Source organism: Mangifera indica, chromosome 2, assembly GCF_011075055.1.
Source record: "Mangifera indica cultivar Alphonso chromosome 2, CATAS_Mindica_2.1, whole genome shotgun sequence".
NCBI classification, from domain to species: domain Eukaryota; kingdom Viridiplantae; phylum Streptophyta; class Magnoliopsida; order Sapindales; family Anacardiaceae; genus Mangifera; species Mangifera indica.
This window is the reverse complement of record NC_058138.1, coordinates 10,100,907-10,172,995: the sequence shown is the minus strand read 5'-3', so window position 1 is coordinate 10,172,995 and position 72,089 is coordinate 10,100,907. Positions and strand designations below refer to the sequence as shown.

General features: G+C 33.6%; 3 protein-coding genes and 1 long non-coding RNA gene across 10 annotated transcripts; 3 read left to right on the top strand and 1 right to left on the bottom strand.

Moving 5' to 3' along the window:
• The first annotated feature begins 12,616 nt into the window (after nucleotides 1-12,616).
• Nucleotides 12,617-26,072, top strand: LOC123208413 (dual specificity protein kinase YAK1 homolog). 5 transcript variants are annotated; one of them, XR_006500790.1, is made up of 19 exons: nucleotides 12,623-13,179; nucleotides 15,686-15,885; nucleotides 18,197-18,350; nucleotides 18,441-18,550; nucleotides 18,691-18,760; nucleotides 18,861-18,943; nucleotides 19,024-19,102; nucleotides 19,194-19,234; nucleotides 20,081-20,203; nucleotides 21,245-21,395; nucleotides 21,529-21,643; nucleotides 21,763-21,845; nucleotides 21,952-22,026; nucleotides 22,751-22,825; nucleotides 22,965-23,767; nucleotides 24,654-24,803; nucleotides 25,211-25,512; nucleotides 25,622-25,822; nucleotides 25,955-26,072. XR_006500790.1 is itself a non-coding variant. In XM_044625912.1 (18 exons), exons 1-18 carry the CDS (start codon nucleotides 13,060-13,062, stop codon nucleotides 25,696-25,698), a joined length of 2,811 nt encoding a protein of 936 aa, XP_044481847.1. In that variant the 5' UTR covers nucleotides 12,623-13,059; the 3' UTR covers nucleotides 25,699-25,841. The 5 variants fall into 5 exon arrangements, 2 of the variants coding, with proteins under 2 accessions (XP_044481848.1, XP_044481847.1); XR_006500789.1 differs by having other exon boundaries at nucleotides 25,952-26,072; XR_006500788.1 differs by having other exon boundaries at nucleotides 25,904-26,072.
• Nucleotides 26,073-30,518: 4,446 nt separating this feature from the next.
• Nucleotides 30,519-31,022, top strand: LOC123208531. Its single transcript, XM_044626064.1, has 2 exons — nucleotides 30,519-30,588; nucleotides 30,646-31,022. Exons 1-2 carry the CDS (start codon nucleotides 30,519-30,521, stop codon nucleotides 31,020-31,022), a joined length of 447 nt encoding a protein of 148 aa, XP_044481999.1.
• Nucleotides 31,023-38,450: 7,428 nt separating this feature from the next.
• LOC123209481 lies at nucleotides 38,451-40,201 on the top strand. The gene is made up of 2 exons (XR_006501073.1): nucleotides 38,451-38,910; nucleotides 39,640-40,201. It is a non-coding gene; the product is annotated as an uncharacterized LOC123209481 (long non-coding RNA).
• Nucleotides 40,202-60,268: 20,067 nt separating this feature from the next.
• LOC123209390 lies at nucleotides 60,269-68,023 on the bottom strand. 3 transcript variants are annotated; one of them, XM_044627430.1, is made up of 5 exons: nucleotides 67,786-68,023; nucleotides 66,921-66,961; nucleotides 65,810-66,082; nucleotides 65,634-65,738; nucleotides 60,269-61,326 (listed from the first exon to the last, which is right to left on the bottom strand). In XM_044627430.1, exons 3-5 carry the CDS (start codon nucleotides 65,991-65,993, stop codon nucleotides 60,587-60,589), a joined length of 1,029 nt encoding a protein of 342 aa, XP_044483365.1. In that variant the 5' UTR covers nucleotides 65,994-66,082; nucleotides 66,921-66,961; nucleotides 67,786-68,023; the 3' UTR covers nucleotides 60,269-60,586. The 3 variants fall into 3 exon arrangements, with proteins under 3 accessions (XP_044483365.1, XP_044483364.1, XP_044483366.1); XM_044627429.1 differs by having other exon boundaries at nucleotides 65,810-65,998; XM_044627431.1 differs by lacking the exon at nucleotides 66,921-66,961 and having other exon boundaries at nucleotides 65,810-65,998.
• Between the last annotated feature and the right edge of the window lie 4,066 nt (nucleotides 68,024-72,089).

The following is a 72,089-nucleotide window of genomic DNA, read 5'->3' as shown; positions in this document are numbered from 1 at the left end:
GTTTAGGGGGCATGCGAGAGATATTCTGGATAGAGTCATATGAGAATTATATTTATCAGTGATAAGATATGTCATTGTTAATTGATTAGTTAATTTATTCAAATATGTTTAATTATATATTTGAATGAGTAGAATGGTATTACTTTCCTATTTTAACTGTTACCAATTGAGGAGGTTGCACAATGGTATGTTGACATCGTTGCCTACATAGCTATGTTAGAGCCTTAGTTATCCTCATCTTTCTTATCCTCACGATGTCTGTCTTAGCAGGAGATGAAGTTTCTCCCACTATACCACCTATGGACATTCAGGCCCCTAGTCTTAAAAGATTGGTCAATGTTCAAACCTTGATTATTAAGCAGACTACATGTCTAGCCATTAAGACCCTAACCACATAGCCTATTACTCTTCATGGCATTCAAGCCCTTACTACCAAGCACTCCACGTACGAGTGCCCATTAATTATGTCACTCGTTCTATCCCCCTTAGATGTTACATTGGCCCACTATGCAATATGATATTGTGCAAGATTTTTAGTTTCTAGGATCAGATTTTTGTCTTGAGGAACCAAATGCCTTCTCAGATGTCTTATCTAAAAGATCAGATGAGTTGTTTGAAGGATACCATGATACGTACACAACCAAATACAACTGATAAGATGAAAAACCATATCTTATTTATTCATTTTGTAAATTTCACTTCCCATTTGTCTAACATGTATATTTACTTAGTACAAGGTACTCATAACGGTGTTCGGAGACCCTTACCCTATTAGACCAGCAATTTTATCGCCTTCCCTAATAAAGGTTAGTAATTATTTGTTGTCAATATATTTTATGTGAAATGTTATTGAACAATTTATTATTAATATTCATACAAGATATTGGCCATGAAGAAGTATCAGTTGAGAGTTCTCCACATACATTGTCTTTAACCGTAGAGGTAAGTAGATTGTTATTATTCAGTCAATTAAATGTAGTTAAATTTAAAAGGGTGATAAATTAATTTTTTTTTTTTTTGTCTTTTTAGGATGAACAATTGTGGTTATTTGCTAACCTTCCCAATGTAAGTAAAATGATCATTGATATTAGTGCACAAAAGGACAAACAACTCGATGTTATGTCACAAGGACATCAGGATGAGGTATAGTCATAATTAAATATATGGGCAAAGCACTATTTCCCACCCATTTTTTAGACCTATCTCAAACACATACCCACGCCTCATGAAAAACCCAAACACCCACCCAAAGTTTAATCCGTTTGCTTCACCCACATATTTTCCATTAGATTAAGGGGTAAATTCGTCATTTCATCAATAATATTAAATAATTAAAATTTTATCTCATTTCCCCCTATTTAATTTGAAAAAATAACATTTATCCCCTAAATTAAGTTTTAAAAAATTCACTTTTCCCCCCTGAAATGCAGCCACTTTTTCTGACGACGGCGAAGAAGATTTCATCCAGAGGTTGACCACCTCTGGACAATGATAGTCGTCCAAGAAGGACGAGCGTAATCCAAATCTAGATGACAAGCGTCATCCAGATCTAGACGACGCTTCGTTATCCAGATCTTTGGACGACGAAACATCGTCCAAAATAGACGATGAAACATTGTCCAGACTGGATGACGCTTTGTCGTCCATTCTGGATGACGAAGCGTTGGACGATGTTTGTCATCCAGATCTTTGGACGACGAATCGTCATCCAAAATGGACGACGAAGCGTCGTCCAAAGGTGGTCAACCTCTGGACAAAATCTTCTCTGCCATCGTCGGAAAAAGTGGCTACATTTCAGGGGAAAAAAGTGAATTTTTTAAAACTTAATTCAGGAGACAAATGTTATTTTTTCAAATTAAAGGAGGGAAAATGAGACAAAATTTTAATTATTTAATATTATTGATGAAATGACGAATTTACCCCTTAATTTAATAGAAAAAAAGTGGGTGGAGCAAACAGATTAAACTTTGGGTGGGTATTTGGGTTTTTCATTAGACGTGGGTATGCGTTTGAGATAGGGCTAAAAAATGGGTGGGAAATAGTCCTTTTCCCTTAAATATATATTTACTTCTATATATTGATTAATAATAATATTAAATTACTTTCCTAGTCCATCCAAAGGGTGGGTACAGATGGTTGACTTGACAATAATAGAGGATTCTCCGAATAAACCTCCTCTTTCGTACGTCGAGAAGGTAACATTAACCCATTTTATCGAGTGTGTTAATTAAGATAAATTATTGAATTAATAATTTTATGTATTTTTTTTAGTTAGTGCAGAGTGCTAATAGCAAGGTCCTCTAAAATAGTTCGCTCATATGTACTTTGTACACAAATCTATTCAAACCAAGGGCAAAATGATAGATTCATACCATTCCTTCCTCGGTCTCAAAGTGTGAGGAAGCTTTCCTCAAATGGTGCGACAAAGTTGTAACTTTGAATGATAGTGAAATCTATTTCATAAAAGTCAAGTCTAAAACCACTTTTTGGCACACTATTATCGAATTGCGTTGGTGGCTGATTGAGGATATAATAGTCTATGTCTATTAACTTTATTTAAATGTTTTATATATTCATGAAAACATAAAACAGTTTATGTTCTATATCTAATTCATCTTTTCTTGTTAATCATAACCATGTAGATTCCTTCTTGGCACTATTGTATCAACACAAACACGAGCAAAAGGTTGTCATCCCATAGAGTTAGATGACTACCCATACGTTCTTCATAGGGCATATCGATATGACATATGATAGTTGAAGTGTCACCTTACAGGGTAACTACTAGTGGTTGGAGCTATTCACGATGATGGTAAAAATGGATTACATGCTAGGTTTATTTTACAAACCATAGAGGGTGGTTGATCGGACATTGTATATTTGTGTTTCTATTGCAATTTATTTATATACAACACATATATCTATAATAATTTCTTAATCTTTGTAAGTTTTCATATCAAAAAATTTTGACAATGCTTATTATGTCGTAGAGGTCCTAGATCTATACGAGTGGAGGATTATTGTACATGACTCCTATAGCACTTTTACAAGCAACCATATGGGGGTTGCCAATCAGATAAGACCATACATTGCCTTCATCTCAGTATTACTAGCATCCATGAGTTTTCAAACCACTGCAGGATGTACACCATAACAAGATCACTTAACATTACACTAAGTGAAGGGTGTCCCTCAATAGGGTACATATAATGTTTGGTGCTTAATCAAAGTTTGAATTTCCTCTACAAGTCTTCTACCTCAATACGTAAGCATTTGGCCTCAGAGTTGTATTTCCATTTCATCAAGTAGATAGCGGATACATATGTTTATTTCAGAGTTGTTATGTATATATTATATATACATATTTTATTAGTTATGCATATGATTTCATATTTTACCTGTTTTATCAGATGTTTGAAACAAGTATACTAACATTTCATACGTAGTTTTAATACAAATGTAAATCAAACATAAATGTCTGAAATATAAATAGTATTGATATAAGATTCCAATTATTACATATCATTTTAACAAGTATATCAATCAAACTAAACAGAAGGTTTAAGTTGTGAAGATCTTTTTCCTTTATTTCTTTTCGATGAACCTAATGGCACGAAGCTTGGAATCGGTGTTAAGATTCTTGTAGTGCGATCATACATGCCCAAGTTGATTACATTGACTACAAACCTTCGGTATAACTACCTTACCCTATAAAAGACGTTGATTCCTGTTTGAAAGACGACCTAGTCAACAAAATGGTGGTAAGATAAGTCTTTACACCTTGACAGGTAATCATTCTAATTGATCCCTTAATGGATTGACAACTTCTGTGTAAATCAAATGGTAGAATTCGGTGGTGTAGAATGGATAAATCTATGCATAGACATTTGTAAGCCTTATATATCTTGTGACAACAACAACATACATGCATGAAATACGTCAACGTTGAAACTTCTTGCACGTACATGTCTGCTCATGAAAGTCTACAATGCCCATGCATCTTCTTTTACCTATAACCTAGTATCAAATATTTGTAATTGGACGAACCTCAAAGTTTACAAACTTCAACACATGGTGGCCAAGCTTTTCCTTTATCCATGGTATAACTTGATAAGGGCATTCATCTGTAATTTTTAAAAAGTATTAGTACATCTGTTACTAAATAAACATAAGTGTAAAATGTCATAGTCAATTAGATAATTAGTATTAACACTATATGTACTTGCATGATTTGTTTTCTTATAAAACTATCGTTGTAAGGTGTCTTAAATGAACTCGACTAACACCGTGATAGGCAAACCCCATGCATGTCTAACAAGTGCATTAAACGACTCTATGATGTTGGTTGTCATTATATTATACCTGTTGCCTAGAAAATGCGCCTTGCTCTATCACTGATACCTTACCTCACGTAAGTAATCCCCTACTTCAATATGCACCTCATCAATAAATCATATCATGACCTTAAAATCTGTTTCTTTATAAGTCTTTACTGTTTCCCAAAATAAACACATAACCTATGAGTTATGCTTGTTCTTCGATTGTATGATACAAAGAAAATGATGACAATAAAATCCATAGTGTACATCTAAAAATACCTCAACCATTGCAGAGTATATAGTGTGATGTCGATTTAGGATTATCACCAACTTTGGCACTTCGTCAATGCAATCTTTAAGTTTTGTCAAAAACCAATACTGCGTTGAATGATCTTCCTTTTTTCCTAAGTCGAAAGCTATTGGGTAGATTTAGTTATTACCCTTTAGGGCCATGATAAAAAATAAATGTTCAAGATATTGACCCTTTAAAAAAACAACTTCAATGAAAATAACTGGTTGAAGATATCGTTGAAATGCATAGATGAAACAACCTAATGCCATGAAAAAGTATTGAAAAAGATACTCCTAATTTATTTGTATATATGTCACAGTATCTAGATTAGCAAACTCTAAATTGTAGCAATAATTTGGTAAAAACATAAATGACTTTATCAGTAAGCCCCTTCAATGACTGTATTGCACAATTCTTTACATGTCAAACCTATAAATATGATAAATCAATTTTATACCTATCAATAATGTCAATAATGATCTTCTTAGGCCATAAATATGATTAATCAACACAAATTTTGACTTTATTAATTGGCCTAAAGCTTGACCCTAATTTGCCTATGATATGACTTTATTTGATCTATTAAACATATGTGCATAGGATTCAAAAAGCAGATTTAGAGTACATCATTGGGTTTTAGTCTTTTTTCCGATAGATATCATTCCTATCACTCACTAATGTACTTGATCTTCCATATCTCTGTGTCTGACTTTGCCATTTTGTACTGGAATCCTTTCTCCAATGCAAATTAAGCCATTGCATCTTTCAAGTGTTTTTTATCCCTGAAAATGTTACCAATTTTAACAGTATTCCCCTCTCACACCAATCTTGCACCATTTGATGTTATTGAAGGTTGTAGAGGAAAATTAGGTAGTTACTTAAATTGATTAATAAGGACATTATCAAAAAATGGACCAACATAATTTGTGCCACCTTATAAAGGATCTTCAAGTTAGAGATTATTTATATCATAGTTAACAAATGATGTATCCTCTAGGTCTAACTCATTAAGAGGAACATCACCCATCTCATTTCCATCAAAGTTACCCAAATTTGGAACCTTCTCTTTGTCTCCACGAACCCATTTTGCAGTAATACAAAATGCATAATTACAAAAATTTGTCAACTTTTTCTTATCGGATTCCTTTTTCAATTTACCATTATGGTTGTCACTTGGTTCTTCTTCTTCTTATGTTTCGATAGGGGTACATGTAACAAAAACTAGAATATATTCATGGAAGCATTTTGACATATCAATACGAACTTCGACATCTTCATTAGTTTAGACTTTTACAAAAGAGTCTATTTCAATACCTTTTAGTTTCATGTATAGCTGAATGCTGTTCTGGATTGAATTGATACAACACTTATCACTTAACAGTTAGATAAATCTTTCAAGTGTTGTTCCGGATTGAATCTATTTTCCTTCTAAATAAACAGTAACATAACTCATCATTTTAATAATTAATCATACAATGAACAATATTAATAAAAAAAATTTATCAGAAAAATCTACATTAACTTTATCAATATACAAAATGCCTCTTATATTTTTTTATTTTATTTAACCCTCTTATATATTATCAAAAATCAAAATACTCCTATATTTTTCTAACACATACGAACTTAATATTTGTATAATATCTAAATGTCTCCTAATATTTCATTTGATGTTCTCATATTTTGTCTAATTTTAAAATACTCTTGTAATTTTATTGTATTTCATTTAACTCCCTCATATATTATCAAAGATCAAAATACCTCTTATATTTTCCTAACATATATGAACTTGATATTCTTATAATATTTAAATGCCCTTTGATGAAGATTCGGCCAAGACCTTGCAACCAAGCTTCAACACTTCTAAGGTTAACAAGCAAGCCCAAGCCCAAGCTTACTTCCTCTACCATTCGGCCATCCTAGTTCCTTTAGGTCCAAGTGCTTCATTTGGGTGTAATTCAATTAGTTCAATCTAAGACTTATATCCAAGCCCAATGGAGTTGTTTATCTTAATTGATTGTTGCTTAATTAATTATGTATTAGTTAATTTGTGCTTGTGCAATTGAAATTTATTTGTAGCATGTTAGTCATCATAGGAATTACAAGCAAGGTCAAAGGAAGCCAAAAGCAAGGAAGCAAAGAGGCAAAGAGACCAGGGACAAGCTCAAGATTTACTCAATTTGACAAGGCAAGGAATGACAATATGGGCAACAACTTGTCCCCTTTGCCTTTTAGGCATAATAGATAAACTAATGTTTATCTTGGATAAGATTTCAAGGCTCATTAGTCTAATGTATTTTGAATTCAAAACTTGCTTATTTTATTGTTTTTTAAAGCCTATATAAAGGCTTGACTAACACATGTAAAAGGCTAGTTTTTGTTGAATTCAAAACTCTAATACTAATTGAAACACTTCAATTAGTATTAGAGTTTTGATTGAAAAGGTGAGTTTTCTTTGAACTTGGTTGTTGTCAGAAAACATTTAGCCGATTTTTGTGTTGAAATCTCTTTGTGTGCATTCTTCTTCTACTCTATCTTTTTACTTACATATTGGCCTAAACTCAAGCCTTATTCCACACATTTTTTTAACTCAAAACACTACACAACTCCATGCATAAACACTTATTCAAAAACTATGCAAGCATAAACATAATCAAAGCTGAGGCTAAACCCTTCATTCACACAAACTATATCTCAAACATTAACCACATCCAATTCAACCTATTATACAAACACTAAAATGCCCCAAAGGAGTGAATCATCTTCCCTACCTTATCTTTGGCAATTTGAACTCTAAAAGCTCTAAGGAGAGATCCATGAGCTTAGGGAACAACTAAACCAAATCCTATAACTTGTAAAGGACATAAACCCAAACCAAACATCTAATCTACCTTAACAATTTGAGCACCATCACTTCTACCTTACCAACCTTTCATTGCTGAAGACCACCTAGACAACCACTTTTACTAGCATATTATGGAGAGGAATTACTTGTTTCTAATGGCTCTAGTGATAATAAGGACACTAAGAGGTAAACGAGACCTATGGATGATATTATTCACTTGAGAGGATAGTTTGATTCTTTCTTGAAGTCACTTAACCTTTAAACTTAAAGTTTCAAATGACCCTAAAACACATCAATTAGTATTAAAGCTTTGGTTGAAAAGGTGAGTTTTCTTTGAACTTGGTTGTTGTTGAAAATCATTTGGCTGATTTGTGTGTTGAAATCTTTTTATGTGCATTCTTCTTCTACTCTATCTTTCTACCTACATATTAGCCTAAACTCAAGCCTTATTCCATATCTTTTCTTAACCCAAAACACTACACATCACCATACACAAACACTTACCCAAAAACAACCCAAGCATATACACAATCAAAACTGAGACTAAAACCTCCATTCACACAAATTGTACCTAAAACACTAATAACATCCCATTCAACCTACAATACAAACACCAAAATGTCCCAAAGGAGTAAATCACCTTCCCTACACCATCCTTGGCAATTTGGACACCAAAAGCTTCAAAGAGAGATCTATGAACTTAAGGAACAACTAGACCAAATCGTACAACTTATAAGAGACATACACCCAAACCAAACATGTAAGCCACCTCAATAAGTCTGAGCTTCATCTTCTTCACCTCACCAATCCCTTCATAGCCAAAGACCACTTAAACAACCATCCCTACCCACACACTATGGAAAGACATTACTTGTTTCTAGTGACAATAAGGACACTAGGAAGAGGAGGAGGAAGAGGCCCATGGATGATGACCATGAACTTAAGACTGACATTCCAAACTTTGAGGGAAACCTTAGCCCTGATGACTTTATTGATTGGCTCTATTCTATTGAAAGGGTATTTGAATACAAAGGTTACTTGGATGAAAAGAAGTGCAAGGTGGTTATATTGAAATTTAAGGATTATGTCTCACTATGGTGGGATAATGTTACAGAGCAAAAAAGTAGAGAAGGGAAAGAAAAGATTACAACTTGGAAGAAATTAAAAAAGTTACTCAAGAAACTATTCTTGCTTGAAAACCATAGGTATTATACTTGAAACATCACAACCTTAAATAAGTAGATAATACTATAGAGGAGTATATTATGGAGTTTAAGAAACTCATGATGAGGAGTGAAGCACCCGAATTAAAGAAGCAAATTATTGCTCAATTTCTTAGAGGCCTATAACAAGAAATAACCAATATGGTGGACTTGCAACCTTATTATTCCTTTAAAGGTGTATGCAGGCTTACCATCAATATTGAGAAGCAAAGAAAGGCCATGAAGATTTCAACCATCAAAACTTACACCAAGGGAACGTCATTTTCCAAGGGGTCCTCTTCTTATACTAAACCTAAAACTTCATTTAGAGACAAAGGCAAAGAAAAGACGGTTGATCAACCTAAAGACAAACCTAATCCGACAAGAACTAACCAAAATAACAAGTAATGTTTCAAGTGCCATGAATATGGACACTTCCAAGCCAATTACCCTAACCAAAGGGTGATGAATCTTAGGGAGATCCAAACAATTGAAAAGGCTTATCAATGTATGAAGAATGACAAGATGAGAGAGATGAAGACTTGGCTAAAGCTGAAGAGGAGGAAGAAGTGATTGAAGAGGTAGATAATGACAATATATTAGTACTTAGGAGAGCCTTACATGTCTAAAACAGCCTCAATAAAAACCAAAGACTTAACATTTTCTAAAGTAGATGCACTATCAACATCAAAGTATGTTCAGTCATAGTGGATAGTGAGAGTTGTGCTAATATGGTGTTTACTACACTTGTGGAGAAGCTTCAATTGCCTTTATCGCCACACCTTTACCTTTACAAGCTCGAATGGCTAAGTAATGGTCCTAGTCTTCAAGTATCAAGACAAGTACTGATACATTTCTCTATTGGCAAGAATTACATTGATGAGGTTTTGTATGATAAAATTCCCATATATGCTTCTCATTTCTTGTTAGAGAGACCTTGACAATATGATAGGGATGTTAAACATGATGGTAGAAGAAATACTTACTTATTTTGGTTCAATGGAAAACTTATTATCATAGCGCCCCTTAGTCCAAATCAACTCCACCACTCACCAAAAGAAGTAGTTATTAAGAAAGAAAACCCGTAGCCAAATTGAAAAGATCATACTTGAGCATAATCTGGTTTATGCATTACTTGTAGTAAAAAGGATGGCAATGAAGAAGTTCCATGAAAGCATCATAATTCAAATTGAGCAAACAAATGAAGTACAAAAAAAGAGAGCCAACAAATATAAAAAGCCTTCTACTTATCAACTTGGGGACTTAGTTTAATTACACTTGAGAAAAGAAAGGTGTCTATCCAAGAGGAAGAGTAAACTAGCCCCAAGAGTCGATAGTCCTTTTGAAATCATTGCAAAGGTTAGAGACAATGCCTATAAGGTTATGATTCTTAATAAATTTGAAGGAGTCTCGACAAACTTTAATTTGGGAGACTTAGCACTATACTTGAAAAATAAGTACCTCCCAGATTTAAAGACAAATCTTTCTCAACCTAGGGAGTATGATGAAGATTTAGCCAAGACCTTACAACCAAGCTCCAACGGTTCTACGGTCAACAAGCAAGCCCAAGCCCAAACCCACTTCCTCCATCATTTGACCATCCTAGTTCCTTTGGGTCCAAGTGCTTCATTTGGGTGCAATTCAATCAGTTGAATTCAAAATTAATATCCAAGCCCGATGGAGTTGCTTATCTTAATTTATCGTTGCTTAATTAATTGTGTATTAGTTAATTTGTGCTTTGTGTAATTGAACTTTCTTAGCAACATGTTAGTCATCATAAGAACTGCAAGCAAGGTCAAAGGAAGCCAAAAGCAAGGAGACAAAGAGACAAGTGACAAGCTAAAGAATTACTCAATTCGACAAGACAAAGAATGCCAATATAGGCAACAACTTGTCCCCTTTCCCGTTTGGGCATAACACATAAACTAATGTTTAGATTGGATAGGATTTCAAGGCTCATTAGTTTAATGTATTTTGAATTCAAAACTTGTTTATTTTATTGTTTTTTGAAGCCTATATAAAGGCTTGATAAGCACATGTAAAAGACTAGCTTTTGTTGAATGAAATTATATGCATTGTGTTTTTGAGCACAACTTTCCTCTAGCCAATTTCTTCTGACCAAAATTGGTGGTGGATCATTCTTGGCCGGTAGAGTTGTCCTTTAAGCCTTGGACTTATTTTGGTAATTTCATTGTTTTGTTAGCATGATTGTTTATTTGTAACTACTTTTTTGCTTGAGCAAATTATTCACTTAAGGGGATAGCTCAATTTTTTCTTGAGCTCACCTAAACTTTGAACTTAAAGTTTCAAGTGACCTTGAAAACAATCACCCTCCAATTTTGGTGTATCTTTGTAACACCCTCATATTTTATCTATTTTTAAATGTCCCCTATAATTTTTTTACATTTCATTTAACCCTCTCATATATTATTAAAAGTCAAAATGCACTTCATATTTTCCTAACTTTAGGAACTTGGTATTCTTATAATATTTAAATACCCCCAAATTTTGGTGTAATTCATTTAACACCCACATACTTTGTCTTGACTATTTTCAAAATATCCCCTATAATTTTCTTATATTTTTTAACCCCCTCATAAATTATCAAAGATTAAAATATCTCCTTTATTTTTCTAATATATACAAACTTGATATTCTTATAATATCTAGATACACCCTAATTTTGGTTTATTTCATTTAGCATCCTAATATTTTATCTAATTTCAAACTGACTCATATATTTTTCTGATATTTTATTTAACCTTTTCATATATTAATAAAAATCAAAATACTCTCTATATTTTTTAACATATGTGAACTTAATATTATTATAATAACAAAATACCACATCAATTTTAAACATATTTTCTTTAATATTTTTATATTTTATCTAATTTAAAAATACTCTTTATATTTATCTGATATTTCATTTATCACCCTTTTATGCATTGTCCATTTCCAAATGCCCTTTTTGTTATAATTTCCCTTCTTAATATTATAATAATAGCTGAATTTTTGTAATTTGATTGCAGCTATTAGCAAAGGTGCATTACCGTTGGTTTGTCATCAACCCAAAAGGAAGGCATAAAATAACGAAAGAAAAAGTGTGGTTTTGGTTTTGATGGCGTTGGAAAGGCTAAGCCACTATTTCACCCCAATTTTTAGTGCATTTTCCCCACACCCATCAAGTTTAAAAAATCCAAAATTCTATCTATAAGCTAACTCCTATTAAAAAAATAAAGGTAAAATCGTTATTTTATTTATTATATTAAAATAATATAAAATTCATTATATTTCCCCTCATAGTTTTAAAAACTAATAAATTTATCTTTTCTAATTTAACTTTTAAAAGTAATATTTTCTCCTCAAAACTTAGAGTTTATTTTCCAAAGGCTCTCTGACCACCATCTCTAGCAACTGGAGAAAGAGCTTTAACCCACCATCTCACCAGCCACCTCTGAAGCTTCCAAATGATGCACCAAACACTCATCTTCATCGATTCTAGAAGAATCGATGAAGACCCATCTTCATCGACTTTATCGATTTATTTAGAATTGAAGAGTCTTCATCGCCTCTTCTTCCATCAGATAGTAAAGATCCGTTGGCCGTTGAGTAGTGGGTTAAAGCATTGTCATCGGTTGTCGAAGATGGTGGTCGGAGAACGTTTAGAAAATAATCCTTAGGTTTTGGGGGAGGGAATGTTACTTTTAAAAATTAGAAAACTTTAGACAGAGGTGAAGTTGTTAGTTTTTAAAACTATGATATGAAAATATAATAAATTTTATATTATTTTAATATAATTAATAAAATGACGATTTACTTTTTTAACGGAAGGCAACTCATGGGTAAGACTTCAGATTTTCAAACCCCTTGGTTGTGACAATAATTCACTAAAACTTGGGGGTGAAATTGTTCTTTGGCCCGTTAGAAAACCAAAACTTAGAAGGAAGAAATAAACATGGTTCTTGTCTCGCAGACGAAAAACAATTTCACTCTCTTTTCTTCCTCTTTTATCTCTTTATAATTTCTATTGTTAAATCTTTAATTTATATCTTTATTGTATAATACATATTGATTAATAGGTTAGCCCTGTTAAAAAAAAAACAACATAATTTTTAGACGTGTAACAATTTATTTTGATGGTTAATTGATCGGTGGAGAGCTGAAATCTTGTGATTGAGGAAAGTTTGATGTGAATGAATGAGATATGGGATTAGAATCGGTTGGTGGGCATATGAAATCAATATCATCAGCAAGTAGAAGGAATTTCATTTTCGAAATTCCAGTTTTTGATTGATCAGCCTTTGAATTTTTTGGTGTTTTAATTTTTATTTTAATGGAGGAAGTGGAGATGGCCAATTTTTAGGTTGGAGCTTGATTTTGGGTATCGGTGGTGGGTCAATGGGTGAGGGCAGCCCTAGCAATGGAGATCAATCCACGTGGAGGCCTAGGGAGCTGGCGTTTCGCTCATATTTGCTTTGCAATGAAACACGAGGATTACGAGTTGTTGTTGTAAAGCCTGTAAGTTGTTTTTGTTTCTCAATTGTTGATTGATCATATCTTGTTCAAATGTTTGTGGGTCTGTGTTTGCCTGTGGAAATATGAAGAATAGCTTAAGCAACTTGGTGTGGCAATGGTGAATGAGGAACCGCTTAGTATGTAGAATTGTGTAGTTTCATTTGTAAAGACGCTTGCATTTTTAGTTTATATTGCAGTAAAATATACCATTTGGGATAAAACTGATTTTCATGTGAATCTTCATCAGGTTTAGTTGGTATAATTTTGCACAGATTCTATAAATTGTGCATTTTCTTTTACTTTTGGGTTCTTAAGTGAGCCAAGGAAGTGTATGAAGTATTGCTGGCAGTTTGATACTGTACAGGGGCAGGAAATTTTCCCTTTCCGTCTGTTACATGGTAACTATAGACTATAGTATAAATATTGCTGCCAATTGTTACAATTCATTCAATTCTTAGAATGTTTTGTTTCACTAATACTTATACTTTCATATTTGTTTCATTTCTTATCCAAAATTGTTGAAGTTCTAAATTGATCATAATAAACCCTTTGTTAATGAACTTTCACTTTCCTATAAATGGCATCAATTGAAATTGAAATTTCTTATCTTAAACTATTGTCAATGCTTAAAACCTAATATAGTTTAGCAGTTCCCTATAATGAAAAAATGGCAGACCATATAAAGAGAAAATTCCTGTGCCAAATATTGTTATCTAGACTTTCTCATAACTCACTTCACATTTCAAGAGTTTGTGATAGTTTATTGGTTCCTGTCTATTTTCTTTTATAAAGAATCATTTGGTACAGCTATGCTGATCACCATCCTCAAAGAATGTTTCTCTCAATGAGTATTTACCCCTCAGTCTCTAAACCACTGTCTAACTTTCCCAACCTTGTTCGCTAGTCTGATTATGAAAAAAAAAAAAAAACAAATGAAAAAAATTTAAAGGAAGTTTCTTTAAAACTTCTCGAATGATTTTGGTGTTTGATCTCTGCTCAATCATATGTCTTTCAATGAATCATCAATAAATTCCTCATAAATTCTTTTTTATTAAACTAATCAGTGCATATTCTTGTTTATTAATTTAATCAGTGCATTCTATATCTTATGATCTTGTCATAGCTTCTAAAACTGTTGAAATAGATCAATTGTGGCATAGAATAAAAAATATAATCTTAGTAGTTTTTTGTTCCAGTATTTTGAGTAGTGCTGCAAGGCAATTTGGTGAACTCTTCCCACCTTCTGATAATATTGTGCACTCAAGTTGTTCTGCAAATGCTAAGCCTTGAAGAGTTATTTTGATATTGTTGTCTAAACTTTATTTTTTCATTTATCTTTTGAGGGGAAAAGCTTTTTATCAAGACCATGAGATTGGATGCATTTTAGTGTAACAAAGTGCATTTTTGTGTTTCATTTTTAGTTTTTTCAATGGTAATTTTTGTGGATGAAAATTGGTGGCATGTTTGTCTCATCACATGTAGTTCTTTAACTTCTGATTCAACTTATAAATAATCCTAGTGCTTACAGAATTTTGTACGGTAACAGTAATGATTTTCTTTTGAATATTATAACGTGCAAGAATTTTCCTAATGTTAATGGATTAGTCAATTGTTCATGCTCCAATCTCTTAGAGAATTTTTGTGGTAACCAAATTCTGTTATTCCTTAACAGCAGCTTTCATTCCTCTTTCCATATTGTTATATTTGTTAGTTTGAGCTAATTAAATGAGTATGATAAGTCCTTTCTGCTTTTTCATTGTTGTTTAACATGAGATTGATTATGTGAGCTTTATATAGCATTAATCATTTAGTTAAAAAACAATGGGTAGGTTAGAGGTGTTACTGAACTTCCTGTCCTTGGAATTTGTCCGGATTCCCCAACTTAAATTAGATTGGGTTGCAGTAATCAAGAAATTCTGGATACATCTGGGGGAAAAGGATTATTATAGTTAGGTCTGATACTCTGATCAAATAAATTTTCGACAGATAAAGCTTAGACTCAAATCTTACTAAATATATATCTAGGTAACTTGTCCTGGTTCAAATATTGTAATGATATAAATTATTGGAAACTTTGAAGTCTTGTTTATTTATCTGTACCCATCTGGAGATTCAGGCTTAAGTTTTCACATTAAAAACATTTATCAATTCATAATCTATAATTTTTAAGTTATGTCGGAGATCTTGGACCGATATGAAATAATTTGATTAAAAAAATCCCATTGCTGCTGTCTATACAGATTCAAGTCACGATGTGTGACAATGAAAGATGAAAAGGCAAGGTAGAGACATAGAGTCCTTGTTTTTTTGGTTTTTAAACGTAGATACATCTCTTATCCAATTTGTTGACATGCATTATACCTTCATTGTCATCTAGCAAAAATTCAATTAATTGTGATGTATTTATTTCAAATTATGCAATATACTTTTGATAATGGTTAGGGAACTGTCGAGAATTGAAATTGTTTGAATTAAACATTTATGCTGACATGCAACTTTTCTTTTGTAGTTGGTGTCTAGACTTACCAAGGATATAGTAAAAACATACCAGATATGCAATCAACAGTTCAAGTATTCTGAAGAACTAAATCCAAAGCGGTATTTGACCAGCCCATCTGTTGGGGTCCTCAATGATGGCTATGATAATGTTAATTCAGATCTTATTTTGGCTGTGAATTTTGTCTTGATCAATTTAGAGACTCAAAGAAGGTTTGTAATTGTTATCCATTTTTTTTTATTGATAGTCACCTAGTACTTCAGAAATTGGTCTTCTCGCTTGTTTAACTTAGCATGGGCTTGGAGTCAGTCTGCTTGTCTGTATGCTGCATTGGTAAATAAAACATCAAAATTAATTTTATTGTGATCATGGTATAGCAGCCCTCTTGGTGGCAATTGTTTTCTGTGAAACTGGGTTTTAACATAAATTTTGATGTTGCATAATTTAATCAACCAAAAGTGTATGTTGTTGCTCATTCATGTAATTTTTAGCTTCCTTGAGATGTAACCAGTATCTAATTTCTTTAAATAGATATTTAAGGTTCATATATTAAGCTTTTTAATTTACTTGGCATTGGCATATTAAATGCACTGAAATGATTTTAACTGTGTGCAGCCCAGGATTCTATTTTTATCCTTCTCTCTCATTGACTATGTTCATTTTTTTTTTTGGTTTTATCTGTTTAAGTTTTGGACTGTGGTTGCTGATTTTCTGCTCAGACATCTGAATTTTCTCTAGGGAATAAAAAATTGCTTTTTATTGATTTATCATGTCCACCATGTGATACCTGCATGTCCAGTATATTATTATAGATTGGTGAAATGGTCTTTTTGATCTATGGAGAGGGGAGATAATAGAGAGAAAATGATGATTAAGAAGTAATAAGAAGGGGATTTCTGCTTTTAGTGTTTGGAGAAATTAAGCAAGGTTGGAACCACTGTTTAACATACACTTCAAGCTAAATTGTCACCATTGATTTTTCATGGTAAGATTTAGCTCCATACCCATGGTTGCTGTATTTGAATTTTTGATGTTGGACAGATCTAAGTAAAGATAGATATCAAAAATAGAATTAGAGAGAAAAGAAGGAAAGGTGTAAATCAGCGATAGAATCGGAGAGAGAGATAGAAAATATAGAGAAGGGGTAGACTAAAAGCAAAGAAAAATATCAGAGAGATCATTGAGAAAAAGAGAGAACTTAGAAAAGAGACAGAAATTAGAGAGAGATAGAAGAGAAATAAGACGAGGATAATAATAGAAGTACAGATATTGGAGAAGGAGGAGGAGAGTAGGGATGACAGAAACAACCAATAATCATTGTAATTCATTTTCACTTTATTTGGACTAAAGTGCATGCAAGCCTGTGTATAATGGTCTGAAAGAACTGTAAAAATTAGCTTTTTTGGATTAAACTAATCATACTAAAGATAACTTACCAAACAAGATATATAATTAAATCTGTTTGTATAATCCGAAAAGCTAAAAAAAATACCCCAGTTAAAATATATCCTAACATATTAAAAGATTTATGGTTCCACATCAATCGCTTTGCTGGACCCGCCATGTCTTGGAACGACCACTGTTTGTATCATTGTATAGATGGCGAGGCCTTTTGCTGCTTTGGTTTTGCTAGGCCAGACCAGCATTGTTACAAGTTAGACCTCAAGGCGCAATGTCAATAGGAAACAAGAAAATGTTTTATAGAAGTTCTCTAGTTAAGTGTTTCATTTAAAAGTTAGACATTTTGTGAAAATATATTTGACTAGGTGCTCACTGTGGTAGTAATAGTGCCTAATGGTTGCTGAGACATATGCAAGAGTGTGAGATGAGGTAGTAAGAAGGGTTGACCATTGGTACTGATTGAATGGTGGAAACAACCAAATTGCAATATAATAATGATTCAACTAGCAATACTTTGGAAGAAATAATCTGAACTTCATCAATGGATGATATAATTTGATTAAGATATGAGGGTTAGGCCTGCTTTCCATGAGCACTGGTTTTTATTAAGCTCTGGTCATGCTCTCAAAATTCTACCCACCCATATGAAGGCCATTGGGCCCTTTTCTTTAGCCCTCGTCTTTTTTTTTTTTTTTTGGTTGAGCCAGGCATTAGGCTTTCTGTAGTTTCAACTTACCCAAAAAAACAAAAAATCTGTTTAAGATTTCTTGACTATATGATATAATTAGTATTTATTTTGGAATCTCAATATGTTTTAGTGCTATTTATTTGACATGACATTTTGTTCAGTGTCTGTTTATATTTAAGTTTTTTTTTTTTTCAAATATGCTTGCCAATTGCTTCATTCTTTGTATGCAAATGATGAGGCACTATACATTGGAGTATATTATGAATATTGTTATGTGTACTTCAATATGCCATCTGTGTCCCACCCTATATTATGTTAACATAGGATTTCTCAGTCAAACATTTAATCACCTCTTATCAAAAAGCTAGCTGGTCAGACTCATCAATTCCTTATAAAACATCAAATGTCTAATTAACTTTTCTGATCATATGCAGATACGTTGTCAAAGATGTTCTCGGTCATGGAACTTTTGGGCAGGTTGCTAAATGCTGGGATGCAGAAACAAATAGTTTTGTTGCTGTGAAGATAATTAAAAATCAACCTGCATACTATCAGCAGGCATTGGTTGAAGTGTCTATTTTGACAACGGTACCTAATTCTGCATTAGCTGTATATTCCTTGCTGGCAGTGATTATTAGTAGTGAAATTTTTGCTTGCTCTGCTGTTTGGTTTTTGCAGTTAAACAAGAAGTATGATCCAGATGATAAGCATCATATCGTTCGTATATATGATTACTTTTTACATCAACGTCATTTGTGCATTTGCTTTGAACTACTGGACACAAATCTGTAAGTTACCAAACTATGTATCTCTTGTGCCTTTGTGCTGTAAAATTAGATTCATCTGTTCTGACTTCTTAATGTTACATGTATACCTATACTATTCTAGCTTTTTGTGCACCTTGTTTTGACATTTTGTAGTGATTCAGGTATGAGCTTATCAAGATTAATCACTTTAGAGGGTTATCATTGAGCATTGTCCAATTGTTCTCTAAACAGGTATATCATTTTTGCTGAGTATTCAATTTGGTCCTTTTCTACAATTTCTTATGGTTCAATCTTATGATGTTGCATTATGTCTTATTTGTGTTTGAAATAGATTTTACGTGGACTGGCTCTATTAAAAGATGCTGGAATTATTCACTGTGATCTGAAGCCAGAAAATATTCTTCTGTGCACAAGGTAAAAAACTCTGGCATGTTTTGTTTGCAAACTATCTGGTAGATTTTTCTTGTAGAACCTAATTTTTGTCTTGAAAATAGTGTAAAGCCTGCAGAAATTAAAATAATTGACTTCGGATCAGCATGCATGGAAGATCGCACTGTATACTCCTACATTCAGGTTTTTATTTATGTTTATTTCAAGGCTTCTGTTTTGATTTAATAAAGCTCATAACCATTTAATTTATTGCATATTCTTTTTGCTTCTGCAGAGTCGTTACTATAGATCTCCAGAAGTTCTTCTTGGGCATCAGTATCCTATTAAATGAAATTTTGGCTTTGTCTTGTTATCCCATCCACTTGAATCCATATTGGTTCCGCTTTTGTTAAATATTAAATAGTTTCTTCTTGGCAGATTAGTAGAATTAGTCCAGTCATCTTCTGGTTTTAAATGAATGATTAGAACTTTTTTGAGTTTGAACTGAAAATTTTGGACCCAACTGTATTATTTGATAAGCTACGGTTGAGGTTTTGGAGTGACTTTTCCCATCAAGGGTTAAATTTTGAGCATCTTTCTATATATGAGTAGATACTGAACGCCTAGGCATAATCTTTTGAAGTAGTCAATCCCAGCAGTAAAGGTGCTAGCTTCTGCACTCCAATCCTCTGTTTATCAGTTCATATACACATATAAGGTAAAAGTGTGTAATAATCTCCTTGGTATCATAATGGGGAGTTTGGAAGTTTTTTCAGGTTGCCCTTCATCATCCTTTTATTTACTCATGAGAAGAACAAGATTTAAAAAAAAAAAAAAAATGAAGTCTCTTGCATCTAAAGCTAGAGCTTAGCCTTTAGACGACTAAAATTTTTAAAGTTCATGATAATCCAATCTCAACTGTTAATTGATTTATCCGACTGAACCTTGGTGGAAGGTTTCGATTGGATGTCTCTGATAAAAAGTGAAAAGTCTTGCTAGCCTGAAGCCATTCCTTATCCCTTGTGGTGGAAGGTTTCAATTATATTTTTCTGTTTGCATCTATCAGTGAAGTTTGATGGAACCTTCTGTTTCATTCCTTGTGGTATTTGATGTATTGTAGATTATAGGCATGATTATAATTTGTGCAAGCTTCTAGTTGTTCTGCCATTAACTCTTTCATAGATATACTACAGCTATTGATATGTGGTCCTTTGGGTGCATAGTCGCTGAATTGTTTCTTGGGCTGCCATTATTCCCAGGAGCTTCAGAATTTGATCTTTTGAGGCGAATGATTGAAATACTTGGGTATGACTCTTTTTTGTTCTTTTGTGTTCACAAATTAGTGTAGATCATATTTTATGTTTTTAATCTTCATGTTCTTGGGCATGATTATTTTGAGTCTGTCAAGTCAAATGATAGAAATACTTGGATATAGCTTTTTTCTTGTTGTTCTTTTGTGTATGCAAATGAGATCAGATCATATTTCATCTTCTTACTCATCATGTTTTTTTCAATAAACTTATATTAAAAAATAAAAAATAGCGCAAAGGCTTAAGAGCAAAAAGCCATCCCTAGCTCAAGACATACCCTGGGTTAGGATCAGAATAAACCTGTACAACTCCATATCATCATTGCCACCTAAGAAAGTTCCTAGGTGTCAAGTATCTTCTAATCGCAAAGAAACAATATTTCAAAAGGACGAACGTAAAACTATCAATACTCTATAATCCACAATTTTTTTCTGTAGTAGCACAAAACATTTGTAAAGCATCAATTGATACCCAAATAGCATTCCAATTGTTAGCTCAGCTCCACATATGGATACCCAAATACTAGAGATGACTGGTTATCAAATTCAGTGTAGAATGTATAGATAAAATCTCCAGCTTTGGTCTAAGCTAATTATAGGAGGAGATGTTTAGTGGAAGCTTAGAACCATGCAGACAGTGTGTGCGACCGGCCCTCTGTCTTTTTCTTGTCTTTTTTTCTTTTAAAGTAGAAGCATATCAATATCTTAATTGAACTATTCCTCTCACTAAATAACATCTTTCATAACCAGGCATGGATTTTTTTACTCAATAAACTACGTAATTTTTTACTTAAGGGTTTGTTTTCTAGTTATTTCTTATAAGTTTTATTTATTTAAACCAATGAAATGTAGAAGAAAATGATCTTTTTCATTTTAGCTTGGCTAATACTTCCAAATGTTCCCTGTCTGACAAATATTTTGATTTCTGAATATTATACCCACTATAAAGCTTTTATTTTTGGTGCTTATAGTATATCAATTGGTTTAATCTTTGTGAATACTTTCAATTCTCATTATGTATGGTTGACATTTTGTAGAGCACAGCCCCCTGATTATGTTCTTAAGGAGGCAAAAAATACAAGCAAGTTTTTCAAGTGCATTGGGAATGTCCACCGTATGGAGACTAGTGAACTTTTCATGGGTGGAAGAAGTGCTTACCAAGCACTAACAGAGATGGAGTACGAAGCTGTAAGTATTGACGCTATAGTTTTTGCTGTCAAAGGATGATAAGAATTGTAAAAGAGGTTATAAGATGAATGGGTTGTTACATTTCTGTGATGCAAATACTATTCCTCATTGTCAAATTGTGATGGTTTGTCAGAGAGAGTTGAAAAAACCACTGATTGGGAAAGAGTACTTCAATCATAAGAACCTTGCAGAAATTGTTACAAACTATCCTTACAGGAAGAACTTGTCCATGGAAGATATTGTGAAAGGTTAGCTTCAATGTATTTAAAGATATGAAGCATGGGACATATTAAAAAGTGTTTTTGAATGTGTCTTTAACATCTGTTGAGATGTCTTTCATGTTTTAAATGTAATGAATTACTGACAGAAAGTCAAGGACGACTTGCTTTGCTTGATTTCCTTAAGGGACTGGTTGAGTTTGATCCTGCTAAACGGTGGTCACCTTTTCAGGTTATTGTATTCTCTCAATTTTCATCATCTGTTTACTCTGCGAGTAAGCTGCTACATAGATATTTATTGATGTCAATAGTTAGAGTTTGAATTCGTTTGCCTGCAGGCTTCAAGACATCCTTTTGTGACAGGGGAACCTTTCACTTGTCCTTATGAACCACCCCCAGAGACACCTCGCATGGTAAATGGATCCAAGTATATTTTGGATTTTCTAGCCCATTTGTCTTGTATTTTTGTAGCCCAAGTATTGCTTTAACATTGTGAACCAATTCCAACTGTTGTTCTCAATCGTTGGCACCAGCCAAGCAAAGGAATTTTCAGATTCTCAGCATTAGATTCATATTATGTTTGAGCTCAATGTTATTGCTATAACTATCTGAATTTTCTTTTTTTTTTTAAATTATTTTTAAAATTTTAGTATGACATGTATAGTTTTATGCTTTCAATCTTCTAAGCATAGATATTTGTTTTAAATAATTTCAAATGTGTCAATTTAATATCTTATTGGAGTTCAATTTTTTTCTCAACCACAAAGCTCTTCATGAGGACTTCCAAAATTTAAACAAGGTATTTTACAGTCGACTGCCTAACTGATTAGTGAATGTCAGCTAATTTTTCAAGGAAGGTTTTTATTAGGGTTTATAGTTTTCAGGGTGGTCAATACATAACTTGTACAGTTTCCCATACTTGGCTTTCTGCAGTTGGCTCTGCAAACTATCATGAGGACCATGCAAATGGTGGAAAAAACCAGAAGAACACAATAGGCTATTCTATTTTAAAATGGAAGGGGTCTTATTAGATTTCTGAACTAGAGGGCATTTGTTATAATTTATTCTGTAAAATGGTAGGCATTTTTCTGTTATCTAGTTTTCGCTGACATACTTTGAACTTAAATTCTTTTTCAGCCTGTTGGTCAAAATATTAAGGTGGCTCATCACCCAGGTGCAGGCCATTGGTTTGCTGCTGGTCTTTCTCCTAAAGTAAGCATAATTTCCTTTTCAATAATCTACAAGGTTACATAGATGATTACTTATCATTTCTGCAATTTATTATATAATTAAAATATATTTTGTAATCCAGAACATGATAAAAAGGCAAATTTTGTTATTTCTTATGCAGATTTCTGGCAGGAACAAATTGTCCCTGCATAATTCCTCACATTATCAGGTCTTGCCATATGCACATGGTAATAGTTATGGTAGTGCAGGAAGCTATGGGAGTTATAATGATGGTACTGGGCTGGGAAGTAGTTATGGGAGTTATGGTGATGGTATCAATATGCTTACCTATTTCTCTCCTATTGGTCCATCTGGGATGAACATGGCTGCACAAGGAGGCATGTCAATGCATGGAAGTAGCCCTGATGCAAGAAAGAGGGTCATTCAGTATTCTCATGGAAATGGGCTTGGTGTGAGTCCATCAGCAGGGATTATGGTTCCGCTTCTGCTTGGTACTAGTCCGTCACAATTCACTCCAAGCTCATATTGTCAGGTTTCAACTGGCTCTCCTGGACATTATGGTCCAACTTCTCCAGCAAGAAGCAGTGTTCATGGATCTCCTTTAGGCAAAATGGCTGCAGTTACCCACTATAACAGAAAAAAAAGTTGGGGATATTCTGGAAATTGTCAAGAGAGTTCATCATCTCAACATTGGCAAGGACAATATATTGATGGCAACAGCTTCGGTCAATCTGAAGTTAACTCTCAAGTACTTGGTGGTTTTTCACCACATTTGCAATCAAATCCAGGTTCCTCCAACTCAAAGCAGCAACAAGGAGGCTCTGGAATTACTCATAATTTATCTGCCATGAAGAGCATGTCCTGCTCATTAACACATGGTTCTAGTAGTGCAGAAACAGATCATGATAAACCTGAAGCTAGCCTGTCAGTGCCAGATCCTGGAGATTGGGATCCCAATTATAGGTAAGCAGATTATAACTTTCAAATGCATTGACGGTGTTTATTAATATATTCTGGGATATACTAATATTCTGAGTTCTATATGCATGCATTATTTAAGACAACATTGATTAGTAATTCATGCAAACGGCCTGTTGTTTGCATCTAATTCTAGCAAGAGATTGTGATATTTGCATTCTTACTTTGAACAAAATGTTTTAATTCTATTAGCACTTTTGCATTGTGGACTCCCCAATTTGATGGCCTTTTGTAGCAGCTTCTGGGGGAGGCAAAGACTATTTGCCTTAGCTACTGGTGCTTTAAATTTCTAGGACCAGCTTGATTACCATTCCCTAGGCCATTGGTGGCTATTACCAACTAGCATCCATCTTTTCTTTTCAATGCATTGTAACTGTTTAGATTCCTTCTTATTTCTATACATTAATTTCATTTATAATGATTTTATTGAGGATTGTACTTTTTGTCCACTTATGTTGTAGATATAGACACAGATGAATATTAAGTTATGTTTTGTGGATAATCACGCTGCTTATAGAATGAAAGGATTGTGCCAAGGATATCTAATATCAATGCTATTTCTCATTTTATGAATATATATATATTTTGTAGAATTGCATAACCGCACATTAGTTTTAAATTTATGCACTATAATAAAAAGAATGTGGAAAAAGAACTGGTTGGTCTATGCTTGGAGCCTTTTTTTTCCTGGCAAGTAATTTGTATTAAAAAGGAAAAGAGAAATCATGACCTTGGCTGTTCACATACTACTTGATCGTCTTAATTTGTTATTATGAACTAAGGGCTCCTTTATTTAGATTTTTGTCGTCCGAACAGTGCTCAATAACATTAATTGTGGTTTTTTTTTTTTTTTAACTTGTTCCTGTTTCAGTGATGAACTTCTTCTGCAAGAGGATGGTCCCAATGAGACATCCCTAGCTGCTGAGTTAAGCAATGCTATGCTTCTTGGTTCTGCTGATTCATCAGTTGGAATTGGAAGATTCAACCATACATCCACAGGCTCAAATCTACCCTTCCAAAGGTGGATTTGTTTATCCTTTTGTGTGGATTTACCTAGTCTCTTCCTGTCAAAAGTAAAGTATGGTTCATGTGAATGTCTTTGCATTTGTTTCCTGCTGGCGAATTATGGGTCTATTTTATTTAACAGGACATATGCAATATGCGATGATTTAAATAAGTTGGGGATGAATAAGCACTACAATGTTCTACTGTATCATATGACTGGAAAATATTTTACAATAAAATTCAACTTTTGCCTAGAGTGAAGCCTCACTAGTATGAGGATTGCAGAAAGGGTTCATGTTTTGCTCCCTTTATTTTTAGTTTCTTTTTGGCTTCTGATTTTCTTTTCCCAGGCAGGATACTTGGAGGGGGTCTGTTTCTTTCTCCCTTTTTAACTCTTTTTGCTGTTCATTTCATGCACTTTAGACAAAATGGGCCCATTCAAGCATTTTCACATGAAGACATGACCGGACCACTGTCATCTTATGACCAACAGGCGGGATATTCCCATTTCATGTCAAAGTCTTCTCATTTCATGACTCACAGCTCACAAAACTCTCCGAGCCGTTTAGGACAGTGTCCTGTTCAACGAAACAATTGTATGAGGCCCAATGCTCCACAAGCAAGTGAATGGAATCATATCAAGGTGCCACCTCCTGCTTCTAGCTTTAACTCTGGGGGCCAGCGTTCTCCTGGAAGTGGCTCATTCAACAGTTTGATGCCATGGGGTATGTCCTGAGACTTGGCAACCTTATGTTTTAACCTATATGGTTTGTGCACTGTATGTGATATGGGTGATGCAATGTGGTGATGTGATTTTGTGTGAATTTATTGTAGGACGTAGGGGCAATCATCCTGTGACGAACATTCTGCCAGCATTTCGTGGAAGAAAGGACTATGGAAGGATTGTGTGATGTTGGAATTTGGTTGATTGGCAAGAAAATTGTAGTATGTAGTAATTCACATACGTGTAGTGGGGTAAGCTGATCCTTATCCAAACAATGCTTATTCTTTGTGGTTGCATAATATAATTTACGGGTAATTGCTTTTCTTCTGAGTTTCTTTTGTGTTTTTAATGGCCTTTAAAAGTATGTTATTCACAAATTAAAATTAATTTAGTTGTGCTTGTCTTCTTATTTTGTTTGAGGAACTCATATTATGGTGCAGCAGCTGAAAGAAATAGAAATTCAAATATTTTCAAGGTGATGATGGGTGGAGTGTTTGATGGGTTTTTCCTTTGTATACAGTATATTATACTATATTATGTATAGTAGAATTTGTTTATATTTTTTCATTTTGTTTAAATTTATTGGACTCGCTTCTAATTTAGTACTGCCATGTTATTCATCCTTGTGTATGTAAGATAATTTAAGGTTTGAATAAGAAAAGATTACTACTTTGAGGAAAAAATGAGCAATTACATGATTTGGATGGATGCTTTAACAAGTAATGGACTTGTTCTACATAAAATTGACGTGTTCAGTTGCAGTTCTTACCAGAATCAGTTTACTTGTTCTGTTTGAATTGGATATGCTTCCCAATTTCAAACAATTGTCTCTTATCACCTTTTAAGTTTTCAAAAACCCTCATTTACAACCATGTGTTTGTTGATTCTAAATATTTAGATATGTAAACCTTTTTTATTTTATTTAGTAATTTTGTTAAAAGATAATATTATAAATAAGTAATTGGGGTCAATAACATCTTTTTAGAAATAATCCCCAAAATAAAAAAATGGTCCTTATTTATAGCCTATTTTTGAACTGATTTTAGCCTACTTGAACCAACTAGTTGTAATTAGTGTTGCTCTAATAAATTTAGTTTATTTAAATAGAATAACATATATTATATCATTTAAATACGTAACGTAAATTAACACAATAACAATACATAATTAATGGGATATTAATTAAAATAGGCACCCGCATCCCCGCCTAAACCTTTTTCGGCAACAATTACTCCATTTTACCTTTTTAAGCAAACCATCTTTTTCATTCCAAAAATACCCTTCGTCTAATTTCTCAAACGCAACGCTTACCTTTCGTCGATTAATTCATTACTTTTCACTAAAATCATTAATATTAAATTACCTGAAATAAATAAAATTTATAAATTAAAAAAAAGATTAATATTTATAAATTAATTTATTCTTATATATAAAAAATAATGGATATACAAAAAATAATACATTTTTCTTTAAATTACCTGTAATGAAAAATAGATTAAATTTTATTTTTATAAAATAACTGATTTTTATATATAAAAAATAATAGATATATTTAAAACGATACCTTAACCGTGCGTTTTATTTTCAAACAGGTTGCAGTGAAGAGATGTGCGAATTTGGAAAGGGGTGCTTTGAAACCTTGCGGAAAATTGAGAAAGGGTGCAGAAATGGTCGTTAATTTGGGAAGGGGTGTAGAAACTTTGCGAAAATTTGAGAAAGGCTGCGGAAATGGTGGATAATTTGGAAACGGGTGCGGAAACCTTGCGGAAATTTGAGAAATGGTGCGGAAATGGTTGATAATTTGGAAAGGGGTGTGGGAATTTGTGAAAGGGTGCGGCAAACTGTGAAGGGTGCGTGGAAGGTGTGAAAATTGCGGAAAAGGTGCAGCGGCAAGTGCGGAAAGGGTGCAGAAATGGCTGAAAGGGTACGACAATTTCTGAAAGGGTGCGATAGTTTCTGAAAGGGTGCAAGAATTACCGAAAGGGTATGGGAATTACTGAAAGGGTATGTCAATTTCTGAAAGGGTGCGGTAGTTTCTGAAAGGGTGTGGCAATTGACGAAAAAGTATGACAATTTCTGAAAGGGTGCAGAAATTGTCAAAAGGGTGCGGGAATTACTGAAAGGGTACGACAGTTTCTGAAAGGGTGTGGGAATTACTGAAATGGTGTGACAGTTTTTGAAAGGGTACGGGAATTGCTAAAATGGTGCGTCAGTTTCTGAAAGGGTACGGTAGTTTCTGAAAGGGTGCAGGAATTACTGAAAGGGTATGGCAATTTTTGAAAGGGTGCGGTAGTTTCTGAAAGGGTGTGGCAATTGACAAAAAAGTATGACAATTTCTGAAAGGGTGCGACAGTTTCTGAAAGGGTGCGGGAATTGTTAAAAGGGTGCGGGAATTACTGAAAGGGTGCGGTAGTTTCTGAAAGGGTACAGGAATTGTCAAAAAGGTGTGGGAATTTCTAAAAGGGTGTGGGAATTTCTGAAAGGGTGTGGTAGTTTTTGAAAGGGTGCGGGAATTGCTAAAATGGTACGTTAGTTTCTAAAAGGGTGCGGGAAATTATAGAAAGGGTGCGGCAAGCATTGTGGGCACGCTGAAGGTGCAGGAATTGCTGAACGGGTGCGTGGAAGTGTGCGTGTAAATGTGCGGCGGTGCGTGGATGGGTGCATTGCATTATAATCTAACGGGTGCGTGAAAACCCTAATGTTCAGACGTGTGCATGCATGCACAACTTATCATCTTTAATGAAAACCTTTATTAAGAAGTTAATAATTATTTTTTATAAGAAGAGAATTCAATTCTTCATTAATATTTAGTTAGGGTAGATTTGCAGCAAATGAAAGTATTTACTGCAATATTAATAAAACTACGATTATCTACTTCCTCCAGAAACAAATTATTGTTATTTCACAAAGATCTCTTTCTTTCTTTACTTGTTATAACTTCAATCTCACCTTTTTGTTTTTGAATCCATCCATCAGAAAGAATTGTAGGAGTGATGTTTATGCTAGGATTCAGAGGAGAATGATGTAATGATGAAGGTAATAACCTCAAATATATCGGTGGATTTCAGAAATTATTTTCAGCTAATAGAAGAATCAATTACGAAAGATTTAAAGAAGGAGTATGTTGTCGTTTAGGTATCGATCAAAGTTTCAATGAAATTAAAATTTTTATGCCAAATCCAACCAAGTTTAGTGATTCACCTTATTTATTGAAAGATGATTATGATATCCGAATGATGATGCAGTTATGTAAGTCTGGCAAAAAGTCTCCCTTTTTTCTTGAAATGGTTTTACAGCAAAATGAATTTTGAGATAATTACTAGCAATATTCATAACTGGATCGAGAGATTCATTAAGGGATCCAACAAAATCCATCAACCGAAGTTCATTCCATGGATAACATATATACACAACTAGAAAGTGTACCAAAAAGTGTACCAAAAAGTGTTCCAGAAAGTGTTCTAGAAAGTAGCAGGATAAATACAGATGGTATTGAGAATGATATTGGTTGGAATCCTTTTTCTCAAGACTTGGCATATGGTGAAAGAGGCCCAGAACCAATATGGGGTACACTTGAAGGTTGTTATCAAACAGATGATTTACCAAGGAATGATATTAACCTTCCAGAAGAAAATGAATATTGTGGTTTTGATAATGAGGGTGATAGAGATTATAATGGTGCGGAAATGTGTGATAATGTTGTTGATGATGTAGGGGTTGGTACATCAGTGACAGCACCCGAAAGTTTAGTTGGTTGCAATCCATTTTTTAGTGGTCCAGAACCCTACAGAGATGTTGAAAATGAAGGAATTGCAGTTCATACTGTTGCATCATCAGGCGACAAATTCAAAGTGACAGACCAGTTTGTATCTAAACAAGTTTTAAAAGATACATTATATAGAGATGCAATAGAAAATGATTATCAATTCAAGGTCTCGAGCTCAAATAAGAAGAGATGGGATATAAAATGTTTACATCAACAATGCAAATGGAAAGCGGGAGGGGTCAAGTTAAGTAATAGCGATATATTTATGTTACATAAATTAGGAACACATACTTGTCCTCGGGATATCATAAGGCCTCACCACAGGCAAGCAGGTAAAAGGGCACTTGAAAAAATCTTACAGACCTTATTTACTGCTGGGGATCGTGTGTATAGGCCGAAAGAAATTATAACAGATATGACAGATAGGTTTCAAATTGATATATCTTATGCACAAACTTGGCGTGCAAAGAATTGGGCGTTGAACGAAATTAGAGGTTCACCAGAAGAGTCTTTTAGATTATTACCACTATTTTGTTATAACCTTCAACAACGAAACCCTGGTACTATTACACAAATTGAAACTGACTCAGATAATCGATTTCAATTTGTTTTCATATCTTTAGGATGCTCTATTAGAGCATTCCGTGAGTATTGTCGTCCTGTTATTTGTATTGATGGAGCATTTTTGAAAGGTCGATATTGGGTATACTTTTTATTACTGTGGGCAAGGACGGAAACAATCAAATTTATCCAATTGCGTTCGGAGTTGGCGGAAGGGAGGAAATGATAACTTGGACCTTGTTTCTCTGAGCGTTACACAGATGTATTGGCGATCTCACTAATCTAGCAATCATCTCAGACAGAGACCAAGCCATCACTCGTTCTGTGAGAGAGGTGTTTTTGAATGCACATCATGGCTGGTGTAACCATCATAAAAAAGGAAATATGCATGCTCGGTACAAGCAAACAAAACATATAGAGGGATTATTTTGGAGAGCGGCGAAGGCTTATCAAACAGAGGATTTTGAGGAGGCTTTGCATATGATTAAAGCTAAAAACCCCCTTGCAACTGCTTATTTGGAAGGGATCGACTATGCACGGTGGGCTCGTGCTCACTTTTCTGGCATCCGATATAACATTATGACCACAAATATTGCTGAATTGTTTAATGCTTTAGCATGACATGCACATAAATTGCCAGTGGTTATGCTCATTGAATTCCTACGTTCGACTTTACAAAAATGGTTTTATACTCGTCGCAATATGACAGGTACAAACCTCCTAAATTTGTTACTCTTCGCAATATGATAGGTAAAAACCATAAATATTTGTATTTTCTAATTTTTTATATGTTATAATATCTTTCAGATACTTGTACTCATCCTCTGACTCCGTGGGCTGAAGAAAAGTTAGCCAATCATATTCGCAAATCAGCTACTATGATTGTCAAACCAATAACCATTGATAGATATAAAGTGTATAGTTCTGGTAGATCTGTCGCTATAGTCAATCTTGCAACAAAAGAATGCAGTTGTAAAAAATTTCAACTATCACAGATAGCATGCACGCATGTTGCGGCAATTGCCAGATTTCAAAACCTCTCAAATTGTTATCCTTGGGTAAATAAATATTACTCAACTGAATATTGGAAAGCTGTTTACCGGGAGGCTGTTGAACCTTTGGGTGATTCTTCCGAATGGGTGCAACCTGAAGATATCCGTATCGTTAATCCACCACAAATGTAACAGCGACGTTCTGGTCGTCCATCAGAATATAATCGAAGACCGTCAGAAGGAGAAGAAATTTGTCAAGTTGAATGTAGCAGATGTCATCAAAAAGGGCACACACATTTAGTTTGTACAAATCCCTTAACTGAGGCTACAACATCTTCATGACAATTTGGTCTCTGATTCATGACAATTTTTTCCTTTTCGCAAGTCAAACTTCATGAGGGGTTATGTTAATTATCAATGGTGGATTTAATTTGCTTAAGTGATGATTTACTTTAGGGATATCTTTACTTTAAGCAATTTCTTTCCATTTATTTTTCTTTTGTACTGTTTCTAATAAATTCTACAATTATTATTATGTTTTTACGTATGGAGTTGAGTTTAAAATTTTAAATATTTAATAGAATATTGGAAGATGAAGAATAACACATAGTTGTTGTAGTAGCTGCCATATTTAGAATGTGGAAGGTGGGTTGATTGATGCCTCCTCCTAAAGTCAAAAGATTTATATTTATTCTATATTTATGTTTTGATGTTATAAAATGAGTAGTATTATGCATATTTATTTTTGAATATACAAATGATATATCACTATGTGATTGATTATATGTAATTAAGTATTATTTTATTTTATTATAATAGGAATACAAATTTAACAAATTAATATAATTATTTAGGCAATTTTTTACGTAAAAAATTCGGCAGCATCTCCTCTGTATTTTCAACAATTGCCAACCTGTATATAGCAAATCCAAAAGAAACTGCACTCCAATATATATATATATATATATATATATATATATATCCGTCAACCCAAACTCCAACCACATCAACATATCAATCAAAATATGTAATATCAAATACCTGAAATGTTATTAATCAACTCATGCATATGACTAAAACATATTAATCATATTCATATGTTTATATATAATACAAAAAATCAAAGAATTGTATTCCCGTCATGCTTCCATATTTTGGATGCAACCATACAACGCATGACAGAAGCATTCGATGCCCTAAAAGTTAATCTTCTGCCAGTGGCGAGATACTCTAAAATATATAATGAGAATATCCCGCAGTCACCAGAGGCAGTGTCTTGTTGTGGCACATCTATGCATCTCGTGATAGTCAATGGTTCTAACTTTGGCTCAAGACCCCGTAACTCCCAATAGTTGGTCGCATTAATAATAGACGGAAGATAAGAATAACGTTTCATAGCCTCCAAAAACTTCTCTGTAGAGTCAAAAAATGCTTTCGATGAATCATACACCGTCAAAGTCCAAGCATTTAGGTCTAATTCACCGCATGCCTAGTGTTGAGATCATAATTGATCAGAATATAAACCTGTAATAAAATAAATTCATTACCATCAGTCCAAGCATTTATCTAATATATTTTACCAAAAGAATATATAAATATCAAGATTCATAATACAAACCCGATCAACGTTAGCCCATGGGATATAACCTCTATGTAAGTCTGGATCATTTATCCCTTCAATCGGATCTAATAATAATCATGGCCATCGATAATTATCTAACCCATAATCTTCTCGTTCTTTTATTATATGCGGTAACCACCCATCAAAAGAAGTTTCGACACAAGTCCATTTAGCGGATGGAAATGTATGTCGTAATACCACTAAATAACTATCGATATGCTGAAAAGTAAAATAATATTAAACTGATTAGCAAACATTATAAAATAAAAATATAATATAAAAATAATGTAACTTTAGCCTTTTGAAGATTAATATACCTGATCCAAGAGCCAATGGTTATCTTCACATAATAGCTTCCACCACTTTATTTTATCGCATGACCCATATAAATAAGTGTTACCCAATCCCGATTCTGGAGGGTCCCCGTACCATTGCAAATATTCCCACATATTATTTTCCATATCCTCTTTGCAGGATGCCTGTAACACCGCCCGTGCACGACGATGTTCAAAAGGATCAGTGTATGGGCTCCGAAGTGCTTTACCCTTCTTCATTATCCTTCCGCGTAATGTCCTTCGAGTAATGGAACGGTGCTCTATTTGAGTTTTATTCGTGACATCCATTGTTTGTTGGATATCCGTATCAAACTGATCAAAATATTCAAACAGAACTTCTGTTGGCTCATCCTGAAAATAAAAAACAAAACACTTATCAATTTTCAAAATAACATCATTCAATTATCAAAAAATGTAATATATCAGAATATAGTTTAAATATATACCACTTCAGTTGGGCTTGGTGGGTTTGAATGGTGCTTATGTTAAAGCTCGGTCAATTTGGCTTCTATGGATGCTTGACGTGCTTCAAGTAGTGTTTGCCGTTCATCGATGCTTTCAAGTCGTTCATCAACTTTTTGCATAAACCCTTGTAGAAGCTCTTGAAGTCTATCAAATTTATCATCATCTATCCGGGTAAATGCACTTGGAATATTACAAGTATGTGTTTCTTCAGCCGGTTGAGGCGATGACACATGACTACTTATAAATGAACTTCGTCGCCTACGAACAGGAGTACTCCAACTTATAGGTGCATATTGGATATCTGGAGGGGATGTTACACTAGGTTGGATGTTTGGGAGGGATGAAGGTGCGATAGGAGAAGTAGTATCAGATTCTTCTAAATCATCAATGTCATCTATAACATCTTCGTAATACGATGATTGCCTCTCAACTTTGGATGCAATCATACGAGAGGTGACAACATCCTAAAGATATTCAAATCAAGTTTATTAAGAGAAGTTTAAAATGAACTAATAATAAAGTATGTATCATGCATAAGAACTTACTTCAGAAGAGTTTAAAATACGATCCATCTCCTCCTAGTTTGGAACTTCTAAACTTCTCCACCTCAACATTCGAGGGATTGTTTTAACCATTTACAAACCACAAATCTTTCCAAATTATTAAGCGTCTCGTATATCCAAATCTGTCATTCAAAAATGCACATACAGTAAATAAATAAAATGAGCAAACATAGATACTTATGAAATATTAAAAAGGGGTTAATATTACCTGAAATGCTAAGGTACATCCTCGTATACCGTAAGTTAATATTGGGATGTCATTTGAATTTGGTGGATACAATCTGAAAACTTCATTGTATTGTTTTAGCAAAGCATCACCTAAAGATTTTACTGTCATCCTCCAAACAAGTGTGCCCCAAGGATATAAATTAAAAGTATCCCAATCATCAAAAATACTTAAAATGTTCTCTGGAATAGTTTTTCTATTGTCGGATCCCAATAATGCAAAATGAAGTAGATATAAAGCAGATATTTTAATGGCATCATCATCATTGTCAATCCATACTCTTTCTTTAAATATTGCTGCTAAATCACCATAGGTAACAACCTTTCTACCTGGAAAATACTAAGATTTCAATCATGATTTTCCTATAACCTTCCTTTTAACCATTTCCCTACTTAATTTTAATCCTGTTATTAGAGCAAATTCAACAAGATCAAATCTGCAGTCCACCCCATTAAGCCGAAACCACATTTCCTCTCCCACCACTCCTTTGTTGATTTGGCGAAATAGCACAGAATGTAATAAACTGAAACTATGCTTCAAAGTCTCCATCTTTAAAAATTGCCCGAAGCAACATGTTTTAAACAATTTTTTCTGGGCATTTGTAAGGGCATTTCTGATTTCTTTGATAGTTTCCACATGACCTCTAACTTTTAACTTCGCCAAAAAATAATGGCTGTCATTATACCTCCTTTCCCCAGGAATTTCATTAACTCCATTTTCCTAAAAAGCAATCAACATGTTCAAAAAAATAAGGAAAAGGTTGAAAGGCTCAGGTAATATAACTAATATAATCCAACAAATTGCAAACATGTGAGAAAATATATGAAGGGGTGCGTGGAAGTGCAAAAGGGTGCGGGAAAATGCTAAGGGGTGCGTGAATAGGTGCGGGAAAATGTTAAGGGGTGTGTGGATGTGCAAAGGGGTGCGGCAAACTGTGAAGGGGTGCGGCAAACATGTGAAAGGGTGTGGCAAACTATGAAGGGGTGCGATAAACTGTGAAGGGGTGCGGCAAACATGTGAAGGGGTGCGACAAACATGTGAATGGGTGCGTGGCTAAGTGAAGGGTGCGTGGATGGGTGAAGGGTGCGTGGAAATGCTGGTAAGGGGTGCGTCAACGAGTGAATGGTGCGTCAAAGTGCTGGTAAGGGGTGCGTCGTTGAGTGAACGGTGCGTCAAAGTGCTGGTAAGGGGTGTGTCGACGAGTGAAGGGTGCGTGAAAGTGCTAATGGGTGCGACGAAACATGAAAGGGTGCATGAATGTGTTAGCGGTGTGAAATCAACCAACGCAACATAATAAATCCGGCAAAATCACATCCAAAACTAATATAGTTAAACCAGCAAATCAATCACAAACCCTAAACAATAACCAATCGATATACATACATCCAACCAACCAAACAAAAACCTAAATCTCATACATTGTGCCAAAGCCGAAGCGGAAATACAATGTGACAATGCCGAATAAATGGTAACAACAAATACGCACTTGAGACGACTCGAACAACATTGCCGTAGTTTTCCAACGACGGTATTCTAACGGTGAATCGAGTGTGAGAAATTTTGGTTTTGTCGAGACTGTCGAACTTTGGTTGAAGTTTTGATTTGCAATATTAAAGTTATTAGAAAAAGTTAGGGTTTAGTTTCTAACTGAAACGCACTTTGGTCACGCGCCCAACAGTGAGTTGTTGCACAGTTCCACGCACCCTTTCAGAAATTGTTGCACCCTCTCAGTAATTCTTGTACCCTTTCAGAAGCTGTCGCTCCATTTTCACACTCTTACAGAAGCTGTCGTACCCTTTCCATAATTACCCACCCTTTTAGAAACTGTCGCACCCTTTCAGCAGCTGCTGCCCCATTTCCGTAATTGCTACAGCCCATGAGAAACTGTCGCACCCTTTTCGTAATGGTCGCGCCCTTTTAGAAACTTTCGTATCCTTTCAAAAGCTGTCGCACTCTTTTCGTAATCATCACACCCTTTCAGAAACGGCCGTACCCTTTCAAAAATTGTCACACCCTATCAGAAGTTGTGGCACCCTTTCCACAATTGTTGCACCCTTTTAGAAAATACCACACCCTTTCCGCAATTGCTGCACCTTTTCAGAAGCTTCCGCACCCTTTCCATAGTTGTCGCACCCTTTTCATAATTGTCGCACCCTTTCTGTAATTGTCGCACCCTTTCAGAAACTGTCGCACCCTTTCTGTAATTGTCGCACCCTTTCAGAAGTTGTCGCACTCTTTTCGCAATTGTCGCACCCTTTCAACAATTCTCGCACCCTTGCAGAAACTACCACACCCTTTAGTAATTCCTGCACCCTTTCAGAAACTACTACACCATCCATGCACCCTTTCAGAAATTCACGCACCCTTTCCGTAATTGTCGCACCCTTTCAGAAATTTTGTACTCTTTCAGAAGCTGCCGCACTCTTTTCGTAATTGCCACACCCTTTCAAAAATGGTCGCACCCTTTCAGAAATTGTCACACCCTTTCAGAAATTGTCGCACCCTTTCAGAAGCTGTCGCACTCTTTTTGTAATTGCCGCACCCTTTTCACAATTACCGCATCCTTTCAGAAGCTTCCGTACCCTTTCCACAATTGCTGCACCCTTTTCACAATTGTCGCACCCTTTCCATAATTGCCGCACCCTTTCAAAAACTGTCGCACCCTTTCCGAAAAATTGTCACACCCTTTCAGAAGCTGTCGCACCCTCTCCGCACCCTTTCAGAAGCTGTCGCACTCTTTTCGCAATTGTCACACCCTTTCAAAAACTGTCGCACCCTTTCAGCAATTCTCGCACCCTTGTAGAAACTACTGCATCCTTTCAGCAATTCCCGCACCCTTTCAGAAACTGCTGCACTGTCCAAGCACCCTTTCAGAAATTCCTACACCCGTTTCCAGAGTCCCGCACCCACACCCCTTTCCACAAGGTTTCCGCACCCCTTTCCAAATTCCCGAATATCTTTGCGCAACCTGAGAAGAAAACGCACCGTTTCAAGTAAAACATACCGTTTTCGATATAAAAGAATCAATTATTTTATAAAAATTAATCTGTTTTTCAATTTATATATTTTATTCATTATAGATAATTTAGAAAAAAACTTAACGTGTTCGATATATAACAATTATTTTATAAAATATTAATTTATTTTTAAATTTATAAATTTTATTCATTATAAATAATTTAGAGAAAAACATTATATTTTTTATATATAAGAATAAATTATTTTATAAAATATTAATCTATTTTTTAATTTATAAATATTACGGTAGTTTAATTTTAATGCTTTTCGTGAAATGAAAACAATTAATCGGGGAAATGCTACGGTAAAGTGAGAAATTAGACGAAGGGTATTTTTGGAATGAAACAGATGGTTTGCTTAAAAAGGTAAAATGGAGTAATTATTGCCGAAAAAGGTTTAGGCGGGGATGCAGGTGCCTATTTTAATTAATATCCCCATAATTATTCACAATTTAAAATTAAGATTGATTTTCAATTTTTTTTTTTTTGCTTGATTTTTAATTATGGTATAGCTCCCTCAAACTTTAAAACATTATATTTACACCTTAAAAACTTTATTCTATCTTTCTAGCTACTGTTCCTCCTAGTATTCCTTTCCGATGGCATCTCTCCCCCTCTCTAGTGGTTTTTTGATGCGAAAACCATAAAAAATTTGATAGAAATGGTCAGATTTTTATGCACGAATTTGTGTAAAAATTACACAAATCAGTGCGACGATCTGTGCATTGGCAGATGCATAGATCGGTCCAACGATGTTGCACAGATGTGGTCGACATTTGTGCGAGACCGTTTGACTGATCTATGCATCATCACAGATCTGTGCGATTTTTTTATAGATTGATGCGCAAAAATCTAGCCATTTCAAACGGATTTTTAGCGGTTTTCACACTTGAAACCACCAAAAAGGTGGGGAGATGCCATCAGAGAGAAACATCGGGAAGAATGATCATTGGAAAGATTGAATGAAGTTTTTAGAATCAATAGTTACTGTTTATTCTAAAATATAAAACCTTAAAATCTATATATGGTGAGAGTGAAAGATTAATCTTTTAAAATTATGCTATAAGGGAAATAGTTAGTTTTAAAATTAAGAGGGGGGAAAAAATGATATTTTTTTAATTTAAATAAAAATTTTAAATAACGATTTTATCTTTGATTATAATAACTATAACTAATGGATATATAAATATTTAGATTTTAAAAAATTAATAAATGTCTAAGTAGGTGCGGGAATAAGTCTCTTGGCCTATTGAAATGCCGGAGAAAAGACGGCATCGTTTAAGATTTCCTTAAGCAGTATAAAACCCGTCTCTTTTACCGTTTTATTTATTATTTGTAAAACACACAAAAAAATAAAAAAATAAATAAAGTACCTTCCCGCCTTTCTTTCAAATTTTGAAAATAAGGAACCGTTGGTCTTTTTGGCGGGTCAAAATTTCAACGTTCCTTTCTAAGTGCTATGTATATGTTATGTGTGAAACACTGAAAACACATCATCGTTTCTTGTGTTAGCGATTTCTTGAAAAGCAAAAGAGAGAGTCTGACTCTGAGAGATGGGCGGAGAGAGGAAGAGAAAGCTAGAGAAAAGTGACGAAACAGAGATCGATAAACGTTGTAATAAGAGGCGTGAAGGTCTTTTTGAGGAGGCCTATAAGTTCTTGGCCGATGCTTCCTCTGTTGAGTCCTGTAGTCTTTGGCTTCAAGCTGTTCTTGATGATTACGATTCTTACGATTTTAGCAAAGAAGAGTTGATCATGTTTAATCGAGTCATTGACATGGTCAAGGCCAAGGTTCTCTATTTGTATGCGGCTCTTCAACGGCAAAATCCTCAACTTTGAACCTTTAATTCAGGGGTATGCCATTTTCATCTGTTTAATTAACTAGTGGATATCTGTCTATCTATCTTCTTCCTTTCCTTTCCCTTTTTTATTTTTTCGGTGTTTTGAACTTAGCCATTACAATTAGGGTTTCTAATCCAAATTGATGTTCAACGTTTTAGGGCTGCCAGTGAAATCAATCTCTATAATAGCACTTAAAAATTTACGATTAGAGTTTTTAATTAGGGTTTATAATGATAGTAGTGAGTTTTTAATTAACGTTTAGGGTTTGTGAGTTCGAGTTAAAGCAATATATAAAAAAATCAAAATTAAAATTTCTGGAAATTAGCTATCAAGTCTTCTTGATGATTTTTTTTTTTTAAATTAAAAATTCTTTGGAAAACATATTGTTTCTGAAATTCCTTTTTCATCGATGTTATACGAGAACACAAATTTCTCTAACCATTTACAAATGTTTATCGGAAGAAAGTTTGAGTTAACTGGGCATTTTTAACTTCGTTTGATCAAAAGAAAAGAAATTTCTTTTCATGTAAAGCATTTGAAAACACTAGTTTAGAAAATTTCAAGATGCTCTAATCATTTAATTTGAAGAATAAGGGATATATATTTCCTCTGATCTGGGATCTTTTGTACTTCATACTTGGATTAAAAGGTCGAATATAAATCGTTCTTTTTTTTTTTTTTATGTCAAAAGCGTGGAAAGAAACTGAAAATATTACTTATCATGATAGTTGTGTTGTCTAGGTTTGAAGGCGCTTCTGAATGATAACTAAGTAGGATTTGGTGGAGCTTCATTCTTCCTGGTCGCTGTAGCTCTACTGTGAGCTATTTGCTTTATTGGCTCTGTATTTTAGGTGGTGATGTACTCAAACAGTTGTTTCTGTACTAGTTTTGAAGAAAGTAATTGTGGGCGTTATATGGAAGCTATTCCTGTAAGACATGGCAGCCCACACAGCAATTTTCTAGTGCTGCATCAGAAGCACATGTTTGGTTTTGGTGTGGTATAGAGGATATGCCAGTGGAGTGATTTGGCCTTAGTTCAAAAGTCACCATAAATGCATAGTTTGAGCTGCTTAATTGTTGATATCCAACGAAGGCAAAGGTTTGTGTTGCAGTGTGGCAGACTATGAGTTACATGCTACATCTGCTGCTCTTATGGATACATACACATACAGCTATCGAGGTGCTCTGGTAGACGGTAGTCTGTAAGTGAAGCAGTCAACAGCAGTAGTCGTTTGGCCTGTTTAGAAATTGAATTTCAGTCACCTGTAATTTTTCTATTTTTAATAAAATTTTGGTTGTCATATCGGCCTCTTTTCTCATCTAATATTTTATTTATGGGTCTTGATGAAACCGTAACTTTGTATAGTAATAAAAATTAGAGGACTACTACACAAAAAAGGAAGAATAAAATTTGATCATAAAATTATTATCTTCATCATTGATGCCACTTGAACAATGACAGCCATTTGCAACCGAGCCTCAGTTCTAGTATAGCCTCCTGAATAATTAATGTTTTAAAAGCAAGGATCTGTTTCTCAATGTTGCTGTGAACTTGTTAGGCACCTGAGAAAATTTCAGCAGCACCTCCCCTGCTTTCCAGTGTATCAGCCAATATTTTTGTATTCAACTCTACTGTTGTATTCAATAATCAAGCAATGCAATAGAAGTTTTCACATTCAACTCTCCATTCCACACAAATCAACCAAACAGCAACATAAATTGGATACCACAATGGACAATTTTAGAATGAATCAACTAATATTCATCATCATATTACTGAAAAATCAGTGTAATTCTACAAAAGTTCATTACACTTTTGATTCAATTGAAAAAGAAAAAAAAAGAGAAATAAAGTTCCCAACAACCGAAAATGAAAAAACCCCCCAATAAGTTTCCAGGCAATTCGAGAGGCCTAGATCTCTCCCTCAATTTTCCACTTTCTCTATAAGTTTTTCTATGCCTTTATCTAACCGTCCTGCCCCCTTTTTGTTCCTCACCAACATCAATTCTGCCTCTCTTGTGCCACGTGTCTGCGTTGCCTCTTGTGGTCCTTTCATATAATAATTTGCTAGCTGTTCAAATGCGGTGCTGCAACTGGTTTTGTTAGCTCCCATCTGCTGTTATTCCTTCCACTGCTGTTATGCTCCATCCTTCTTCGATTCTTCTTCTTCTTCCTGCGAGCAACGTACACTCGGTACCTAACAGAACTCAGCCAGTGGTGGAAGCGGGAAGGCATTTGGAATCAAGTATTCTATCGTCTTCCTCTGCTTTCATAGTCTGCTAGTATACTGCAAAGACATAAATGAGAGGCATGAATTTCAAAAATATTCCCTAACACAAATCCTTCTGAATATAACATAGAAGAATTCAATAACCATGTTAAGAACAGAAAAACTAAACAATTCATCCAGTAAGCATGCATCAAAAGGAAAGCATCATATTTGAAAATTGGATGAAGAGAATAGATGCAAAACAAACATGCATGTCAAGAGAGAAAGAATCAAAACACACATTTGCAAAAAAGAGAAAGGATAAACATTTTATGTACTCCTTTGCCTCTTATATGGATATATGATGATGGATGAGTCAACGGATCTCATTTTAATCATTGTTCGTCTCCATATACAAATAACACATGACCAATATAGCTTTTCGTAGGAATGTGGTTAACTCTATATTCATACACCATATGAATTATTTGTATCCATATAGATTCGACCATAATGTCTCAGGTCAAAGGATTACTTTGTACACTAGTATAATCATATGATAAGTCATTAATTACAATTTAATGACTGTATGACTTATCATTATTGGTCATGTTTGAAAAATAGTTCTCTAACTATTAATTCATACTAATACCCTAATGACATGATCGTCATAGTTACCTGCACTAATGGCATCTCATGATATTCAATAGAAATATTTAGTATGTCTACTATATGATATAATTGCCCAAGTTATATCACGTCCGTAAGGAATAATTCGATGATTTAGTTTGTATTAAGTAAGTCAATCGGACAGTTCATCCACATACTTTATATTATCACAAATAAAGAAAACAACTTATGCATAGAGCAAAAGAACTACTTATTTATTAATAAATTATTTGGAAGATTATATACAAGATGAAATACTGTAAAATTGACAATACGAATGGTTTCTAGGGTATACACTAACAAAACTCCCATTTGCATTAGAATCATTCGTTGTTGTATCACATACCCATCTTTTTAAGATGATGGTCCATCTACTTTAGTATCATTGCCTTAGTCAATAGGTCAGCAACGTTCTTTATAAACAGTGTTTTCTAAATTATAATCTCTCCAGTTCTAATGAATTCTCTTAAAATGTGATATTTTTGCTGAATATGTTTGGCCTTCTAATATGCCTTTGGTGTACAATAGCACCAGTATTGTCACAAAACATGGTTATTAGATAAACTATGTTTGGAACCACACCAAGTTCGAATATGAACTTACGTCTCCATATAACCTCTTTTGCAGCTTTTGAAGTAGCAATATATTTAGCTTTGATAGTGGAGTCAGCTATGGTTGATTATTTTGAAGTTTTCCAATTAACTGCACCCTCATTACAAATAAAAATGAACCCTGACGTAGATTTTATATCATTAACATCTAACTGAAAATCAGCGTGTAAGTATCTCTGAATGTTTAATTTTGAACACCTATAACTCAGAACAAGATCCTTAGTCCTTCTTAAGTACTTAAGAATTAATTTCATAGTTGACTAATGTTTCTCCCCTAGATTGGCCTAATATTTGCTCGTAACACTCATAACAAATATTATATCAGACTTTGTACATAGCATTGCATATATGAGTCTGCCTACAACCGAAGCATAAGGCACATTACAAATTTGTTGTCATTCTTCATTAGTCTTTGAACCCATATCTTTAGAAAGATGAAGACCGTAAATGAAGGGCAAAAGTTCTATTTTCAAGTTTTCCATGTAGAATCTTTTTAACAACTTTTCTATGTATAATTTTTAGGGTAATCCAAGTATCCTTTTTGTTCTATCTGTATAGATACAAATTCCGAAGACGTATGTAGCATCTCTCAAATCTTTCATTAAGAAGGTTCTAGATAACCAGATCTTATACTCATTCATCATGTCAATATCATTACCTATTAGTAGTATATCATCCACATACAATTTATGAAATGTAACGACATGATCCTTAACCTATTTGTAAATATAGGGTTAGTCTAGATTATTTTTGAAATCAAACGATTTGATTATTTCATCGAATCGAATGTTCAAGGTTTTGGAAGCTTACTTCAATTCATAAATAGATTAATGATGCAACTTGCATACCTTAAATCTTTCAAAACCAGATACAAAACCTATGAGTTGTTCCACATATATGTTTTCCTCAATGAATTCATTAAGGAATGTGGTTTTGACATCCATTTGTCAAATTTCATAACCATTGTATGTTACAATAGCTAGTATTATTTGATGGATTTAATCATAGCCACAAACAAAAAAGTTTCCTTATAATCCAATACTTGTTTCTGAGTATAGCCCTTCACTGCCAATTGTGCCTTATAAGTTTCCACTTGTTGATTCTTGTCAATCTTTTTCTTGAAGATCCACTTATAGCCAATAGAAAGAATTCCTTCTGGTGGATTAACGAATGTCCAGACTTGATTAATATGCATAGAATCAATATCTAGTATTGTTTTCTCATAGCTTCTAAGATCATCATTATGATTTATTTCTCCCACTAAGATTCAAAATCTTGTTCATGAAAAAATTCGTATCTATTTGGAGGTTGGATACTTTAGAGGATCTTTGAATTAGAACTGGTACATCAAATGTAGAGGTCTGTTGAGAGGACTCTTCTTGCTCAACCTATTCAATTTGAGGCTCTTAAAAATTTTTGTGAGCTCTATTATTCTTTCCACACCTTCTTTTTATAAGAACTCTTTTAAGAAGTGCACATCTCTACTTATTGAAATTCTTTGATTAGTCGAAAAGAAAAAGTAATATCTTAAACAAACTTTAGAATATCCTATAAATCAAGTCTTTTCAGACTTGACATCTAGCATATCAGTTTTAATTAATTTAACATAAGTTAAACATCCCCATTTTAAGATAACTGACATTAGGAGGCTCACTATATCACTTCTCATACAGTGTTTTCTGAATTGACTTGGATGGTGCTCTGTGTAGAATATACGCAGTGGTAAGCAATGCATATTCCCATAATGATGTCAATAGGTCCGTAAAACTTACCATGGACCATACCATATCTAATAGGGAACAATTTCTCCTTTCGAATACGCTATTATGTTATGGTGTGTACGAAGGAGTAATCTGGGATATGTTTCCATTTTCCTTGAGGTAGTCTCAAAATTTCATACTCAAATATTCACCTCTACAATCTGATCGTAGAACTTTAATATTCTTTTTAGATTGTTTCTCTACTTCATTTTTGAATTCCCTAAACTTTTTGAAGGATTCATATTTGTATTTCATTAAATACACATACCCATAACTTGAATAATCATCGATAAAGGTGATGAAGTATTGAAAACAATTTTTTCACCATTTCACTAATGTATTAGTTCCACTAGTTTTTTGGAACTTTCCCTTTTACTTTTAAAGAGTGATTTGGTCAGTTTTCCTTAAAGACATGATTCACAAATTAAATAGTGTTCAGAACCCAATGACTTCAAAATTTTACTTGTTTCCAATCTCATTATCATGTTGTCTCTTATGTAACCTAAATGATGATGCCAAAGTAACCTTGGATTAATTTCTTCTCAAGATCTTTTATTCATGACAGAATATATAATATTTAGATCATTTAGTTCCAAAATATACAAACCATTTATATTAATTGTTTTGCTAACTAGAAAATTTTCAAAATGAATTAAACATTCATTACCATTGAACAACATATTGTAACTATTTTTATATAAGACAAAAACAAAAATTATATTTCTAATAGCTTTAGCAAAAGGCCAAAGGACTATTTCCCAACCAAAGTATGCTGTTTTCCCAAGTTTACCTCCATTAACTTTGAAAATCTCATTTACCTATTCGTGGATAGTTAAAATTAACAGTTTCAATGGTAAAATCGTTATTTTATCTATATTATTAAAAATAAACTTAAATTTGATTTGATTTTTCCCCAAACCCTAAAACTAACAATTTCTCCTAATTCAAGTTTTCAAAAACAACATTTTCTCCCTAAGGTTTTTAATTTTTTAGATTCAATTTTTCGATGATGTTTCTTCCTCTTCGACAACCTTTAGGAGACGTCTCTTTCTCTTTGATACAACCTCATTCTGATGGTTCTCCTAGGCATCGTTGTTGACAAAGAAAAACTCATCTTTGTTTCAATGAAGACAAGGCTTTTGCCAACAATAAAGACTCTTCTTCAATGAAGACAATTCGTCTTCATAAAAGACGAAGACGAGTCATCTTTGTCGACAATGATGCTCAGGAGAATCATCGGAAGAAGGCCACATCGAAGAGGAAAATACGTCTTCTAGAGGTTGTCAGACAGGAAGAAATGTCACTAGAAAATCGAATCTAAAAATTGGATACCTTAAAGGGGAAAATGATATAACTAATGAACTCAGTTAATTTTAACCACCCCTGGGTGGGTAAATGGGATTTTCAAAGATAATGGGAGAAAACTTATAAAAACAACATACTTTGGGTAGGAAATAGTCCTTTGGCCTTAGAAAAATACAAAATTCTGTACAATCTCAAAAGATATCCTGATGGAAGCTTCAGAAAATAATCCCCTATGGCTTTAGTTGGAACTCTTGCTCCGTTGGTCATATTCAAAATGACTTCATTCTTAAACAGTGCAGAACTATTTTGTGGGTCTTGCAATAACACACATATATGAGACGAAAATGTTGAATTTAATATCCAGATTTTATCATTTCAATTAACATTTAACTCAAATTCTATCACATATGAAGGAAATATACTTGTTTTCTTTTTCTTTAGACTCTAAGGGTATAGAGGATAATTCCTCTTCTAGTGTCCATTCTTATTATAATGGATGCGATGTCTCTTGCCCTTCTCTGTATTGGTTTGGACTTTCTTAAAGTTCTTTTTCTTTGGTCCAATCTTTGGACCTTTCTGAGGTTGTTTTTGTTTTCTCTTTGTTCCACTTATGGAAACAATGTTAACTTCCTTATGCCCTATCCTTTATAGAATTTCTAAATCTCATTCAGAAGCTTTAGAAGTGTGCGTTTGATTATATTCAAATTGTAATTTGTTATAAACGGTTTATAACTATTTAGGAGGAATTGGAGAATCAAATTCACCTTGATTTTGTGGAGAAGTATAACCCCATAAATGACATTTTTATCATGTTCTCACATAATAGAATTATTGGTCATGATGAAAATAATCACTCAAGAACAAAATAAATTTAATTGAATGACAAAAATTCTACATCCGTCACATAATGGAAACCTTTAGATATTAAAATTTATGTTATAGAATTTAATTATTGCATGATAAGAGACATAAATTTAATAATTTTAATTAAGGAGATTTAGGTTTAACTTAATTTTAATTAAGTTCAATTTATGCATAATTTAAACACATAGTGAGATGATAATAAGATTTTTAAAATTACAACCTAATGACAAACTATTCATTTAACCATAAATGACATAATGTGTATTATCCAAATATTCATAATATTTATTTTAGGTAACATTTACCTAACAACTTTATGCACCTTTATCAACTTATACACTCAATCATATTAATGCATATAATCACATTAGTGCTAGTTGATTTTGCTCACAATGTTTCGTTCAACTAATGCATCTAATCACATTAGTGTAAGTTGATTTTTGTACATAATCTTTCATTCAACTAAAGTGGATGAAATTATGCACATCATCTAATGGTTCAAACAAATCCATTACCATTCAAAATAACATGCATATACTTTCACCATGCATCATACCTTTTAGATTATATGTAAACATTAATCACATATATCATAATCTTCACCCAAGTGTTTTAATCACCATTAAAACATCATTTAGCATGTCCAAATGTGAACTTGAAAAATCCAAAATCTTTTTATGAATATTTTAACATGTATATGCAAATATATTAATATATCTCTATGTAGGGTTTAGGACATTGTGCACACCAAATGATTCTAATCAAAATACATCCATACGTTTCTCTTTTTCTATGATCTCAAGATTGTCATCAAACGATCTATGCCTACTGGTTCATATCAACCCCTTAATGAGTGTGACCTATAAACTTTTTATTGAATTGATAGTGTCTGAATTCAAATTGAATTAAGACATAAACCAAGGTTGGCCTATAGCGACTTGGATGAGACAAAATGTCAGTGAACATCTTTATTAGCTTTTATAACATTACAGTTATGTGTAATTCAATCATTTCTTCAACCAATATCTCTCAAGATTGAGACATAAAAGTATGTCATCTTAGTAATTTCTCGATATAAGCTGATACACATTAATGACTTACATAGATTAGACTACAACCTCATCCCACTATGGCCACAAATTCAAACAGTCATAAATGTCTTTCAACATTCGTATATGAGATATCTTCTCTTGTGCTCAAAAGTGACAAATCTTTTATTGATCAACTATAGCCTCCATGCATCTCACGATATGACTAATCACTACCTTTATGATAGTTTTATTATGACAATATATTAGATAGTGTTAAATTATATCAATCTTTATATGAGACTGTCTAACGACCTCAAGTTAAAAAACCACATGTACCCTTGGTGTTAAGAGGATTTGTTTCATAGACATTGAAACAACTATTCATATTGATATCATTTAGTGGGGTTGGCCCAATAAGCATGTCTACACCATGTGTTGCATCAAGCCATCAGCAAATAGCTTTGACACATAAAAACTATTGCACGTTTTGGTAGGGTCGTTCTACACTATGATAATCCCATCACAATTATATGTGCCCTTGGTTATTGTAATGTCGGGATTACAAATATTTCTAATTAACTACTTAATGTGTACAAGGGGTTTTCATGATTAGTTGTCTGATCCCTTCGTCACAATTCTACCATTAATCATATATATCATAATCTTCACTTAGGTGTCTTAATCAACATTAAAACATCATTCAACATGTCTAAATGTGAACTTAAAAAATCCAGAATTGTTTTTATAAACATTTCAACATGTATATGTAAATATATTAACATATCTCCATGTAGGGCTTTAGGGCGTTATTAACTAGTAGTGTAGTGGAATTAAAAATTTTAAAATTATCAAAGATCTTAAAACCCATCTAGGATACCTATTTTGATGCATGGATTCATAAACATGTTAAACACTTATAGGGTGTTTAGAAATTAAACTTACATTGTTGGCTCCTCCAAGACTTTATATGGCTATGTAAAAATTGTTATTTAACCCTCGTAAGACAATGCCTTGGTATCCATGTGGAGCACAAATAAGACACAATCCAGAAAAAGGTCAATAGGGTTTCTATTGATTGAATCTTGAAAATTGGATCATGACAAAGTGAGAAGGTCACAATAATAGAAGTTTGCATCAACAAGGTTCTAGGCGTGAAGATATATGTGTTGGTTTGTTGTCCAAATTTTAACTCAAACTAAACACATTTATTTATAAGGTATGCATAAATCCTAAGTTAGTTATGATTCTAGCTATTTAAGTGATAAGGTGTCCAAGATTTCTTATTAAATTTAGACTCTTAATTTATCATAAATTTTAATGCATAGAAGTTTTAATGAAATTAGGATTCTAACTCAATCTAAACTTTCTATCAAACAAAAACTCTAAAAAATCCTTGTTTAACTAAAACACCTTACCCATGAGTTAACTCAACTAGTTGACTCGCATCCATCATTTGGCCTTGCTTAGTTGGACTCTTAAATGGGTCTAGCTAAAACCATGCAGTGCTTTTGTAAGATGCCACGTGGCACCGTGCACACCAAATGATTCTAGTGAAAACGCAACCATATGTTTCTCTTTTTCCATTATCTCTACATTGTCATCAAACGATCTTTAGCTCTTAGTTTGTATCAACCTTTTAATGTATATGACCCATAAGCTCTTTATCGAATTGGTAGTGTCTAAATTTGGGTCAAATTCAGACACAGACCAAGATTGGTCTCTAGCAAAGCATCATGACAATTCCAACAACGGAGTGTTAGCGAACATATCTATAAGCTTTTACAACATTATAGTTATGTGTAATTCAATATTTTCCTAAACCAATATTTCTCAAGGTTGAAACATAGAGGTGTGTCATCTTAGTAGTTCTTCAGTATGAGTTAACACAAATTAATGACTTACACGAATTAGGCTACAACCTCATCCCACTATGGCCACAAATTCAAAAAGTCATTAATGTCTTTCAATATTCGCATATGAGATATCTTCTTTATGTTTAGGAGTGACGAATCTTTTATTGATCAACAATAGCTTTCATGCATCTCACGATATGACCAATCACTACCGTTATGATACCACTATTATTAGGCTACAACCTCATTCCATTGTGGTCACAAATTTAAATAGTCATGAATGTTTTTCAGTATTCGCATATGAGATATCATCTCTTTTTCTTAGAAGTGATGAATCTTTTATTGATTAACCATAATCTCCATGCATCTCACAATATGACAAATCACTACCTTTATGATATCCTTATTTTGACGATACGTTGGATAATGTCAAACCATACGATCTTTACATGAGACGGTCTAGCAACCTTCAGTTAAAAAATCACATGCACCTATGATGTTCAAAGGATTTGTTCTATAGATACTGAAACAATCATTCATATGGATATCCTTTAGTAGAGTTAGTTCGATGAACACATTACAAATGCACCTATGTGTTACACCAAGCCGTTAGCAAACAACTTCGGCACATGAAAACTGTTATCATCTTTTGGTGAGATCGTTCAACATTATGATAATCTTATCATTACTACATGTGCCTTTGGTCATTATAATGTTGGGGATTATGGACATTTCTAGAATAACCACTTAATGTGTGTATAAGGTTCCTATAATTAGTTGTCTGATCCCTTTATCACAGTTTTACCATTAATCACATACATCATAATCTTTACTTAGGTGTCTTAATCAATATTAAAACATCATTTAACATATCCAAATGTGAACTTGAAAAATTCAAAATTTTTTTATAAACATTTCAACATATATATGCAAATATATTAACATATCTCCATACATCAAACTTTCTTATGCATATACCATACATGCATGCCCTTAATTCATGCATTTTATGTACAATACACAAAATTAATATAAAATTTTCAATGTATATCATCATATACATCCAGCCAACATGCATCAATAAAAATTCTAGGGGTTAAATTTCAATTCTCAAGCCAAAAAACACATACATATCTAAATCAAGCACATATACATATATCCCATGAACACTTCATCATGTACATGCCATATATTACATGTTCTTCATCTTAAAATCACTAGAACATAAAGAGAAAAATAAAAATGTTAATGTTTTATTTTACCGAGTTTGAATATTAATAAGAGTTGCGGATCGATTTTCAGTCAAGAATTTGCACAAGAATCATATAATAAACCATACACAAGTCAACACACCAATATTTACTTGGTTCGGGTTCAAAAGATTAGAACCCTACATCCAAGGCAGAGGAATCCTCTAGCAAATCCACTAATTTGTAAGAAAAATAGTACAACTTACAGATTCAGAAGCCGATCTAGCATTACAGACACAAACGGAAACGAATCCAACCTTTCGACTCGAATCCTTCCTAAACTCGAGCACCACAGCGACCTTGTACACTGACTCAAGTGTTTAGACAACTAGATCTAAGCAAAAATAGTGGACTAATGCATTTCTTGTAAACCCTAGCAGAGAAGAATGAAAGAATCCAGAAGAGAAAAAATATTTCACACAAAGGGCTGTCTTTTTTCTTTTCAAATAAAACAGCCACATAAAAGCCTTTTTCTCTTCTATTTATTTTTCTCTAAAAACCAACTAATGGGTTATAACCATTAGTTAAAGCATTAAACCCAGCAAAGACAAAACTACCCCTGGATAATAACTATAGCCCAAACTTTGCTCAAACTTTGCTCCTTATTTACAAGATTGCCATTAGTTTATGTCACAGACTTAACAAAACTCCACCTTGACAAAAACTAATATATCTAAGACTCCTCTGCAGACCACAACACATTTACATTGAACAAATTTTGAGCAAATTCAAGGCATCCTTAAACTTACTCAATGACATAGGCTTTGTTAAGATGTCAGCTGGATTGACATCTGTTGATATTTTCTTCACATTAACTTTACCGGCAGCCAACACATCTCTGATGAAATGCAGCCTTACATCAATGTGTTTAGTCCTCTCATGAAATGCAGAATTTCTGGACAAGTGAATAACACTCTGTGAATCACTGAAGACTTCTGGAACATCAATATTCAGCCCCAATTCAGAAATAATTCCCTTCAGCCACAATGCTTCTTTAACTGCTTCAGTTAATGCTATATATTCAGCCTCAATTGTTGAAAGTGCCACAATGTGTTGCAAATTACACTTCCAGCTTACAACATTTCCACCAAAGGTGAAAACATAACCAGTGAGGGATCTCCTTTTATCAAGATCAGCTGCAAAATCTGAATCACAAAATCCTTTCACAGAAAATAGGTTAGTAGCATCAGCAGTATAACATAAGCCATAATCAGATGTACCCTTCAAATACCTTAATAACCATTTTGTTGCATTCCAATGTTCTTTACCTGGATTACTCATAAATCTGCTAACAAGACTAATTGCATATGCTATATCAGGTCTAGTACCTATCATTGCATACATTAGACTTCCTACCACATTAGAATATGGTATATTCTTCATGAAATCAGATTCATCAGAAGACAAAAATCCAGCAGATTTTAATTTAAATTGAGCACCCATAGGAACATTCACACACTTTGCATTGATCATATGATATAGTTCAAGTACTTTTCTAATATAAGTAGATTGAGATAAAGTCAAACATCTTTTCAATCTATTTCTACTTATATCCATACCAAGTATTCTCTTTGCAGGACCCAAGTCCTTCATTTCAAATTCAGAATTCAGCATACATTTCAAATCAAGTAAAGCATTCATATCCTTAGAAGTTATAAGCATGTCATCCACATAAATCAGCAAATATACAAAACTGCCATTTTCAATTTTCTTAAAATAAACACAGTGATCATAACTGCTTCTAGAAAATCCAATTGAAAGAACAAAATCATCAAATCTTTTGTACCATTGTCTAGGTGACTGTTTAAGACCATACAAAGATTTATGAAGTAAACAAACCTTATTTTCATTAGCAGGTTTCACAAACCCTTCAGGTTGTTCCATGTATATTTGTTCTTCTAATTTTCCATGCAAAAAGGCAGTAGTAACATCCATTTGTTCTAATTCTAAATCAAACAAAACAACAGTAGATAACATTAGTCTAATAGATGTATGCTTTACCACAGGAGAGAATACCTCATTATAATCAATGCCTTCTCTTTGTGAGAAGCCTTTAGCAACAACTCTTGCTTTAAATCTTGCTTATTCAACACTAGGTATACCAGGTTTTCTTTTGAAAACCCACTTACATCCAATTACCTTTTTACCTTTGGGTCTATCTACAAGTGACCATGTGTGATTTTTCTGTAGAGAAGCCATCTCAGTCTTCATAGCTTTCATCCAATCATCCCTGCATTTACTTTTACACACTTGCTTGAAATTAATAGGTTCATCCATTTCTATCACATCACCTATCTATAATGCATATGAAATGAGATCTGTATGTGCATACCTAGAAGGTAGTCTAATTTCCCTTCTAACCCTATCTCTAGCAAGTTGATAATTGGACAAATTAGGACTACTTTCAGATTGAGAACTTTCTTCTTGACTCTGTAGTGGTGGTTGCTGATTCAAGTCTGAGATTTCGTACTTTGAAGCACGAATTTCATCCAAACCTAATTCAGGTCTACCACTAAACTCTTGAGACTGCCTATGTAAGCTAGACTGTGGTGTCTCCACCTCAATTTGAACCTGTCCTGACTGAGTACTAACAAACAAGTCTTTATAAAATTTTGATTCATTAAAGACTACATCTCTACTTATCACACATTTTTTATCATCAATCAACCACAATTTATAGCCTTTTGTACCTATAGGATAACCCAAAAAAACAGCTTTTAAAGCCCTAGGATTTAATTTTCCCTAATTTACATGAACATATGCAAGACATCCAAAGGGTTTCAAATGGCTTAATGATGGTGGTTTTTTATTCCAAAGTTCCATAGGTGTTTTAAAATTCAATGCAGATGAAGGTGATCTATTAATCAAATAACATGTAGTGGCAACTGCCTCTACCCAAAATCTTTTGCTTAAACCTGAATCTGTCATTATACACCTAACTTTATTCATAATGGTTCTATTCATTCTTTCAGCTAACCCATTTTGTTGAGGTGTTTCAGTACATGTTCTATGCCTAAGTATTCCTGCTTTCTTACAAAAATCTGAAAAAAGTTTATTACAAAATTCCAATCCATTATCTGTTCTTAAAACCTTTATTTTTTTGTTAGTTTGATTCTCAACAAATGTTTTCCATTCTTTAAAACAATCAAAGGCTTGATCCTTATGTTTTAAAAAATACACCCATACCCTTCTAGAGTAATCATCAATAAAGGTTATAAAGTAATGAGAATTAGCCAAAGAATTGGGGATCTGTGGAGATCCCCACAAATCAGAGTATATATACTCTAAAACATCTTTAGTTCTTTGAGTAGCAGAGGCAAATTTAAGTTTATGTGACTTACCCAAAACACAATTTTCATAGAAATCCAAATTACCAATCTTATCAAGATTAATCAATTTCTGTTTACAAAGTTCATACAATCCAGCAACACTTATATGTCCAAGTCTTTTATGCCACAAAACAGTTTCATCAGATTTAGGATTTAAATTCATAGAATCTGACACAATGGAACCTTCCAAGATATACAGCCCCTGATTTAATTTCCCTTTCATAACCACTAAGGACCCTCTCATTACCTTAAGAACACCATTTTCAGATTTAAAGGCATATCCATTTGAATCTAAAGTACCTAAAGAGATTAAATTTCTTCTTAGATTAGGCACCAACCTCACATTTTCAAGAATTTTAATAGAACCATCATGCATTTTAAATTTGACACTACCAACAGCAATAACATCACATGACTCATCATTTCCCATAAATACTTTACCTCCATTCAAGTATTTAATGTCAGTTAGCCAATCTTTCCTAGGTGTCATGTGAAAAGTGCAGCCTGAATCCATAACCCATTCCTCACTAAGCATTCTCTCTGTTAATGTAAGAACCTCAGCACTCTCATACCCTTCTAGGAAATTTACTGTGTCATGGTTTTCATAATTGTTATTATTATTATACAATTTCTTTTTCTCTGGACAATTCTTCTTAAAATGACCTTCTTTATGACACTACCAACAAGTTTTCTTACTTTTAGATTTGGATCTAGAGGTTTTCCTATTTTTCAGATTATTTCTCTTTTCAGTCCTATCTCTAACCTGAAGCCCTTCATTGATTGCCTTCCTTTCAAATTTAATTTCTAAATCTTTTGATTTTAAGGCACCCAATACATCATCTAAAGACAAAGACTCCCTACCATATTTTATTGCAGCTTTAACATCTTTAAAAGAATCAGGTAAAGAGTTCAAGATGATTATTGCTTGGTTTTCATCAGATATCTTCTCTTCTATATTAGCCAAACTAATGACAATTTTATTAAATTCATCCAGATTATCATCAAGAGATTTATTAGAATCCATTCTAAAACCAAACAATTGTTCCTTCAGGTAGATTTTATTAGTTAGAGACTTTGTCATATACAGTGACTCTAATTTCAACCAAATCTTTGCAGCAGTATTTTCATTATCAACCTGTCTTAAGACATTATCAGATAAATGCAAGATAAGAAGACTATATGCAGTTTCTAAAATTTCAGATTTCATATCAGGGTTCATATTTTCAGGGAGAGCAGATTCACCACCCAATGCCTTAGCACATTTTTTATGAACAAGAATAGCATGCATTTTCTTTCTCCACATATTAAAATCACCCTGCCCATCAAATCTCTCAACATCAATTTTTGTTTGACCCATTGTTAATAAAGTATTTACTAATCCAATTCTTTACAAGCCACAATAACAGAAAGAGATCAAAGCAAGCTATTTATTTATTTTATTTCTTTAAGCCACAGTGACAAAATATCTAAATAATGAACAGTATAGTCACAATCGGCAAACAGAGAACAAATAGCAAGCAAAAAATAATTTTAGCTCTTTCAGAACAACAATTTCAGAATGTAAAGAACATCAAGATAAACAAATCTTGAACCAAGAAACACTCCAAACAATTTTCTTCAAACAAAAATAACAATATTCAACTCAAGAGTGCTCTGATACCACTTGTTAATGTTTCATTTTACCGAGTTTGAATATTAATAAGAGTTGCGGATCGATTTTCAGTCAAGAATTTGCACAAGAATCATATAATAAACCATACACAAGTCAACACACCAATATTTACTTGGTTCGGGTTCAAAAGATTAGAACCCTACATCCAAGGCAGAGGAATCCTCTAGCAAATCCACTAATTTGTAAGAAAAATAGTACAACTTACAGATTCAGAAGCCGATCTAGCATTACAGACACAAACGGAAACGAATCCAACCTTTCGACTCGAATCCTTCCTAAACCCGAGCACCACAGCGACCTTGTACACTGACTCAAGTGTTTAGACAACTAGATCTAAGCAAAAATAGTGGACTAATGCATTTCTTGTAAACCCTAGCAGAGAAGAATGAAAGAATCCAGAAGAGAAAAAATATTTCACACAAAGGGCTGTCTTTTTTCTTTTCAAATAAAACAGCCACGTAAAAGCCTTTTTCTCTTCTATTTACTTTTCTCTAAAAACCAACTAATGGTTATAAACCATTAGTTAAAGCATTAAACCCAGCAAAGACAAAACTACCCCTGGATAATAACTATAGCCCAAACTTTGCTCAAACTTTGCTCCTTATTTACAAGATTGCCATTAGTTTATGTCACAGACTTAACAAAAAACTTAGCGAAGACAATCTAGCCAAGACATTCAGGAGAAGAACATACTTGGAAATCTTGATTTCATGGCAAAATTAGAACATGCATGCATACATATGATATCAATACACACTTTTATGTATTTTAAACTCATATTTGGCTTCAAAGAGACATGCAAGGAGCTGTTTTAGCTCTGATACAATTTTGAAAGATTGGATGAAGAGAATAAATGTAAAACAAACATACATGTCAAAAGAGAAATAATCAAAGCACATATTTGAAAAAAATTAAAAAACAAAGGATGAGAATTTTACCTACTCCATTGCCACATATATGGATATAGGATGATGAAATGAGCCTCTCACTTGCAAGACCTTCAAAGAAAGTCCACCACCAAGCCTTGGATGAATATGGAAGAAAGAAGGGAGAGAGTTCGCAACTTTAGTGAGAGAGTTTTTCTTTTAAAAATAGACTAACTCATTCTTGAATGAACTAACTTCATTTTTTTATAATGGTGATTAGTTGTAGTTTTCTAACATTTTACTTTTAGCCCACCAAAATGTTGATTTAAAGGTTTGTCACACACATAAAAAAAAACACATACATATATATAAATTTTAGCCATATTAATTTCATCTCACAAACACCTTAACTTTTAAGATATTATTTTTGCACTCATCTAATATTTTATATTATTCTTATTATCCTTTGAAAGATGCTAACTATGACTATATTCAAAGCAAGCTTATTTGAGCTCGAAATAAGCTTAACTCGAACAAGCCCAAAAAAAGAACACGAATCCGAGTATGAGTTGGGAAGTAAAACCAAAAATGAACCCGAGCCCAAACCCGAACTAGAGTCATGCTTAACTCACTCGGGCTCGCGAGCCAAGCTCGATTCACTTGAACCCTTAGCAAATGACATCATTTCCAACCCTACCTAAAGATACGTTTGATTTAAAGCGAGTTTATTTGGACTCAAAACAAGCTTAGGTTAGATAAACCTGAATATGAGCCTGAGACAACAAACACAAACTCAATCACAAACATGTGATTGAGCGAGCTTGACGAGCCTGAGCCTGGTCCAAAACGAGCTAAAAATAAGTTGGGCCCTGTTCAGGCTCGGCTCGGCTCATTTCTAGTCGTAATGCTAGCCAACCTTGGATAATAAATTTTTTCTCTCATAAGTTTGGTTTATTGGTGTGACTCTTTAGGTTCAATGTGGCGTAATCGTGAGTCCCTTTTCGGATAATCCAAAAGTATATTTGAAAACTCAACGACTATGGTAAATATCTAACAATGTGTCATAGCCCCTAAACCACGGTGAATAAATACTCCACTGAACCTAATATCTCCAATCGTATATTTTGTGTAGGTAATGTTCTTCCGTTTTTCAATCTAGATCAATAAAATAATAAAAAATTTTAATTGACAAATCATTATTTTAAAAAATATCACAAACACCCTTAAAAATTTTAAATTTAAAATTTCTCGTACACACCCTTACAATATCATCAGTTTCTCTTAAACAAATATCAATCCGTATTGGTAAGTTGTATTGTATTGTATAATAAATTAACTGTATCATTTTAATTAGATATATTTATGATAGATATTATTTTTTACCCGTATTATATCATATCATATATCATAGATTACTTATAATCATGCTCCAAACCCCTTTAATAATATCTATGGTGGGACACATTAATTTATAAATTTGTGAATTTATTTTTTGTAGGAGAGACAGTAGTTTTAGAAGGATGTGCTTTACATATTGCCTTTAGAAGGGAAATTTTGGCATAGAATTATAAAAAATCAACAGTCCAACTGACTTAGAAACCTAACTCATGTATCTTATGAAAGTACAGGCAGACTCACTAGTATTAAAATTCGTCACAATCTTCCTTTGAAATTATAAAATTATCATAAACCGCTTTTAAAATTTCCAGCAATTTTCGGGTTTCACTTCATTGGCAAATTCTGAGATGTGAGAGTGATCTTTGACATGATCCTAGTGTAGCTGGCGAAGTCTGGGTAAATCTATTACCCTCCGATCTCACTGGTGGGGTAGGTTACAAAAATAGATTCACAGAATCTTCACCTGACAGCCACAGTGTCTCCAAGCTGTCAGATAGATCCAGGGTGCCGTCCTGGAAGACTGTGGAACAGTTCGCCATCGCTGAAAACCTTGCAACACATATAAACATTAAGAAAAGATAATTTTGTTGTCACAGTAGTCAATTAGAAAGGAAAAAAGATAGGTGAAATGCTATTACTGCCAACACTTGAAGACTATCTCCTACGACAAACTTATAAACCCATACACCAAAGAACACACAGAAACGTTATACCAATGAATTACAATGAAAAAAAAATGTTTACTAAGGAAGTGCATTCAAAATCTCCAACCTGGAAAATAGTAACAAATGGTGAATAACAATAAATCAGGGTACATTTCCAGGGACCAAAAGGTTAGAAAACGAAAATAAACGGATCTTGATGTGCAGTGCAGTGCAGTCCATCAGAAAGCAACTGGAATTTAAGAGGATGGACACAATAAACAAAACCAACATTACAGGGCGAAACATCTCGGCCATTCAGAAAACTATTTTTCTCACTACCTGACAACTACTATAGAAATTCGGAAGATTATTTGTATTGTAAAAAACATCTACTAGAATGAAAAGCAGACTATTTTGTTTACATTAAAAATAATTATCAAATGAATCATGTTATACAAATATGAAAAATTCCAAAAATTGTAACTGCATTGTTTGCATCCTAATTGTAACTAACAACCCACTTTAGGAAAAATACCCTTATAGAACCAAAACCCAAATAAACTGTACAAGCAACGCCAACACTTGTCCATATGACTTACGTATAGAACAGAAAAGTAGATAGGAGACAAGGCTGCAGAATAAAGCATTATTACATGACTAATACATTGCTTTAGGGCCAAATGGTGCATAACTTCAAACACTGAAATTCATAGTGATTCCATCTCCAATGTGTTTGGAAAACCATCTTAAACTAATTATTGATATAAAAATATACAAACTATAAGTCCAGTAGGTCATTCAGATTACTTCTAGTTTGATCACAATAATGTCATGTAATAAACATTATTTTTGGGCAAATGCTGCACAATCTTTTAAACACTAACTAAACTGGGCCATAAAATGCCACAAAAAAGCATTCATTAAAATTTCACGTCCATTTTAATGTATCCAATACCTAACCATATATTCAAACCAGAACAAGTAAAGGAACTTCAACAGAGATAAACTAACATTTCTTTAGACACCTAACAGTTAATAAAATGAGGCATACATTAAAATCAAACCCTTAAATAACAAACAAACAAACCTTTCACATTCATCTTCAAGCGTCAATTGTTTGAAAACCAGGCAGCAGACACTTGAGATGCGTCCCAGTAATCCATCTGGAGCTCCATTTGATTCAACGGCTGCATTCCTTTCTTTTGCTGCTTCTGATGATGTTGCTGTTGCTGGGGCTGTTCTGAATTTTGTTGCTGCAAATTAGAATTAGCATTGGCATTGTTATAGGGATATTGTTTAACGTTAGCATTAGAATTGTAGTTAAGACTTTCGTTGCTGGATGGTAATGGGACAGTGGAGACCAGGTAGGCGAAGATGGGCATGGGCATTAGAAGGGAAGCGAGAGATGGCAGCCTGTTGTTGATGTTGTTATAGTTGTCGTTGAGCTTCTTGTTGCTGGTGCTAAGCTTAGGGCCTTAGCTTCTTCCATTTCTAACTATTTTCTCTCGTTTTGTTCAGAAGAATGAGGCCACAGCACTTCAGTATTGTTCATCAAAACAGAGTTCGGTTGCAAATGGGAATTTTATCTATAATTTTTTATTTTCAGATGCGATTATATAATTAAATTGATCAACTAAATTTGAACCAAAATATATGATTATGGAAAGTTAAATCAAGGGATTATTCATTGCCGAGGTACCTCATTTGTTGACACCAATGTCAAATAGTCTTTATAGTTATCTACTCATCTTTACGCACACGAGGGCAGTAAAAACTTACCCCACTTCAACACAATTTACACAAATTCATCAGCCCAATGCCCTTAAAAATTTATGACTCATGGATATACACTCCCTTATAATATTCTATCATTAACTATCGCTAAATTCAATAGAGTTCAACAACTGGTAAATCATTAAAAACCATATTTATATATTCATAAGAATAATAGAGGAACAATATCACAATGCCAGAGAGCCAAACTACAATCCAAAGCCAAATTAATGAGTAATCATCCTACTACTTTCCTTTTGCCTATTTTTTTCTTTGTTTCTTTCTCTCTCACTTGCATGCACACATGAACAAAGAACAAAAACCATGCAATGAACAATCAAACTAAACTAAGGATTTTGACAAAGGAAAGGAGAAAAAGAACCTTCTCCCAAACACTTTCTTTTTCTTTTTCATCATTTCAAAGAAAAAAAGAATTCACAAACCTAACCGCACCTACAAAATAATGGGGACATGTGAATCCAATCTCTGCTGCAACTCCTTGACCTTCATAGATAACTCCGTCTTCTGTTCCTTGTAGCTACGCAACAAATACTCTTTACCTTCTATTACTTCCTTCAACTCTCCAATTTCCCTTTTCAGCAATTCTATCCTCTCCCAATCTCCCTTTCCCTTTTCTGGAAGTTCAAACTTGCTCTCCCCATCAATATACCCATTTGTATGGCCATTTCTTGGGTCAGTTGGCCAACTTGTGACCCTTGATGGCTTATTATCAGTGCCCACTTGCCCAGCACAATGATCTTCAATGGCCTTACTCAGCCTCTGGATTTCTCTCTCAGAATCAAATAAGTCCCTATTTGCAGCATCAAGCTGTGACCGCAAATTAGAAGATAGAGCAAGCTGAGTGTTGAGGGAATTCTGCAACTCCATAATCTGATCTTGCATCTCTAGTACCATATCATCTCTTCTCTTCAGTTGTTGCCTCAGCTTGTGTATTACTTCTCTTTTGCTGAAGATATCAGAGCCTGATTCTGAAACACAAGGTGAGTCTGAGCAGTTTGAATGATGGAATGGCTTTGGAGGCAACTCAAGGCGATCAGGAGATGATGCCCATATAACCTCATTCTCCTTGGTAAATTCAGGAACAGGAACTGACACCAGAGGGAGAGAACCATCAGTTTCTGACAGAATCTGTGCATTTGATTGGTGCTTCATGTCCATCATGCCCTCAGCTCCTGATTCAAACCCAATAAGAAACCAAAGACATTATTGACACCTTAAAAATATTATATTCATAACTGACTTGCAAATTCTACTCAAATGGAAAAAAGAGCAAGAAAAAAGGTATGGTAACAGTCAACTTTGCCACAGGAAAAATCTTTAAGAAAATTCAATGACTATCACTTCCTACGTTTCCTAAATTTCCATGCATCTATGCTGTTAACACATCAAAGAAATTCAAGAAGAAAATCAGAACTTGCTCTTCTTTGCACACAGACTATGTAGCATCCATGACATTCAACAAGTAGTAACATTTTTATTTTGGTAATTAACAAGCTGTAACATTGCTAATTAAGCAATGAGAAACAGCAGCTGCAGCAACTAATAGAAGTGCTAAGGACCCATTTAGGAGTGATTGTCGCAACTACCAATTTTGTAATGAATTCAAGTAATAATTTTAAAAAAAATTGAAATGGAAATTAAAACTCTGCATACATAACACTTTTTTATCAAAATAATTGGCCATAACTCTCACACAATACTTGCTCATAGGCTGACCTAGTGATTGGTTATGTTGTTGTGTAATGGCTTGGACGGAAAAAATTATAGTGGTGTTGTTTAGTCGGCTAGATGTTAGTGAGTAGATTAGTGAGTGCTTTGTGGGTTAAATGGTACAGGTTGATTGGAAATTAAATGATCAACTGAATTTTGAGTTTGATTGAGTTGACTGGATGCTTGGTTTTAGGGGTAGGTTTGATGTTTATTATGGGAATCTAGGGAGGTTATGGTGTGTGTATGGTGCAACAAAACAAGAGGTTGTAGCTAAAACATTCTGGTGGTTACTTGATTGAGTTAGGGTGCTATCAGTTGAATTTGAGTTGTTTAGGTGGTTTAGTTGTGGGTTCCCTTTTGAACGGCCATTTTCTCCCCTAACACAGCTAACATATCCTGCAATGTCAACATCTCCGCATGCTTTTCCTCCATCTTGTGAAATTAAGCCATTGATTCCTAATTGATACTCTTGCACTCATTATGGTCCTATTGTACCAATTCCCTAGTTTCCAAATTTCCTTCTCAATTGTTGCTACCCGACTATTTATTCTGATATTGACCATACAACGTTACTTTAATATGTTAGGACTCATAATTTTGTAATGAATTCAAGTAAATAATAAAAGAAAAAAATTGAGACAGAGATAGAGATGAAACTTCTTTATTGAATAAAACATAACTACTTACGTAACACTTTTTTATCAGAATAGTCTACCGTCCCCCCCACATAGCTTATATACTATAGTTTCCTAATCCTAATAGGAATCCTGATTTAAAAAAAAAAATTCTAAATAATCCAAATAAATAGTATTCTTGAAATAAATCTCATTTAATAGATATGTTTTCCTTATTCAAAATCTATATATATTTCTAATTTACTTTTTATTTCCTAAACTCTTTTTATTCCTAATAAAATGAAATTTTTAAATAGTATTCCTAAATAATATTTCATACACTATTTATTCCTTAAATATTTCGAATAATATTCCGAAATACTAACAGACTTTGAAGAGTTATAAGTCTTATTTGACATATCCTTTTTAATTTAGGTTCAACAAAAGTTTCCAAAAGTGATAATTACATAATCTCAACCATTTAATAGTAAATTTGAAAACTATTTAGAAGAGGCCTGAGGTTTACTTTTCAAACCTAATTGCAGAATAATCCCTTAGGACAACCAGTAAATAGTTAATGGTATCCCTTGTATACTTATAAATTTATGAGAAGACATTCATATCCTATTGGGACATTTGATGAATTTTTACAATAGTAGAACTTATTATATTCACGTGGCATAATATTTGTGCTAAACTTTATTTAATATACCCTCCTATTTTGACTATATATCTTGTATGGATTTTTCCTCTTTATTTTTTTAATTCACTTTTAAAAGGGCATTTGGTTTAGGGCACTCTCATTACCTCGATAATTTATCTTTTCTTATTAATATTATTTTTTTTGATTTTTTAGATAATAAAATATTTCAATAATTTTATATTATCATAGTGATATGACAGGTAATATAAAAAGTAATTTAATTACTACTCTTACTTCAAGTACTAGAAAATTACTAAATTAATCTTAATTTAGTTACAATTTTATCCTTATTAAATTTTTAAGATAAGGATACTCACGTTTTCAATTAAAATAGCAATTAACATGAAAAATATTTTAAAAAATATATATATTGGCAATCAGACAACTTGAAAAAAAAATTAATTAATTAATTCTATCATTTGATAACATAAAAAAATTCTAATATATTATTAACATAGAAAATATTTTAGAAGATACACAAAGCAAATACTTTAACATAAAAGTATGTTAGTTTAACCAAATGCAATACTAATTAACACCCAATAATCTTATAAGAGCATTAAAGTAAAATCATATATTAGTATCATTTTATTATTGTCAACCAATAGAACTATATGCACTTATAATAAGTACCAATTTAAGTTTCAATTATAATGTATTAACATATGATTGAGTAATTTTAATTAATGATAAAATAACATTAAATCGCATGATGACACACTATCATTAGTACCAAAACCAGTACTCATTATAAGTACATATAGCACTACTTTAATTATTTCTACATACTGATTTTACCAAATATAAAGATAATTTATAATCAATAATCTTTCAACTAACTCATCTTTATGGTAATTTTTCACTTTTAATAATAAAATATTACTTGAACCAAATGCACCCTTATTATTTGATTTATAGATGTTGTGTCACTTTTGCTAGAATATTCTTGATTTCACTAATCAGTGGACCCTATGTTGCATCTGGTAATATCATTGGAATTTTACATAGCTAAAGAATACTTTTGGTAGCAATCTAATTGTTATTATGAGTCCTAGTTGTCCATATGTTACGGTCACTCATTAAAATCATCATGTATATATCAACCAATCCAACAACACTATAGCAATTGCTAAAAGTGTTATACCTTTTTCCATTGTTATTGACCCATGCCTTGTTTCTTGATCTTCACCTTCGTCTTTCGGTTTTAACTTCATATTGTGGTTTATGTACAGTACTTAATCTACCAGATGAAACCATAACCATTAATCTTACCAACCCTAGTTTGGCTTCCTAAAAGAATAACTTCAGCCTTTTCTAAAGTATTGAAACTGATGTTAGCATAACCACCAAAAATTCATTTTCACTTGTGCAAATTAAACCATACCAATCCTTGAACCCTAAAACATCAAAGCTCCATTTGCCTAAACCACAGAGTTACTAAACGTAGCACCATACTAAAATATTAAATCAGATGACACCATACAAGAAAGCATCAAAAGTTAGATTCTATATCTAGGCCTCAGGACCTGCAGTTTTTTGGGACACATGTCCTAATTCTAGAGGTTATGGTTTATTAAATAAATGATACTTAAGGTTGTAAAAAGGGAAGAAAGGAAGAAAAATTAGGGTTTGGTAAGTTTAGGCTGTTAGCAGCCTGACAGGCTGATTTGGGAGGTTTCCAACAGTTCGAATGGCCTGAATTGGGAGGACATAACTCCTCAAATGCCAATTTTTCCACCGCAAATCCCCTTTATCAACAAAACATTTTTTGTTTCTTTAATTGTTTGCACTTTTTTGCTGTTTTCGGGTGAATATTGGCTCGATATCTATCGACATACTTACGCCTAACCAATCTTTGAACCCAAAAACCCTGAAGTTTCATTCTACTATAGCACTAAAATACCAAAGAGATGATAACCATTCAATTCTGATATAATCAGTATCTCACAAACACAAAATCAACTCCTTAGCTATAGTTCAAGACTATCATCTAAAGCAGATGTCAATACTTTTCAGAAAGAATTATCCGTCCCTTCTATTGAGAAAAAACCTGCCCATACATGTGTGGTGCCTTTCACACGAATCCCCAAGATTGCAAAGCTAAAAACTAAACATTTAAACTTTTAAACTGCACCAATTATTTATACATATCATTTTCAATTACACTCATCCATAGGTTGTAGAATTTTCACTCAATGTCGATACATAAGATCCATTGATAAAACATTTGGTAGCATCTTAGTAAAATGTACTACACCTGATTAAACTGCAGAAACTTGCAGTTCTTACACACACAAAAACAAAAAGAAAGAGAGAAAAAATAAAAAGAACACACAACTACCAACATGTACAGTGGTATCAACACAATAAAAAATTTGCAGTAAAGCTTTACTAGCTTGTCCTAATCCCAGTGAAGTTCAAATGACAAAGAACATAGAATGAATTTTCACACCTGAAACGTGGTTGAGGCAACCATCATTATCCTGCATAAAGGTATACATGTTTGCTTGCAAATGGTGACCTGGTGACCTCCTCCTGTCAGAAGTTTTTCCACTACCTGTACAACTCTTGAGTTAGAAAATGTTGCAAACTGAAGACAGGTCACTAATATAACAGATAGTAGAAGACCTTTCAGAGCATTATCAGCATTTGACTGTTGCTTGGAGTCCAGCGTCTGCTTCAGCTTATAACCAAGACGAATTGACAATGTACTTAACAAGGCTCCACCTGCAATAAGTATCCAATTTGGCCTCTCACCCTGTAGACTTTTAGCCTTCTGACCTCTAGATGCACCATCTGTCCTTGATTTCATTTTAACTGCAAGCAAAGTGTTGGAGGGAAAAATCCTAAATAATCCAAATATGACCTACATCGACAGTGCACCAAAAATTCCATTGCTATCTATATGGAAGAAAATAAGATAAAAGTACATTAGGAAAATGAAAAATTAATCCATGAAAGACTGTCGTTGTCAAAGAAAATCGCCTCAAATTAGAATGACATTTACCCTAAGGAGCCAACTAAGGGTGTGCACAGTCCAGTTTGGTCCAATTTAAGCAAATTTTCAAACTAAACCAATGAAAACAGTTTGGCAAAATCTCAAACCAAAGCAAACCATTTTGTGTTTAAAACCAAACCAAAAAAAATTGAAAAATTGTGGTTTGATTTGGTTTGGTTTATGATTTGGGGGGCTTAAATTTAATTTCCACTCTAGTTATTAAATTCCATGGTTAGTTTTTGAATAATTTCAAGCACAAGTAGCATGTTTAACACATTAATGTTAACAATGTGCATGTATTACATGTTTGAGAACAGCAAAGAAAAATTCAGAACCAATATATAATTAACTTTTACCATCTTCAATCCAAAATAGTATATTTCAAACATGCCAACAGTTGGTTGTACACTTGGGACAAATTGCCCAGAAAATCTAATAAAGAAAGACCAGTGAGTTCATGAATTTCTGTATCATGAAGGTCAGGGGAAGAAGTCTACAATTCCCTTAAGCAGCCACTCATGCAAAGCCCAAGGGAAGAAAAAAAATCATGCATCGTTTTTTGATGATTACAGAAACATGAGGATCCATTACCAAAAGGTTACCAGGAGAGCAGAGGATTCTCACTAGAAATATAAATAAAAAAAATCCAACACTGTTTTTTTATGAAAGGAGGAAACAATATCCAGAAAACCAATAATGCACAATTTCAGAAAACAAGTAGCACTTCCATCCTTTAAATACCTTAGTGTAGGCTTGTTTACATGCTTCTTGTTCTTCTAACTCTGGCAGGAAAGCAAATAAGTGATTATGAGTCAGATCAAAGCCATCAAGGAAACTAATAAATGGGTGTGCATCACATTACTTGAAATGAAGGGTGAAACATGAAAACATAAATATAGAAGATGAGGAGTTAACCTATAGCCAACTTTTGCAGTTGATGATTTAATGGACAGCATGACAACATCTGTCCAGTACATTGTTTTCATGCATCCTCATACTTCCATACAGATATATACACATTATTTAGATACTTAAAGAGTCACTTTTGCCACAATTTACAGTGTGACACTTGCGCTATTAGACTTAACCCAATTCTCAGCCAAAAATGAGAAAACATTGCTAACGCACATAGGAATTGGATTTGATCCTCATATCTATTGATAATATGTTCACAATTCAAATATTCAATAATTCAGGATGAATCCATGGAGCAAACCCAAAAAACAACTATTTGAATGAGCCAAGTTAAACATTCCCCTTTTTCATTTTATTCTATATATATGCCTATTCATAAACCATGTTCAAGTAAAATATCACCCTAGGTAGCAGTCTCAAGCAATCTTTTCATTTTTCTCTTCTGAGATGGCTAGAAACAGCACGAAAAAGAAAAGAAAAGAAAAGACCTATCTATATAAAGAACATTTTCCACAACTAATTTATACTAGTTCAAAATCATATTCTATCAAAATATGAACTTAGAGATATAATGGAAATTTAAAACCAGAATCAGGATATCAGTGGCTGATTTATATTCAGGAAATTGACCATACAAGGATGGAGAAAACATTAGAGAGTAACCAGAAATAAGAAGGCGATGCAACTTTACCGTTTCATCCACTGCAAATTTCAGATGACATGAACTTCAAGTTTTGAACTCAACAAAATGGCAAAATCATAAAGTTCAGTGATAATCCAGCACGATGTCGTTTTAGCATTTCTCTCCGAAACACTTCCTCGTACTATGATTACGAGGAACTCACAGAACTTTGTTTCTATCTAAAAAATAAAATTTGATAAAAATTGCTGAGAGAAGAGAGGGTTTTGGAAATGGCAGCTTTTGGTAGTGAGGTTTCCCTTCTCTATAAATAGTACTGTTAATTAAAGATTATCTCTGTGCACACGTCACGTGGACACGTGTCAAGCCACGCCCTCACTATAACTCACAAGTTTAATGAATTATTTGTAGGACATAAATTAAAAGATATTTAATGTCTTCGTAAAATGATATAAATACTTAATAAATATTTTTAAATTTTTAGTTTTTAGGTCTTTTAGTTTTAATATTTTTATTTGTATAATTTATTTTTTTATTTTTTTAATTTAAGGGTCTATTAAATTTGCACTTTTGATTTAATAATATATCAACAAATATGGGTACCCTCAAAGATAATGTATTTATAATATATTTAACATTGTGGTAATATAATAATATCTTTTTATAATATATTTAACATTGTGGAAATATAAACTATGTAAAAAGAATATCTATTTTATAAATTTTTTTATTCATTTTAGAAATAAGTGTGATTTGGCTGCGTCATTAAAAAAGAAAAAGAAGAGTTGGTTGAAGTTGACTTAATGAAGGGTGATGAAATTGTGGGAAGCATGTACTAAGGGCATATTTGGTTGCTAAAACAACACCATTTATTTATTTTTTTTAATTGTTACATGAAAAAGGATATTTGAATTGTAAAAATTAGCCTTACAATATTCAATGAATTTTTTTACAATAGATACTAACTCAATTAGACATGTCAATTGGTGGGACCTCTATTTGGCTTGACCCAAAATACGAAACAAAAGCTTAGCACGAGAAGACCCAATCGACACTATAGCGTGTCAGGCCAGAACCATAGGCCAAAACCATGGGCTTATCAGATTGGGCTTAGGGCTTTAGTATTAAGTTCATAGATTACCCAGTCCAGCCCAACACTGTATGCAAAATAAAAAAATATTTTTTTCTTCTTGCAATAGAAGCGAACTTTTGCCACTTGGTAGAAGCCAAAACGACCTCTGCCTTTTGTGGCAAAAGCTATTGCTTAATTTTTTCAAAATTTTTTTAATTTTTTTTTTATATATAAACCCATCTATTTTTTCATTTTCACTTTCATTTATAATTACAAATCTCTCAATCTCAATTATTTTATTATATTTTCAATCTCATTTTCTCTCATCAATTGTCTTTCAAAAAATATTTGAATTCGTAAATAATAATTCTTTGTATTTATAATTTCATTTTTATTTTAATTTTATCATTACAAAATATTACAAATGGATTTAATGTCAAATAAATTCAATCCATTTGAATATTATCATGCTAGTGCTGATGATATTATTGATGATGCACAAAGTGGAATAGATAGAGCACAAATGGGTGAAAGTGATACAGGTACAGGTTCGCATTATTCAATGGAAAAAAAAAAGAAAACAAATGTCAACAGTGTGGGAGCAGTTCGATCAAATAGAGAAAACAATAGACAGAAAATTAATTCATCCGACAGTATATAAACATTATAGTTTTTGTTCAACATGTGCAAATACAAGTAAGACGGGACATCTTCACCTACATGTTACTGATTACTGTACAAAAATTTCACATGAGTTCAGAGGACAAAAATAAATTGCATTCACCTAATCGCAATTTGTTGGTCCAAGTGCCACTTCAGCAAGAGCTCCAAGCGATTTCAGACATATGGAAGAAATGTCGAGTATTGTATATGATCAAATGAAGATGTGAGATTACATGGCAAATATGTAGTTGCTTCTAATCAACCTTTTAGTTATACGAAATATGAAATTTTAGAATGGATGATGCAAAGTAATATTCAACCGATGGGATATTAATTAAAATAGGCAGTCGCTTTCCCGCCTAAACCTTTTTCGGCAACAAATTTTACGTTTTACCTTTTTAAGCAAATTGTATTTTTCAATCCGAAAATATCTTCATTTATTTTCTCAACGTTACCGTAGTATTTCGCCGATTAATTGTATGCCTTCCGCAAAAAACATTAAAATTAAATTATCTGCATGAATAAAATTTATAAATTGAAAAACAAAATAATTTTTTATAAAATAATTGATTGTTATTTATCCAAAATAATGGATATATATAGGTTTTTCTTGAAACGGTGTGTTTTCTTCTCAAATAGATTGTCGGAATTTGGAAAGGGATGCGGGAAAGGATTGGTGCGTTAAGAGATGCAGAAATTTGAAAAAGGGTGCAAAAATGGAGCAAAAATTTGGAAAGGGGTGCAGAAGTGGGTGAGGGAATAAAGGTACGGGAATTTGGTAAGGGGTGCGGGTGCGGGTACGGGCCCGCACGCGTTGGTGTATGTGTTCAAGCGTGCGCGTTGGTGCATGGGTGCGGGTGCCCTCGCGCTGGTGCATGCGTGCAAGCGCGCACACCTGACCCTTTCAGCAAATTGTCGCACCCTTTCGGCAATTCCCACACCCTTTAGCCAATTGCTGCACCCTTTAGCCAATTCCCGCACCCGTTCAACAATTCACGCACCCTTCCATGCACCTTTTCTGCAATTGCATAGAAGGGTGCGACAATTGTTGAAAGGGTGCAGGAAAGGGTGTAGGAATTGCCGAAAAGGTACAGCAAGGGTATGGGGCGTGTGGCGCGGTACGCTAAGTGATGAAATTATAAAATTATTAAGAAATGTCAGACATGCAATTCAAAACATCAACCAAGCCAGGAGGATCGACAGTCTCGCCAAAACCAAAATTTTACCCACGCACCATTCACCGTTAGGAAACCGTCGTCGGAAAACATCACGACAATGTCGTCCGAGTCGTCTTAGGTATATATTTATTGCTAACATTGATTCTACTTTGGAACGTTGGATGAGATTTAAGTTTTCATTTCATCTTTCATTTGATACATGGATGTAGATTAGTTAGTTTATTATAGTTTTGATTATGCAATTGATTTTGCCGGTTTGACTGTGTTGGTTTAAAATATGTGATTTTGCCAATTGATTGTGTTGATTCATAGTTATGGGAGGAAAAGATGTTATTTTGGAGTGCCAATTTGCATGTTCATACCTTTAACACATACATTCACACTTACAGACCACCATTGACACCTTTCCGGTGCCGATTTGCATTTTCACACCGTTAACACACACATTCACACCTACAAACCATCGTTAACACCTTCCCGACCACTCCCCTTCTCCCACACCCATTCACACTTTTCAGCACCTTTTCACAAATCCACGCACCCCTTACACTTGCACGCACCCTCAATGCATCCACGTAACCCTTAAACATTTTGTCACACCCTTTCACATATCCACGTACCCCGTTAACATTTTGCCCACCCCTTTGCACTTCCACTCACCTGTTAACATTTTGCCACACCCCTTTGCATTTCCACGCACTCGTTAACATTTTGTCGCACCCTTTTACACTTCCACGCACCCTTTTAACATTTTGCCCAACCCTTTAGCATTTTTCCGCACCCTTTTGCAATTCCACACACCCCTTAACACTTTCCCCACGCTTTTCAGATTGTATTTGACCTGTTTGCAATTTGATCGATTATATTGATTGTAATTCGACTAGTATGAAAGCTTTTTGCCATTTTTCTGATTTTTCGAATATGTTTCCAGTTTTTTAGGAAATTAGAGTTAACGAACGTCCTGGTGAAAGGAGGTATAACGACGATCATTATTTTTCCACGAAGTTAAAAGTTAGAGGTCATGTGGATATTGTCCAAGAAATTAGAAATACTCTTACTCATGCCCAGAAAAGAATGTTTAAACCATGTGTTTCGAGCGATTTTTAAAGATGGAGACTTTGAAGCATAGCTCCAGTTTAATGCATTATGTGTTATTCCGATAAATCAATAAAGGAGTGGTAGGAGAGGAATTATGGTTTCGGCTTAATGGGGTGGACTACAAATTTAGCCCTATTGAATTTGCTCTCGTTACAGGATTAAAATTCAATAGAGAAATAGGAAAGAGCAAGGTTATCAAAAAATCACAATTGAAATCTAAGTATTTTGGAGGTAAAAAAGCTGCTACCTATGGTGATCTAGCAGCAGTATTTAAAGAAAGAGCATGGGTAAACAATGATGAGGATGCCATTAAAATATCTACCTATATCTGCTTCATTTTGCAT

What these genes read in the sequence shown, in the direction of transcription:
- LOC123208413 (XM_044625912.1), top strand. Translation starts at nt 13,060, where the DNA reads ATGGGTGAGGGCAGCCCTAGCAATGGAGATCAATCCACGTGGAGGCCT. An exon ending in AAGTGTCTATTTTGACAACG is followed by an intron (nt 18,351 to 18,440) that starts GTACCTAATTCT and finishes TGGTTTTTGCAG; the next exon opens with TTAAACAAGAAGTATGATCC. An exon ending in CATGGAAGATATTGTGAAAG is followed by an intron (nt 21,644 to 21,762) that starts GTTAGCTTCAAT and finishes AATTACTGACAG; the next exon opens with AAAGTCAAGGACGACTTGCT.
- LOC123208531 (XM_044626064.1), top strand. Translation starts at nt 30,519, where the DNA reads ATGGTTTTATACTCGTCGCAATATGACAGGTACAAACCTCCTAAATTT. An exon ending in TACTCTTCGCAATATGATAG is followed by an intron (nt 30,589 to 30,645) that starts GTAAAAACCATA and finishes AATATCTTTCAG; the next exon opens with ATACTTGTACTCATCCTCTG.
- LOC123209390 (XM_044627430.1), bottom strand. Translation starts at nt 65,993, where the DNA reads ATGAAATCAAGGACAGATGGTGCATCTAGAGGTCAGAAGGCTAAAAGT. An exon ending in TGCTGATAATGCTCTGAAAG is followed by an intron (nt 65,739 to 65,809) that starts GTCTTCTACTAT and finishes AGAGTTGTACAG; the next exon opens with GTAGTGGAAAAACTTCTGAC. An exon ending in TTGCCTCAACCACGTTTCAG is followed by an intron (nt 61,327 to 65,633) that starts GTGTGAAAATTC and finishes GGTTTGAATCAG; the next exon opens with GAGCTGAGGGCATGATGGAC.